The 72089-nt window shown below is 43.3% G+C and overlaps 2 protein-coding genes across 3 annotated transcripts in view; one reads left to right on the top strand and one right to left on the bottom strand.

Annotated features, from left to right (window-relative positions):
• Window positions 1–5206: 5206 nt before the first annotated feature.
• Window positions 5207–41349, bottom strand: PPP2R2A (protein phosphatase 2 regulatory subunit Balpha). 2 transcript variants are annotated; one of them, XM_034070464.1, is made up of 10 exons: window positions 41181–41349; window positions 38750–38824; window positions 14016–14113; window positions 10633–10798; window positions 9959–10071; window positions 9514–9691; window positions 8660–8824; window positions 8014–8183; window positions 7100–7191; window positions 5207–6211 (listed from the first exon to the last, which is right to left on the bottom strand). In XM_034070464.1, the coding sequence occupies exons 1-10, from the start codon at window positions 41185–41187 to the stop codon at window positions 5932–5934; spliced, it is 1344 nt and encodes a 447-aa protein (XP_033926355.1). In that variant the 5' UTR covers window positions 41188–41349; the 3' UTR covers window positions 5207–5931. The 2 variants fall into 2 exon arrangements, with proteins under 2 accessions (XP_033926355.1, XP_005142666.1); XM_005142609.3 differs by lacking the exon at window positions 41181–41349 and adding an exon at window positions 39434–39496.
• A 26035-nt stretch (window positions 41350–67384) lies between these two features.
• The window catches only part of EBF2 (EBF transcription factor 2), a 105335-nt gene continuing 100630 nt past the window's right edge, over window positions 67385–72089 (top strand). Inside the window, 5 exon segments of the mRNA XM_005142606.2 lie at window positions 67385–67515; window positions 69903–70059; window positions 71030–71093; window positions 71394–71449; window positions 71819–71892. Coding sequence (XP_005142663.2) covers window positions 67385–67515; window positions 69903–70059; window positions 71030–71093; window positions 71394–71449; window positions 71819–71892 — 482 coding nt within the window.

Raw genomic sequence — 72089 nt, forward strand, 5'->3', positions numbered from 1 at the left:
CCTGAAAGAAGTAATGGTCTTTAATACCCATCTGAAATGAGGTTTAGCAGACAACCCACCCTTTTGTATGGCAGGTTTTTTAATTCTTGGCAGACAGTTAAGAGAAGATGGCATCTGTAACAAAATGGGACTTGTTCTGGGATGCAAAAGTAGCTACAAAAAGTGAAATTATTAGTGTGTGCCACAGTTTCCTTTCAGCATGAAAATTAAGAAGTGACCTCAGGGTATTTATGCACATGCTGCTGTACTGAGGCTGGGAATAACACTGAATTTCCATGGAAGAGACTTTCAAATGCAGTGTGAGAGATGCAAACATCTCTCATCATGCACCTTACCTTGCTGAGGTTTCTTCAGTCGTAGTATGAGTAACTTCTGTACCAATTACCTATTCTAAGCTGCTTTCATGAAATGATCATATGTAGAAAACAAGGTTCTTCTAAATTATTAATTTTAGTGAGTCAGTTCCTCAAGCAGCTTCATGTAGATACTTGGTATGGCAGTTAGCACAACCTTTACTGGGATTCTTCTGTTACCAACCTCCTTTTCCACACACATCTAACAAAAAGAACAGCAAGACTAACTTTCTCTCAGATGATTATTTAATTCACCTTCACAGCTTGAGAAATCATCTTTAGTAACTTCATTCTGTTCAACATCACTTAATCTTCAAGGTTTATTTTGCGGCCTATAGTGGTTTTGGTAGTGTACCTTCAGTACCATCTCACACACATATACATAAGTATTTTGCTTCCCAGCAGCAGTAAAGGAGCCTTTTATATCATAAACCCCTCCCACCAGCAACCATGAAAATACAAATTGTAGGACTTTACAGTACCATTCTTACCAAATGGACTGTGCAACTGTACTGAATGTGTGACCCTGTGGAAAATCTGTGTGTCTCTGGGATATCTCTGGTAGGGAATTGGCTGTGTGTAATAAAAACAAAGTAGTAATTTAAATAATTTCATCAATCAGAAAGGCCACAGATAACTTCCAGACTGGAATCAGAACAATAAGCTACTCACAGTTTTGAATAGAAAACCTGCCCAGGTAACCCTATCCTACTTTGCAACCCTGACAATCACAGGCCAGCATCATGACTATTTGTCACCTCCATCATTCAGGAAGCATTTGCTGTAATACCTGTGGCATGAATATTTATCAGTAAAGTGGGACTATTAAAATTTCTGACTCAGAAATAAATTAATCAAGATTATAGAGTGAGTCAATGCAGAGCCAGAAATAGCATTCACAAGTCCTGACTTTCAGCCTTGTGCTCTAACCACTACACAGGTTCCTGAAGGCAGTTGGGTGATTTAATTAATGTTTGTAAAGTAATTTGAATCCTTGGATGGAAAATGCTATGACAATAGCAAGGTTGGAGGGACAGAAAACCACATGTTAATAGAAGAGAAACAATGGCCATAAACTCCTGGGAAAGGCCATGTACACCAAAGTACATTCAGGTTTTTCTTCTGGAAAGTTAGAAAAAGCCTTTAAGTTGATCAAAATCAAACAAGTACCCAGCCACATCGTTTATCTTGAAAAGCAGCAGAGCCAACCTAATCCCACCCCTCTATTCTCACAGTTCCAAGGTGTTGTAAACGTTTGAAGCAATTTAAGTAAGGAACGAGGTAGTCTTAAACATGCTGCAATTACTTTTATTTTCTTTGTGTTGTACTTCCATGCCCCAAATCTGAAAAAAATGTTAAGCTGTTGCTAAAATGGATGCCAGCATCCACCTGCCAGCAAATAGTCTTTTCCCTCCACACCTCAGTTGGTATCTTCATGCCAGAGGTAGTGATGATGCATCCTGGAAATGCTTTGCTTGTTTTTTATATCTAACAACAACTGATCATATAGTCCTTGCAGATGACTGGCAATTCTGAAGATGGCTTCGAGGCACAGTCACAGCATCTAACCATGATCCCCTGCATTTCTGAAGCATCCACCTCTCTTCGGTAACATTTTGCCTCCTAGTGGAGAGCACCGACAGAATTGCAAGGGCTCTTGTGGAGGAGAAACAATAGACAGATTGTTTGCAAAAGGTTGAGATTATTAAAATTCAAAGGTAGATTTGGTATAGAAACAGAAGTCGCAGTTTCTTAGGGTCTCAGTTCTATCAGTGTAGAAAGAAATGCTCTCTTTCTATTCCAGCCGCTATAGTTTTCTTCCACCACTCATTTTTACAAGCCCAAACCTTTCTGTATCAGGTTAAATAAATGTTTGCTAAAAGCAAACAGACAAGTCACGTAAGACACCACTAGTCATTAAACAACAACCTCACTTCCAGCACACCTCTCACATCTCGATCCAGTACATCCATCCCTGGACTTATTAATGACATGGCAAAGGGCAAAATGAAAGAGCTTTTGTTCAATTTATGTCAGAAGTGTTATCTTGTGAACTGGGAGGCTGTACACCTTCTCTGCAGCCTGAGGTGAAGAGCTGAAGACCAGTGCGAAGGAGATTATGTTGTGCCTATGAACAACTAATTCCAGAGCCAACAATAAAACAATTACAAAAGTATTAGCATTCCATCATCCAGCAGCTCCTCCCTAAGAGGGGGAAGTACAGGTTTCTGCTTATCAGCACCAACTGTGGCTTTTCCAGTTTGGCTTAGAGTAGAAGAATATGTAGTTAAATAAATTCTAGAGTAGGAGTTAGTCCTGCTTCAACAGAACAGGAAGGGAAAGCAGGGTGTTGCTGCATATTCAACTGTTTTCAAGGCATCAGGCATTTCTCAACAGGAAAATAGTGAAGACACAACAGCCACAGAACTCTGACCCCCCAGCATTGTACCAGTTGGATAACCAGCTTACACTGAACGTTAACTGTTGACAGCAGGATCACTGAGGTTCAGAGTATGCCTGTAATTTTACAGATACTAACTGCTTAAGTAGCAGTTCTTGGCATTCTGCTTCCAGATAAGACAGCAGGTAACAGAACTTGTCTGTATTTCATCTGGTATTAAAGGACAGAGAACTGAGAATTTGTATTGTTTCATGGGGCACTGGAAGAGACCTCTAGAGCAGAGCAGCTGCTGTTGGGCACCCCAGCACCCCCTGCCTGGGAAGTGTTCCAGGAGACACTCAGAAATCACACTGCAGGAGTAGTGTAATGGGGCACCAGGCAATGTGCTGGAGGGAAGAGATCAGTAATTTCAAAACCACCTGCAAATAAGAGAAAAAGGAGAGGGCCAGGACAGGATAAAAAGCAACTTGACAAGATGTATTCTATGCATACTTTTATTAATAAAATATAAGTTTTACAGCATATGTCAATGGACAGTGTGCTTAGAGAATTCTCTAGTTGGATAGTATGACACCGAAGTCAGTAGCTGGTTTTGGTGAGGATAAATTAAACCTCAGATGACATGCCAGGGATCGCTGCTACTGCCATAAGCAAAACTCCTGCCCAAGACTAGTGTTAGAACCCCCGATTCCATCCCAACATGCACAGCTGAGGTCTGAGGTGGTTTCGCTTGACTGTAGTATTGCTTGGAGGCTGCACTTTGTCCTCTGGGAAATCTACCTGTTCCCTTCTGTGTCATCTTCACATCCTCACTTCCTTCTGTCTCTGCGCTAAGCGACTTCTCAGGTATTCAGTGCATCATTCGGGATAGATAGAAGTGTGGCAGTCTTAATACCATGACCCTCCAACTTCCCCAAATAGCAGTCATTAAACCTACACCCTTCTTCACAAAACGGAGATGAATTTTACCAGCTCTGATGCAAAAGAAGCATCTAATTACCTCTTCGCCCTTGTGATAAGAGAAAGAATAAACCTTGGCCCTGATCCTGTCAACACCTATACACATGATTAATGTTACTCAACAAGTTGTTTCCTTAACTGTTAGCAAGTATAGTCATGAGTAAAATTAGTCACATGCTATGCAAGCAGGAATAGGGCCTATTAGTTTATTCACCCATTGGAGAACAGTTGCTGTCTCTGGGGCAGTTCAATTCTTTACAAGGCTAACAGGTGAAAAAAATAAAGGTAAACCCCTTACAAAGGCTCATGGTCAGGCATGCATGTTACAAGACAAATACTGTATTTAAGAGAACCAGATCTAATAAATATTAGAATTTTTTACATTTTCAAACCACTGCACAAGGAGTTAAATTAAAGTATGACTGCAATAGTAGTCTTGTTAGCCTCTAACCCAGCCATAATTTTACAGCAGAAACAGTATCTTAGTTGATCAAATAATAAAGGCATTATAATAACTACCTATTAACTAAGCCACAGAAATAATTTAAATATAGGTAACTGAAAAGTGAAAATTCTCCGAGTCAAGGTAAGTTCACTACGACTTTCAAACTTCATTCTGAACATTTCTTTGAAGGAGGAGGAAACCTAAAAGCACAATTAGCAAAAATATCTGGAGGTAAAAACTCATGAGCCTTATAAAGCATCGATATCTAGTTCATCTTTGGATAAGCCTTATTTGCTGAAGAGTTTAAATCTCTCAAATAACTATGAACACTTATTTCATGCAGCTTCTGTACTCCACGTATTTTCTGATCGTTGCATCATTTAACATTTCTGTAAGTGCAGTCACTTTGCAAAGCCAAAAGCAACACTTGCATGGTAAAACTACATTTCCACTCAGTTACTGATAGCAATAAAATACAGAAAATAGAGCATCTCAGAATGCAGTGTAGTCATTATCTATGTAATCACGTGGTATTGTGCACTACAGAACATCATACTGCCAGACAAGAGTTCAGACAACAGTTTAAGAAGCCACAGGGGACTTTGTACTCTAAACAAGGCATTAAAGGTATCGTATCCTAAAACAAGGCATTGAAGAAACCAGGACAAAACCAAACATTAAGACGTTAGTCCCGTAAAACAGATTTTAAAACCTGAAAATTCTATTCCTCTTCCAATTTAAGTAATAGGGTTTTTAAAAAAGAGCCTTCAAGGATATTGGAACAGTATCTGACCTGTTCAGATTGTGGCAAAATCTGACAGCAGTTCATGGACTTGAAATGGAAGTGGTGTTCTGGTCATTCATGAACGAATGCAGCTACTTGTGAAATCCCTCCCTCTCTTCGTTCCCATGAAAAATAATTAATACTGGTTAAAATCATTACAAAAAACATCATTTTATTTTCATGCATCTAAGGTAAAACACAGAGTATTTGTATAAAGAGGTAGATTAAAAAAAAACAAAAACCCCAAAAAAAAACCCAGATTCTCCATTTTTTGTCACTTTTATTCAGTAGTTTGTTTTTTTCCTTATTTTCTCCTTTTTTTTTTTTTTTTTTGGTGCCAGACATGGCAAGGAGTGATTACAGTCAACTGTTTATTAAAACATTGGTTGCAACACAGACCCCCTTTACCACTGACCCCAAACGGACCCATTTCATGTGCTTTATTTTGTTGGGTTTTTTCTACACCACCACCAAGGCGAGGTGGAGGGGGGTGAAAAGGAAAGGGGGAGTCCAGGAGGCCAGAAGGAGGAGGAATGCTACAAGCCACAGCAAGAATGAGCTGTATTTAATAAAAAAAGGGGGCCACGAATGATACAGTAATGAGGTTACACAATTAAATCCCATAGCATGACTGAAGGCTTTCCCTGTGTTGGACGTCATCACAATGGAAGGCATAAAAAGTGGAGTAAACCGATGTTGATACAGTCCAATCTAGTCCATTAGGCAAGATGGTGCAAGTAGTCATTTAAATTAAAAAGTGCCCTATCCTCACCTAAATGGCTAGCAGACATGGAGAAGAACGCAGTGACACATCAACAGAGCTTTCTCCATGTAGCTATAAAAGTGTGTTGTCATATGGCACATTTTTAAACACTGGAAAGGGGGTGCCATAATGGACCTCTCATTCTCTTTCGTTTACAGGTACAAATGCTAGATTCAACTATTTCAACTATGCAGGAAGTGGACTCTTCAGGTAGGAATGCCAACCCTAATTCATTTTGTCTTGAAATATATACAAGTTGTTTGTAGTAGCTACGGCAATGATGTTCTCCTTAGGATGCCAGGCTGTGTGTAGAATCTTCTTGTTGAAGTCTAGGCTGTCAACACTGATTTCATCCTTCTTTCGCTTACCACTTGCACATACTTTACGGGGCTTCAACACGGTACGGGGCTTGTTGTTTTCCCGGGATGCCTCTAAGGTGATGTCTCGCTTTGTGTTCCTGTCAAACATTCTGAAGAAGTTGTTGTAAGATCCTGTCATGACAATGCTGCAGAGAGGGAGAAAGAAGAAAGGAATAGTTCAGTTGAAAATAACCTCTCCTTGCATGAAGCCTGAGGGTCCCAATGAAGATCATGCCTTATTGTATAATCAGAAAGTAGGCAGCCTTGCCATTACCTTCTACAAGCTAAAGTGAAACTAAGGCATTGGAATGTTTTATATATTAAAAAAAATAGTATCTTTCTCCTTAAAGTGTGTACCTTAAAAGGTCCAGTTATCTAAGCACTTTAATTTGCCATCACTCAGTTTGCTTCTCACACACACGTGAGGAAGCAAACTAACAAAAGCAAATTACATTGTATTTTTAGCCACATAATTTTAGTTACATGAAAGCTGCATGAATTCAGGTACTAACAAACATATTGAGTTTGTGATAATACCTTACAGGAGATCCTTATATGACATATACACTTACAAGTTTCCCTGCCCTTACTTTGCCTCAAAGAATACTTAAACAGATACAAAGTTTAAAAAAAACCCAACAACCTCTATCTGACAATACTGGTAGGGCTACAAAGAACTGATTTAGATCTAGCAAATAAGCAGTTAATGACATGATTAACACAAAAGCAATAGCTGTCTTAAATGCTGTAACTGGCTACTCAGCCTTGCCCAAGCAAGGCAAACAACTTCTTGTAACAAAGAGAGTCCCTAGAAGATTTTTCTTAAGTGTCCTACATGCTGACAAGGCAGCTTAATCAGAACATGCTTTGCTACATCAAGGATTAAGAGCTAATATACATCCATTTAAGTTTACTGAAGTACTAAAATATTATCCAAGCCAGTCCTTGAATAAAACCAGACAGATACGAGGTCATGCTTCAAGTTGCCCATTTTAAAAATAACTTAAGTGCATAGAGAAGAGAATCAAACTTGCCTGTCTGATCCATTCCAACAGCATTCAAATTTGTCAAAAATGCAATCATTCTCATAGAGTGAGCAAAGTTTACTTCTGAGGTATTCATGCACCTGCAAAAAGACAAAAAACTGAGGTAGATAAACTGAAGGTATATTTAACCTGCACACCTGTAAAGCAACCTGCACAGAGCCTGTTCCAAGCATAATGAAGTATGTGACTGCTCACACCCTCTCCACCAGAGCACACACAGCCCCCTCCTCTGGATGGATGAGGAGCAGAATGAACAGAGGCCTGAATTAACACATTCTGCTCTACAAAGACTTCACATGAACTCAAATAGTAGCAAATCATTCAGGGAAGGGAAACAGCTGTCTCCTAGAACTGGGCAGCCATTCAGAATGCTCTCCCTCTCCAAGCAGCTCTCATATCCTCACTATCCTTTCAGATACCTGAAAGACTTAGCTTATTTCTAAAATTCATGCTTTGGTGACTGATGGCTGATGACATGATTTTCCTATGTCAGATGAGAAGATCCCGTCCTAAATTTCCTTATACAGGAAACACCACAGCAATTTTCAGTGCTGGCTAAAAACATCTTCTGCAAAGGAAATGTTTTACCTCCTCCCACTTTGTCCAGGAAGGAACACAAGAATATAAAGTCATCTGAAGACTTATGCTATCTTACTGCTGAAGATAGCCTTTACTGGGTAAGAGGGAGGCTTTTTCATACCCAAACATGTGTTAGGGTTCTGCAGTCAGCCTGCAACTAGCAAGATCCTTAAGCACATGTGTGAAACACACATATCCCACCAATGCTTTCCCTGGATATAGTCATCTGTAGACAAAAGTCTAACTGCTACATCAAGAATATTAGTAAAACTCAGTATCCTTCAAGGTTTTAATTTCTAGCCTGCATCATCTTCACCAAATACCTGGTATGTTTCCACAGGTCTGTTTTCCATATTTAAATCCCAGATCTTCACTGACAGATAATCTCTAGTCATCATGTATCGACCACTATGGCTAAATTTGACATCAGATATGGAAGAGATGATTTCAGAGAAAAACGATCTGTTGCTAGGATCTTCTGGTTCTTCAAACACTGTAGGAAAATAAGACAGGCATTTCAAGAAGTAAGCTTGTGTCTCGTCTAATACAATACACCCACATTAGGTTAACAACCTCTCAATAACCTTGCCATAATCCACTTGTAAGTGAATTACTCACTAATACTTGGAGTCTTCATTCACACATGTAAGATTTCCAGCATCAAGTACACACCAAGCAACTAGTATTTGGCTTCCTGAAGGCTGCAGAAGGCCATTCCAAGCCCATTGTCTAGGTAGACTCCCCAGCTTAAGCTGCTAATAATTTTATTCATTACTTTGGCAAAACATGAACCTACTTTAAGATTTATTTAGAATATAGGCTTTAGATTTATCTAGTCAATACACTTCAGAAATCCAATACAAATACACAGAATTCAATGCTTAATCTATTCCTAGTCAGTGCCTCATTTCATCTAGCAGCAACATAATCATATTCCAGAAAATGACAACAGTGCAAGACAGAACTTACATTTTGAATGTCGGTCACAGAGTGCTGATGCTCTCATATCACAGAGACGAATTGTTCCTTTACTGCTGCTGTACACAAATGTGTTACAGCTGTTTGGGTGGAACTCTGCCGCTGTTATCACCTCTGTGAGCTCCTCCATGTTGGCAGGCTTAATATCTACAATATCTACAGCATTTTGTTAAGAAACGTTCTCCAATTTTCACAACCCATCTTTCAGCTTTAAAAGCCTCCAGCCATGCTTTTTTAGGACTGTGGGACCCAGTCACAAACTGGATAGAAGTGAGAATCAAGTCTCAGTTTGTCTAGAAAACAAACTATAACACTGCATACTATAGCAGTTTGAAGTTAATGCTCGTAACAGCGAAAGGCTGCTTAGTATATGCCAAAGATTCATCACACAGAACTTTATTTTGTTTCAGTTCCAATTACTACATTATAAAGAAGGCATCTCCAAACATATTCCTGTGATCCTACTGCCTATAACATCTGCAGGTGCACACATGAGAGGGGCTGATGGTTATGCTAGAAGGCAAAAAGGCGTAAGCACTGTTGAGAGAAGGGTATTACTTCTGACTTGCTTCTTACTGCAAGTCAAGAATATGTTCACAAGACAGTTCACCGTGATCCTGCCTTCCAGAACTGCTCATCTCACTTGAACCCTTCAGCTTTTTTTCCTTTCCTAAGAGTGTTTTGCACCATGCAGATGACAACTACTCCTTATACTGCTCATGCTGAGCCACCTCTTCAGCAGCAATAGGGAGAAAGAACCAGGATGTGGAGAGACACACTACACAAAAAGCTTTTCATGAAAGGAAAGAAAATCCAACAGCTTTGTTGCCACCAAAAAAAGATACTAAAACTTCTGTCTGTAATTTCTAGGTGCCACAGGTTAATCCGCAAGTCATCTGCAGATAGGTACGTTTCATAATCGCTATTAATGGAGATGGAATTGATGTGATACGTGTGAGCATTGGCAAATATTCTTCGTGGACTAGCTTCAACCATGAGGTCCATGGGCCTGAATACTGGCACCTGCAAAATACAAAGCAATGGAAGTTTGAGATGCAAACATACTACAAACACAGCAGCACTCAAACACACTGCTCACATACATCAAGTCAATTAAAATATCTCAGTATCATATCAGAAGTAAATGTCTGCCAGCTAGCATCACAGAAAATGTAACCTTAATAATATGATGGGACAGTTACTCACTAAGCCACAGGCTAATCTGTGGTGCCAGGGGAGGGAGACAAGAGATCACTTCAGTGTAGCTAATCCACCAAGTGAACTACTCACCCGTAGTGTTGTAACTGTAGTAGGATCCCTATACCGTCCATCTTCCTCCTTTAAATTATAACCCTCTGGTCTTTTGTCCCTTTCACTGATTTTCCATAACTTTATGGTTTTATCTGAAATAAAATGGCCACAGTTTTTTAAAACACCAAAGCTGTAGGAAAGATACTCATCTTCACAGTTGATGCACTTTAACACGAAGCCTTCAAGCAAGACCACCTACGTGTACTGAAGAGACAAAAATACTGCTTGAAGAAAACAAGAAAAGATAAAAAGCATTTGAAAGACCTCCTCCACAGTTTGTTCTTTATAAAGTTACAGCAAGATTCAATTAGAATGAGGACTGTTATGAATGATTAATGTCAGCTCGCTCACAGTTAATGATACATGGGTGAAGGTACTCAATGACACCTTCACCAAGCCCCTTTGCTCTAAAACAACTGTATCAGGAAAGACGAATACACCACCCCGTGCTATGGGACTCCTGCATCCAGGTGAGCCAGAAGAACAGGACAGTTCAAACAGTAATTCCTGCACAGCCACATCCCTAGACACGTGGACAAAAAAACCAACTTGCTTCTGGCCTTTTGGAAGGGGAGAGAAATCAGACAAAATCCGAATAGCAAACGTATGCAACGAGGTTACCATGCAAAATTAACTGTGAAGCCATAACTTACCATTTGTAGACAATAAAAACTGAGCAGCATTTTTCTGGGGTAACCACCTAATTTTGTTGATCTTCTCTTCAATTTCTAAACTTTTCAAGTAGTCAAACTCTGGTTCATGGCTTTGAAAGGTACTGTAAACATTGTATTCTCCTCTACTGTGAGACTGGGTTTTGTTCTAAAAAGAAAATGAAATGATCAAGGTATGTATGCAATGTACAGAATGCTTTTCAAGGCTGCAGGCAGAAGCCAGAACTAGATATTTATGCAGCAAGATACACAGGCAGACTGCTAGTGAGCATAAAAAATAGCATAAAAATAGGTTAAGACTACACTCTCTGGTTGCCTGTGCCAGAGCTGCCATGAGTACCCTTTGGTGTACAACTTGCCTTACTGCAACGAGCCTGTGGAACAGACAAAAATGAGGATCATCTATTGCAAGGTTCTGATTACAGTTCCTATCATTCTGGCTAAGAAAACGTCAGAGACAGTTATGGCAGCAACTTTGGATTGCTGTTCTTTCCAGAAACTCCCCTCAGCCACATGAATATCACCTCCAACAAGTTCTCATGTTAATTCCAAGCAGTTCAGCTTACAAACTAGCATTTTACCTGAACACTGTAAGCATGGTAAGGTTTCTTTTCTTAAGAAGCAAAAAAACCCTCAAAAATCTTCATCATTCTCTCATCTTTAATATTTCCACCTTTGTCTTTTAAGAACATTCCCCAAGAGAACTACACAGCCACACATATGTCAGATCTACTCTGTGGGCAAGTTCAGCTTGCTAGGCACACTATCGAAATCCCACATGTCACCTCTAAATTTATACAAGCAGCTCCACATTCCCCAAGACCTTCTACACTGCTTAAGCAGTTTTTTCTTCCTCATTTGGAGATGGGGGTGAGAAGGAAAAAAACCCACCTCTGCTATAATACACCTCTGACATGAAAAGTCACACCTGCAGTCAGCCTGTGCAGGATGGAACTGTCTGGAAAACTGAAAGGCCTCCAAACCTGCACGATTCCTCTTCCTACAAGATATGTTTTAGGCAGTGGCTTCCTAACACCAATACTGCACTGGGTGAACTGAACCTTAAACTCCCATTTTGGAAGCAGTGCTTACTTGGGGTACCTGATATTAACTTAAGCTTAATTTCGCAATATAGTCCCGTCCCACCTCCTTCATGAGATTGCCTTTCCTGGGATATATTCTTGACTAGGGACTTTGCTCCTTCCTTCCCTTGTGTGTCCCATGTCCATCTATTCATTTCATCCCTTAGCACCTCACCAGAACCTACTTCTTAATATGATCCTTGCAAGCCCACATGTATCACATTCCTCACATCATTTTCTCTTGCTTCATACCCTTACATTAATAGCTGCCAAGAGTTCTTGCATTTTACAATAAGCTGTGGGGGAGGGAAATGTGGACAAAATGCTTAGAAATACAATTTGGAACTAGGATGTTGTACCACACCTATCAATTGCACTGGCTTTCCCACCCTAGAGAATGGAAGAACCTTTGTTCCAAGTTTCAGTTAGACCTAGCAAGTTAAAGCAGGGTCACTGCCCAGAACAGGCAACTTCAAAAGGAAGTCTATTGTGCTTTAGGAAATGCTGGTCATGATTCAGGGAACTTTCCTTCAATTCCATACTTACCATAGCGACTGAGTCTTAAATATACTTCTTGTGGAGTCTAGCAAAGCTCTATTAGAGTAGGAGAGTAGTAAAGGACTAGAGTAATATATAAAGAGATGAAATCCACCCTTGGGATAAAGGCAATATTTAAACCATCAGACTATCTCATGGCACTCAAAAAAATCCACCCAAGAAGAGGTGCTGGCCCAAGTGCCTCATGTTAAATTCCAATTTAGGTAATTACAGGCTGCCTACGCAAATTCCTCCTTCAGTTTCAATTAGATACAGTATTCATTTCCTGCCTGCTCCTTGTGTAATGTCACTTGCTTCGCCTTGCAGAAGGGCCACCACGTTCCAACCCAGAGGTGGCAGCCTTTTCATAGGGGGTGAAGTTGCACAAGCTTGTATATTAAGCTTATTGTGCTCATGGGTTAGTGGTTTTCTTCCTGTACATATAATCTGAAAAGCACTCAAATGTAGTGTGATAGGAACTGGTACATAAATCCAACTCAAACAGTTCATTGTCTTTTCGATACTCCTAGCACATAAAACTTGCTCTAGACAGTTGTGCCTGTAGCATAACTCACTACTAATGCACTAGGGAATCAAGTTCCCATTGCTCATTCTCCAAACACTGAGAAGTCAAATTATGCCAAAAACAACACTGTCCAACTCAACCTGATAACCCAGGTGGTTCTCACTATACCCAGCTCCATAAGGATATGAGCCATAAGTTACACATCAAACCAAATGTAGGCATTTAAAGATAACTCATTTGAGAGCAAGCAATTAGGCATTTAAGCTTCATTAAAGGATCCTTAGACAATGCAAGCTAAAGAGTGACAAAACACAAGGGTTTGTGCCCCCCAAAACTACAGGCAGATTACAGGAGGGACTATGTCCACCCAGACTCTGGCCAAAGCATCCCAGGCAGAGGCAGGCCAGCCAGGAACACCCCACTAGATGGCTCCCCCTGACCACAGTGACTTGTCAAGAGAAGGCCCTGCCCTGGAGTTGCCTCATACCAGCAGAAAGGAGCTTGCTCTGGGGAACTGTGGGATTCTTAAAGTTGAGGACTTTTAGAGCTGAAATGGAATGAAACACTACGGAAAGAAGTAATAGCACAACCTTTCTAAGCAGTGACAGAAGTGCCTTTCATCCTCTCCTTGAAGTAAGTTCTAACCTAGTCAACTTCTAACTACCGCTTTAGTTAAAAAACCAAGCACTCCATCTCACTTCTCTCAACACTAAGGTCGAGGCCCTTTCCTAGCATCAGAAGATTTGTCTGTAGAATTCTGCAAAGACCAAAAGAACAAGTATAAAATGAAGAGATACCTTTGCTACTATTATTCTAGGATTTTACCTCATTGATATCAGAATGGACAAGGACATCCTAGGTCAGTTACAAACTCACTTAGAGATAACTTTGATTTCCTCTGCTACAGTGAAATCTGAAATAATCATCACAGCCAAGTAAAGTCATTACAAACCAACCAGCTTCAGCTTACCCAAGGTCTTTTTACATCCTAGCCCCCTTGTTTTCACCTGAAGCACTCTTTAGACCACAGCCAAAGACTGTTTGAAGACAAATTAATTGCCAACAGCATCACTAAAGTTCTCAATCATTTCTTCACTCTTAAGTTTCATTATTTTAATCACTTATTACACATCATGCACTTTGTGTAACCTCCTCTTTAAAAAGAGAATGAATGGGAACAGAGCAGAGTATTAAATATACCTCACATAGTTAGCACTCACCTCCTGCTCCTGTTGAAAGATGACAACTCTACCTCCTTTGTCTCCTGTTGCTAACAACTCTCCAGAATGGTTAAATTCTACTGTAGAAATTATATCCGCTGCATGGGAACAGAAATAAACCCATTAAGTTCATAATTCTCCTAAATATTAAGTGTTCAAGAAAGCTAAAATCATAAGTAAAAAAGAAAATGCACACTTTGACTCAGTTTAAGTTCTTTATGTTGAAGTAATGTGCAAGTAGGGAGTTCTTAAATACAGAAGTAGTTTTTTCAAGCTATACATTTCATACTAGTACATACAGTTCACCACACCAGGGTTCCAAGTTCAGTGTTGTGCACTGAGTTGGTTTGAAAGATTTTACATCATCACCTCTTAGAGGTGTTTCTCTGTTGTGACTCCAGTATAGTACAGAAATGGATTTTGTGTGTACTGTAAGAGCAGAGAGACTATGTATATACATACTCCTACCTTTATTTTCTCCATTCTTTCTGGTAAGAGATTTAGATACAATCATTACCCATACAATTTCAAAGCTTTTTTATTTTGCAAGGACTATGAACACATGTAATAACTCAAGGGCAAAACATCTTAGGGTGGAGATGTTCAGACATCAGTGTCTAAGGAATGCAAGGAAGTGGAACAAAAACAGCTACAGAAAATTGGGAAATCAATTCAACAGACTCTCTAAAAAACTTGAGTATCTCTTCTGGATGAGGGCAGTTTCCATTACCACGCACACTTTTGTATGGAGTGCTAAAATTAAATGGGGAATATACGTTGACAATGACCTAGTATCAAACTGATCTACCTGTAGAGCAAAAAGGACAAATTATGACTTAAGCTCACACACACTGATTCATGTTCTCAAATGCACACACACCCCTCGTACTTTCAAACAGCAGAATCAGGAGCCAAGACATTTTTCAAACACTTCAAGCTGCAAAACAAACATATTAATCTACTTTTCTGCAGAAGAAAGTACCTACAAGTTTTGACACATGCAAGTCTTCAGGCTAGTTTGCTCTCATGTCAGTCTGATGGAGATAAACAGTGTATCCACATTTTCTATTGGATGGGTTCTACATGTTTTAGAGTTATGAAAGGGCTGGTACCTGCTCTACAGACCAAAAGCTCCTGCTGAATTTAAACCAGAACTATCATGCAGCATAGCACAGACACTATCTTATCATGAACAGCAACAGGGGTATTTCATTGTGAAGCAGTGAAACATGCAGCACTTTCCTCTTATTCATCTTAATACCAAAAAGAAACTTACATCATCCTTGGGTTGTCCCAAACACATGGGCGGTGGCCTCTGAGGACATGAGCAAGCTGTTCTTCCATAACTGCATTACACAGCAGCCAGGAGCATGCAGTCTGTGTGTCTGAGCACAGCACAATGCAAACACAGCCCAGACACACCGGCCAAAAGATGCAGAGTCAGATTCTTGGCATGAACTGGTCCATACAGCTCAGTTGTGTTTGCCACATATCCAGCACAAACTGCCACCTAACTATGGCTAAACACAAGATTATCTCCATGGACCTCCCTCACCACAATAACCTGACACTGCTGAAATACAAACTGGCTGCTATTTCCCAAGAACATTGTGTTAAGGACATAAATGTGATGTAAACCTGTGTGTAGTTAAACCAGGATCCAGATCATACATAGGAAAACCTTGATTTGAGAGCACATCGGGTTTTTTTTCCTGGAGGCTTGTGGTTATTTTAGCCATTCATCCATGTGTTTGTGAACAAGATTAAGTGATTCCTCTCACATCTGTAAGACCTAAGACCACATACTATTCAGATGAGCATATGGCATTCAGTATGTACCTATCACAGGTAAACGGGGCATAAAGATAACACACAATCAAATCCAGTCTGCAGAAATAGTCAAGAGCAAATGGAGCAATCTAATTCTGACTACTCCTTACAATGCAAACCACATAGCTGCAATCCTCTGATAGGGTAAGACCTTAAGGAAGTTATCAATTCATTGAAGAAAACTAAGATATCTCACATATCAATAGTGAGAACTATACAGAATAATTACTGTTCTGAAAACCATTGCAAGCTATGCCAGTCTTAAGAGAAGACAATACACAAGTTAGCAGATCTGAAAGTGCACATGTATGTGGAAGGAGAACAGCAAAGAAAAAATTGCCTTAAAAATCTTACATATCCATCTAAGCACAGACAAGTAATATCATCTGAGTACTTGGTGAAAGACACTGAAAAGTTTTACAAGGTCAAAAGACTTAGGATTAGATCATGCAACAATAGCTACAAAAACATTAATTTAAAGGGATAAAACCTCCATTTTCTGATGCAATATATATTTAATTATGTAGATACCTAGAATGAATAATTCTACAAATCTCAAGTATAGCAGAAAACTAACCACTTGTCTGGAGCCATGCTAGGCATTCATTCTTTCTTTAACTTTCAATATTATCCACACCCAACATCAGTGATCTCCAAGGTGATCCTAGCCCTGCTTTGTCTTGATACTCAAATACATGAATGAACTTCCAGTACTAACATCCCCACACCTCCAAAAAGTCCAGCAGGCTCAGTCAGTGGTGACAAGGGTCTGAAAACTCCCTAGTGGAGACCAACCCTATGCAAGACCTTTTCAAGTACTTGGATCAATTTCACATTAGAAACAGAATACATTCTTTAGCAGCAATCACAACAACAAATCATTCAGTAGTTTTTAAACTCGAGATATATTTCTCGCATCCAACATGCCTTTTACACTGTGATCCTGGACTGTTCCCTTTCCAAGGACAAAACAAATGGGCTAAAAAAAGTAGGCAGAAAACAGATTCCTTCTTAACCAGCCCCAAACCAGGTCTGAGATTCATATTTCATACCAAACAATCAGTACTGGAGAGCAAAGCTCCCAGCCACACATTTTAAATCCAGTAACTCACCATTAAGGATATTGTATTCCCATACCTTGGTCAAAGAAAGAGACAGACATCAAGGCACTGGTGTTGAACTGGGCGGATTTAATAGTGTTTGAGAATTGACAGGGGAAGCATTTCATCTTCCGCAGTGCACTGATTCACTTGGGTGTTTTCATCTGTATTAACACCCTCGTTGCCAAAATAAAAAGCACCAACGTTCTCCTTTCCTTTCAAATGGTAACTACAATTCCCATGGCAGTTACATGGAGGGTTATTTTAGTCCTTCAGCACCGCAACGGGCAAAAGAGCATCTATAGAACGCGCTGCCTTCCCTCTGCCTCCTCCCTTTTGTGCATGCTATTTTTGCTACAGTCTCTAGGTGGGAGTCTTGCAAACACCGAGGGCTGCTCTCACTGCCCAGAAGCTTGTAAATGATCCCTTCTATGCAAAGAGCACCAGGGAGGAATATTTAAGGGAGAAGTATATGTATAGCCCTCAGTTGTCACCAGCACCACTGGCTTAGGGAACTGCTGTATTCTGTTGTTTACTGCTGAATTCATTTCAATGCCCTCTTCTTCAAGTACCAGTATCAGAGACAAATAACCACCAGAACCTTATCTGATAACCATTCCCCTCACAGGATACGGTTAGATAGCATTATCTGCTAACAGCTTCCACCAAGCTAACTGTGACTTGGAGATCAGCCTTGTCTCTCTCCTCTGCCCAAACATCTTGAGGCATCTTTGACACCAAGATGAAACACTTAAATGCTGAAGACATTTCAAATGCTGAGATTGTTTTAAAGCACTACAGGGCAACACCAGACACAGAAGGTGAATACATCATCCTGACAAAAGCAAAACCAGGACAGAAATGTAGATCTACATTCCTGTAGTGTACCTGCAAATGCCTTATAAGTTCCCCCCTCTTGTATAACTTGGGATAGACAGCTCAGGGGCTACTAGAGTGTTTAAAAGTACTCATTTCAGATGTATTTAGTTTCACCTAAATATCCCTTCATAAACATTTCTGGCCAATACTGGAAACACTTCAGAGACTAAATACTCCCAAATAATGGGTTTCGGTGATCTGAAAGTAAGGGATGATCAGGGGGAGGCCATCCCCTACACAGCCTAAAATCTCTTTACTCTTGTTGCACATGTACATCGCCAAGGGATGCTAGGAATTAAATGTAACTACAGTACAGTTGTAACCCTACTTCAAAGGGCCAGAACACACTACAGTCAAACCAAGGTAGTGATCCCAAAACTCCCACTGAACTGATGGGTCCCTGACCCATCAGCAGCTGCCAAGGGTGCAGAGCCTGTGCACACATGCACTGTCACAAGCAGCTTTGCTGAAATGCTAAGAGAACAAGTTGTGCTGAAGTCTGAGCACTGTTACAGGTTGATGGAATAAAAGAGCTTTAGGCATCCAAACAAGCAAAAGAAAATAATACAACCCAATTACTTAGTTCCAGGAGGCCCATTGTGAGCCTGAAAAGCAATTCTGTATTAAATTTGTTCCCAATAATAGAATAAAAGCTATTTTATTAGTACAGCAAAGGCTATCTATTTTAATGTACCATGAACTTTATATAAACTCTGCTTCTAAAACATGCTCAGTAGGCAAAACATGTCACCTACTCCAGAGCAGCGAGTCAATCACAGCCGTGAACAAAGAGCATCTTTGTTTCACCAGACCCAAAAGGTTTCTGGGCAAGTTGTTGGACTCACGTTGATCTGCTGCCTAAGCAGAGAGCAAGTCAATCGTCTGTTTGCACAAGTGGAGCAATCTCCTGATGTTCCCAAGGACTAACAAAGAATTGCAGTATTTTAAAAGGCATTTTGATCCTTAGGCCTCATTTCTGCACCTTCCCAGTGGCTCAAAATACTATTCTGGGAATTTTCCAAAGCAGCAACTGAAACCAATCTTGTCTATAATGTAGAGCAGATTACTTCTAGCCTGGTAGTCTGTCCTAAGGAGTAAAGACAATTCACTGACCAAACGTGGAGTCCACTACCTCAGTTTGCCAGCCTTAAGCATAGAAGAAACCCTTCTGATCAAACTATTAAATGATCATTCCAAGGATACTTGGGAAACTTTGGAACAGAAAACCCAGAGAAACCAACTTTTAGGATTATTATAAGCAATCCCAGGAGGCTCAAGAAGCCTCAAATTGAAGTAGCAGCAGGACTGGATGAACCTCATGAGGGATAAAGACAGTGAAGTATTTGAGTTCAACACACAATTACTGTGCATACCTGAGCCCTTCTTCCCCCATTATCTCTGAAGATCAAGTCAACACTCTCAAAGCTGAGAAATATCTGTCCAGGAGAACTTGGGGACAATAAGTATGTGCAAATCACTTGTTTGGTCCTTTCTAATCCACCATGAGGCAAAACCTTCCTCATCAGAGTACTGAACAGATGCAGCTTCTAAAAAGTCAAACTCAACTCCCAGCTATTCACAACAATATAGGACTTATTGACTTTCTTATTTCCAGTAATGATTCTGGTTTGTAGTCATGTACTTCATTGTGAGGGGGAAAAAAAGAAACGACCAAAAACACTAGAGACAAAACAGAAGCTCTTCCAAGGCTTCAAGTATTTTTAAGCTACACAATGCACTCATTGTTTGAGCCATCCCAACATCACACCACACTTACCAAGAGTCCCAATATATTGTGTATTAAGGCTGTGAAGCTAAAGAAAGGAGCGTTAACCTCAACGTGATCAGAAAGGCTGGTTAAATACATGTCTGCTGCAGAGAGGAGAGCTCCCAACAGAGGATACAGCAACTCTAAGCACCAGATTGAGGAAAATGACAAGCACTATTTGGTACTGGTGGTATAAAAGAAAACACCCTCTACATTCCAGCCTCATCTCTAATTTATGTATGTAAAGGGGGAAGGGAACACAAGGATACTTTCAAGTTACCATGACCGGTTTTACTATTGACTTCATTTCCCTTCATTCACTTTCAAGGGTGATTCTTTGCATTCATTCCGCTTCTCAGAAGTGACCAGGCAACACAACCAAAGGCAGCTGGGATAAAGCATTCCTACTGTTCAATTTACTTCTCAAGACTCATTCCAGGAGTCCTTTAAATACATCTCTAATAGGAGAGGCCATTAAAAAAGTTATTAATCCCTCAGAAGTATGGAGACAGGATGAAAACTACGTAACAGCAGTAAAGAAAGGGGTTACCTTGTGACAAAAAGCCCCACTCCTGTGCCCTGCAGCACTGCAGGAGCCAGCTGGTTACTGGTTCTCTCCCAAGTACCAGTCCTGCAATCCTGCTGCACACAAAGAGCGCACAAAGCTCCCTGCTTACCAGGGAGGGGAGTGGAATTTGTATGAGGGCCAGCTAAGCTTCACACTGCCGCTGGCCCTGCCAGGGGGAGAGCACAAACAGGCCAGAGCCCAAGCCGCAGTACAAGCAGCAGACAGTAATTCAGCTGGTTTTGTTGGCTTGGGCAAGTCTGGGAAACCTGCACTCACAGAGAAGGACTTCCAGAGAATTCCCTAGCATCCACGTTTGTTCCAAGTGCTGCAGCCTTGTGAGGCTGGAAGAAACATGCCATGGCCATGAACTCAGCACTGTCCCCAGGGGTTCTGGAAGCCTCTGGTCCTGTTTGATAAAGATGTATTTAAGTGTTGGGAACACTGTAATCACCACCTTCAACCACCACCTCTACTATTTACATATGTATCTGTGTAACATACACAGGCAAGATACCAGTCTCCAAACAGGGAATACATGTAGCACTTCAGATCTTCAATTCCCTGCACGAGCTACTCACCCTAAGTAAATTAACCAAATATATGCCTTCTCAAGCAGTCCTAAACCTGCCCCATATTTCCCATCTGTTTCTATATTTCCATTTTCTCTTTTTTTGCCTCTGTTCTCCCCTTCTCCCTCCAATCTTTGAGGGAAAAAAAAGTCATGTTCTGAGCAGGCAAGTCCCAGGCTCAACCAGGAGTTCAGCTTTGGGGCTGACAGCCTGAGTGATTTACTCATTGCTATTATGATTACACATCTTATTTTTAACTTTCTATTCAGCTCCCTAAAATAAAGGTTGGACCCATCTCTTGACCAAGCTTTGTCCTGTAGCTTCCCAAGTCACATTAACATGACCAGTGCCCACCTTGCAGCCCTGCATCAGTTCACTGTGTGCTGAAAGGTAAGCAGGGCTCTCTGCTCTTCCATAGCAGAGTGTAGCTCAGACAGTATCCTTAAATTCGCCACATTCTCCTGATATTACTCTTCATGCTGCCAAATCTACATATGGGCAATGGCAGCAAGAACCCTTATCACCAACTTTCAGAAGTAGGAGCTTGAATTAAGTCACTTTTTTAATGGAAGCAGGAACAATACAAGCTAAGGGAAAGAAGCAGCACCTGAAGAAGCGTGTCATAGGATGTATGCATCTTAAGATGGCTTAGAATTTACAGATGCATTTATAACGTGTTCTTAGATAGCCTAGAGATAATGCAACTTAAGTCATATGATCAAAATAATGTGCTTCTATGGGTTTGTGAGTTTATACAAACAACCATTTTTGTTAAACCTCTGGACTTAGCCAAAAGAACAACAGCAAGCTTCCATTCCCTCCCACTGAAGTAATACACTGATACCTTAATCTTGTTGCCACTGGCTTTAGGTAAGGCTAGTAATTCTCCTAAAGAGCTTTACTAGGCTCAATGCTCAAAGAATACAACTCCAAATCCATCTGCCCTATGGAACAGAAGCTGCTCCTGGCTGCAAAGCAATAGTGAGAAGATGGCATTAGAACTGCAGAGAACAGAACTGAATTAGAAGTGACTCTCAAAACCCTATACAAGTTGGAATAGTAACAAATACAGATGAAGTGTAATAGTAAAGCAGGGAACAGGATCACCATCTACCACAATACAGTACCTCTTGCCTGGAAAAGCAGCTCCTTACACAGTCAGAAGTGATCTTGACTGTGATATTAAAACAACTCCCTCATTTAGACACAACTCACAGACTGTAATATGGAACACAGAGTGCACTTTTAGGTTGTACAGGTAGCAGCATACTAAACAGTTTAATTCCTGTGTTTGGTAAACAATTACTGTGCCTCTCTGGGCAACTGCTGTTTGTTGTAAGCTTCAGCATCCCCATTCAGGTCAAGTTTCCACCAGCAAATTCATATCCCTAGCTGCCCCCATGGTCCATTTTTGGACCAAGGCAAGAGGCCAATGAACAAGTGTGCTAAAACAACAGCCACTTTCAGAAGCAGCAGAAGTCACTAAAGGGAACACTGTAATCACCACCTTCAACCACCACCTCAAACTCTACTGAATGATCCCTAAAACACTTCACTTATATTGAGCAGTTTGTTTTTTCCTAAACTAACAGAGTTTGTTATGACTGAACTAAGGGTATTATAAAAGCAATCGGGGGGGGGGGGGTACAATACAAGCAACAATGCTGAGGAGCAACCCCATCTCCAGACAGCAGAGCTGTACTTGTAGAAGGCTATCGAGCTCCAAACTGAAATGCTAGTTAACTGCATCTCTGTCTCTATGTGCAGTCTCCACAAGCTTACTCTTATAGCAGCTCCCTAAACAAGGTCAGCATTTGGCACCGCTGGAACAGAAAGGAAACTGAATTAAACCTCAGACCACTGGCTTCCTGCCTCCATCTATAGTAGGAAACTCAAAGTCTTCAGCACACAGACTCAAAGACACCTGTGGTGGCACAGAGAAAAGCAGAGACAACAAAACAGGAGCAGGTCAAAGCACTTTGAAAACAGATGTGACCTGCACTAACCTGAACTGATTGGTCCCAACTTCCTACCACTTAAAATGACATTAGAGTGCTTTAAAGTTTCATCTTTGTGATAGGAGTTAAAGCAGTCACATTAAAAATTAGCGTGAGCTTTGGGAGACAATACCTGTACCACAATTACTATAACCACTAAGTTACTATACCTCTCTGTAGAGGTTTTATTTCTCTTCACCAAATCTGGCACCACATCCTAAAACTCCTTTTATGCAAACTTCATTGTAAAGCTACAGAAGAAACCAACCTGTAGAGCTGACAACAATCCCGAACAGCTGCCTTGAAACCATTCCATCTGAGAAGAGAATTAAACAGATTCAGGTTTTTAACCCCAAATTAGTTATGAATAAAGTGCTTCAAGAACTACAGTGAAAAATCCTCTCATATTAAACTGGTACCAGCAGCAGGTAGAAGAATGTTCTCGCTATATAAACAAAAGCAAAGCTGTTTGCTTTCTGGATAGAAATCATTAACCCTCATCACCCTGATTAATTACTTGCTATTTTTAAACCTGCAGACATTCCTGCAGTTCCTTCCAGAACACATGCATGGGAAACCAACAGGCCAATTCCCTTCTTCCACCGGCTGACAGAGAATAAATCGACCACAGCAGTATCTTTAGTTCATGACAAGCTGCAAACCAACAGCATTCCCAGTACTTTGTGCTGCCCCTAAGCTGGACACCGTCTGGTGGGAGAACAGAGCAGGGAGTCTACCCATATTCAGACAAGCAGGGCATTAAATGTATTTACATCAGTCCAGATGCAACAACAACTAAAAGCTACTGCTGGGCTCTGTGTGTGTGTAACTGGGAAGGTTAACTCAGCACCAGCATCAGGGATGTAAAGAACATCACACACTGAGAATAGCAGGACATTAGTTGGAGCCCTTATGGCTGCAGTCCCCTGGGAGCTGCCCTCACCTACACATTACTAGGACCCCTGAGGATTTATTTTACACATAGACCTAAGTTCATGTATCCTATGATCCTTCTCACCCTGGAACTGAGAGGGGTGTGTGTAGGAAGCTCCTTATAGCCCTCCACAGCTCTGTTAGATTGGCACTATCCAAATAATACTTTGCATATTATTGCAAAGTGCAAGAATCATTTGATCAAGACAGAGCAATTTTTCAACTCAACACAAGCTAGATCAGCCTGAAAATTCTTCAAACTCAATAATGAAGCATTATTTAATACCTAATAAAAATTCCCTTGAGTCTCTACAGGCATCCTCTGCCTTGAAACCACAAACAGCATTGTTCTGGCTTTTACAATACCCTGTGAAAAGCAACTGAACCTCAAGGTGGTCTGAAGCACCACCCGGATATTCTTCATTCAAATAGTTTACAGTCTTTGCAAGAGGCCCCCAGGTTCTAGTATGAGGGACAAACCCAATCAGGAAAGCAACAACTAAGACAATTACCCTCCTTAACTCTTCATTACACAAGTTTACAGGTTTTCCCCTGAAGAATACCCAAAAAGAGTCAAACATTATGATGTTATTATTGTATTAGTACTGCAATTCTATTTAGAAAGACGAATACATGTGCGTATACACACAGAGAACACTTTACTAGGGACAAAAAGCAAATGATGAGCATTTAGTTTTAATCTCTTAATACGCATGCTGCCCCAAACTCAAACGTTCCTTAAAATATGACAGGAAGTGCCTATTTGCTTTTCCTATTCACACTAATTCAGGTCTATTGTTGGCTGAAACAAAGGTCTTTCAACCTGCATCACCCGTTCCCAGGACATTTGACACCAGTTTATTAATATCATAAACATAAGAGGCAGAAGTGGCAGAAATCCAGACCCACTCCTGGTACCCGTCCTAAATAACCTTAGAAAGGCGGGTGAATAATCTCACAGGTTGTGGAACTACAACACTTATTCACAAGGAGGAACCAGCAGTTAGAGGTCACAACTTCTCCTTGAGCCTGTTCTTTGCAGCCACTGCAAAAATCAAGCACAAAAATATGATCTAATATAATATATATTCATTTTAAAATCTGTTCACAACTTTCCTCCCTCCAATCAGCAGAACTGCTCTGGCTCTTGAGCAAAATGGAATCATCAGCAAATCCAACACTTGTGCATCTTCCAGTACCAGCCAGCTGTACAATAGGAAAGCTATTGGGGGGCTTAGTTTTCTGAACATCACAAACTTCAGCTGCTGAGAGCTTCCAACCTGTAAAGCTTCAGTCTGTTTTCAGGTGAGGAAAGGAGAAGAGCGGCCTTCCTACTGAGAATGTGTCACACAGGTTTGCAACAATCTCCCTTCAATCACAGTGTGCACTCCTCTCAAGGTTAGGATTATAATATTAAAAACCCAGACTGGGAACAGTTGTTTCCACCCCCTGGATAACAGAACTGTCAAGGACTGTGCACCCCTGAATTAACTGCTATCTAACACTCCATCAGAAGGGATGTTTTTGATGTGAAATATAAACAAGAACAGCAGCAGTATCAAGTCAATGAAGTACCTAAGCAACACCTACGTTTAACAACCTAAATGCATTTTAACTATTAATTTACTTATTCTGAAAGCATCATCTACTAAATAAAATCCATCTGATGTTTAGATACCTGGCTTAGGTATGCTTGTGCCCTGCTCTTGTCCAAGCACTCATCAGTTACACTTAACCTGGAAGAATTAAGTGTCCTTCTTTAGATGGAAGCAAAGAAGCCCCAAACCTTTGGCTTCAATCACCTGCAGAGCTTTACTTTACAACATAGCATTAATAAAGTTACAATGAACTGGTCCCAGTCACAGCTCTACACACTCACCAGGCTCCTTCAGGACTTACATACAGTGCTTGTAGAAGTGCTCCTAACACTCCTTAAGACAAGCTATGACAAGTTATACACAGCATGAGGCTTCCCAAAATGAACTAGAAGAATTGGATTGAGGTTGATTCAAGCTTTGTCTTCTCACTGTGAGAAACACGTCAGCAATATATCTGTTTTCCAGAAACCAGGCTCATTACCCTTGGTAGCAGGAGTGCTTTGCTGTACTGCCTCTTTTAGTCATACTTCCATTTTCTTCAGGAGCTGTTCTCAATATGCCCAGGAGCAATGACAAAGAATGCTCAGGGAGGGGGGAAAGAATCTCAAGAAGCTCAGAAATACCATCTAGGCCTTAAAAAAAGAAAGTGTCAGCAGTTAAACTGTTCTTCCCACTAAGTTGTATCCAGTTAATAGCATGAAGTCACTGCCTCATATGGGTATCAGGAGTAATTTCCATTCAAGACCAGAGTGCAATCCCCACACAGGAATTTCAGGTGCTCCTTCAAAGGTGACTTTAGACATGATGAAAGATGTCATTCAAGGCTATGGGTAGCTAAGATCTCAGGTATGTGCTTCTGAGACTCTAGAATCTCCACAGATAAAGGTTTTGTAGCACACATCCAACAGGACTAATAGTTATCATTGAAAGATGTGCATTGAAAGACTATACTAACAAGCTCCCAAGGTCCTGTCAGCCCATTCTCTGCGATGCCATCCCTGTTCCATTGTGACAGATGAGAAACACATTTGCTCAATAAGCAGGGGCTGAGCAGGATGTGGCAGTGTCTCTGCCACTCAGCACAGGTCCCACAAGTACCAGAGTTATTCTCATGCACTTTGAGTCCCTGTAAAAGGGGCTTTGTTAAAAAATACTTCCAAGCAGCAGGCCTAGCAGAAATCAGCCCTGTGACACAGGCAGAACACAGATGGATTCATTCATCTCTCCTAATGCACAGGATGTTTGCAAGCTTCTCCTCAAGACAACAAATTACCTTAACTCAAGACAGCTTACACAAATTATAGCTGAACAGATCCACACTGAAGTTGACCTTGTATTACTTATTCAAGAGGGTATTTCACCTACATAGCACCAGAAAAACCTGCACTACCAAAATTAGCTCTCAGTTCACATAAGCAAACATCCCATCGGCAAAAACTTTAAAAGGATGCTTTAATTTGGATGTCTGCTCATTGAAAAATTAAATCATTTCTGGTTGTATTTATCTGAACTACTACCCACAGTCATTACTATGGCTGTTATTTAAAAAACACAAACTTCAATGCTAAAGGAAAACATACCTGCTGCTGCCTGTATCTGTTCATTTGTATGAGTTCTTTCCCTATGCTCAAAACAGGTAATATATGAGTCCTTGAAACCAATTTCCATCAGCAACTACTTCTCAAATCCTGCTGATAGCCCCCCACCCTATAGAAACAGTCAACATCTAGCACCGTATCTACCCCCAAGCACACACTAACAACACCAGCTCAACAGTCCCCACAGCAGACCTGACTTTAGATGTTTTCAGAGGCTTGTTTGTGTTCCCAAGTAGTACAGAGCTATTTATGGAAAAATCTCTGCTGGAATCACAGCCAGGATTTCAATAGGCTGCAGAGCACAGAAAAGCCAGCGGTTGGTTTTCTGTTTGCAAATAACAATATATTTGGAAATAACATACTGTGCCATTGTTTTGCATGTACATAACAGAAGCCTTCAGGCAGTGCCTTTCTTGTCACTGAGAATGCTACAGACTCAGAGCACTGGAAATCTTGATGTTCTCTTTTGCTGAAGCCATTCTAATACATGCACTGCAGGTGGGAAATTAGCAGCAGTATTTTAGAAGGATATCATTGCTTGGCAATGCCTTTCAGAAGCAGCTACTGGAATTCTGTGGCTTGGTGATATAAAAACAGCTCCTAGAAGCCATATGGCTGTTTCAGACTTCTTACACAGTCTTTGACCAAAGCTTTTATTTCAGGTGCGAAAGCTAAGGCCAAAGATTTACAAGGCTTTTAATCTTCATGTGTAGAATGCGAGAGACCATTGTACATCAGACAACGTGCAAAGTGCCTCCCTCTAAGGAAAATGAGAGCAAAACTCATTCTTACCTACTCTTAGAGACGGGGGAGGCAAGGAAGGAGGGAGGCAGGCACACTTACCCCATGGGCTTCAGGCAGCTTGCTGGAAAGCACAGTGCCTGTGAAGGTCACAAGTACAACTGAAGTTTCCAGCAGAGATGAATGCACAGTCCTAAGCGACTGCAGACTAGAAATTTCTGATCTCTTCGCTCTCCATGGGTATTCATTCCTTTAGCAATTCATTTTAATACTTAATGTGCTTCTTACTGGCACTTGGAACCTGAGAAAAGAGTCTTCTTTTTTTGTTAACTCACTTGGCAAGTACCTCCCTGTGTTTCTATTCTGGCCCAAGCACGCAGGCCTCAGCTTCTTAAAACACACTTTTATTAAGCAGAGGCCAATACTAGTTTCTGGCCTGGACTTTCAGAGATCCTTAACACTCGCTTCTAGATGCAAAATGCAATCTACAGATCCTGACAACTTTAAGGCAGGCTCTTTCTAACACATCTTATATATATATATAAATATATATATAGGGAGAGTCTACTAATCTGAGCTAAACACTTACCTTGATTTTAAAGTTAATTATTTTACATATCTTACTTTTTCTGATTATAGATTAGGACCTTTTCTTTGGATTTTGGAAGAGTTGTAGAACAAAACCAACAGAAACAAACAAAATGGAGACTGTTTTGTATCAGTGTCCTGAATACTTTGAAGTTTCAGAACTCTATTTTGCGGAAGAGGCACATTTGTCTCCAGACAGGGAAAACAAAGCATGGAGGGATTAAAATAACCCCTGACCTTCCAGATGGAACAACTCAGGGTGATTACTTTCCAGTATCTGTTTCTACTCTTCCTTTTTGTCCACACAGATAATGAACTTTGAATCTAAACTTCAAACTTGGTAACAAGTTCAAGACTAATAACAGCTCTCTAAGAAACTTGAGCCTCAGTCAAAAGCCTGGTTAGAAAGCACATGAATGGGAAGGTGCCAAACAACTTCCAGTTGAACACTGCATAACTATAGAACTTCTGGAAAAAAGAACTCAACATACACAAGCCCACAAGACCAAAGAGGCTACAACACCATCTTCTCTTGACTTCTTCCAAAGGACAGCAACAAGTAAGAAGCAAAGACTGAGCCAGAAACGCTCTTTCACAGGATGCAATCACTTGGCTCATGGCACCTTTTCTAACACCACATGCTTAATAACCCTTGTGCAGGCACAGAGCCCCACAACATGGAGATGACCTAGTGGCACAGTTGCAGATGACAAGTTAGAACATACTTCCTTGATTTTCAGAAACAGCAGAAACAAGTGGATGTCTGTTATTCCTAAGGTTTGGTACAAGCCTGTTCAGGTCAAATCAAGAAGAATCCACAGGCTCCAGGGAGCCAACAACCTGATGTGCAGAACCTCTGAGTGTTCTGTTTTGTTTAAATGCTCTTCCTACTGCACTTCCCTCTGAGGCATCCAAATACCGTCACAGACAAAACTGCTGGGTTAAGCACAGCATGTGTTCTGCTCCAGTAACTGGTACATTACCAGCCCCCACCACTCTCAGTAGTGGGTTATCACTTCCAGAAGGGTCTGGAGCAAGAGGAAAGATCCTGGGCAGCTCTTGAAAACAAAACAAAGATTCAGAAGAAAAAGGTAAAATCAGAGCTGTGATAAGAGCAGACTGAGAAAAGGCAGGAACATACACAGAAGGGTTTAACAGGCTTGTCTAAAAGCCATTCCTGCCAGTTCCACATCCTGCTAAAATAGCTTATGAATGTTTCACTATTACCTCTCTGAAGCTGTGCCATTTTCACGCTGCTAGACTATGGAATGAACTCGTCTGTGGGCTTCAACTTCAATCGCTGTTTGTTCACATTGATCTTTTAGAAGAGATGTCCTCAAACACAAACCTCATTTCACTCAAAGTGCAGTTTTCCATATGAAACCCTGCACAAGGATCTATCTACTATAGGCACAAAAAGGCTGAGGAATAGGCTGAGCCAAGTGTTCCACAGCACCAGTGTCACATGTTGCCTTAAAACTATTACTGTATCTCCAAGAGAAGCAACCATCTCTCACATTCCTTGTTCCATTCCTGCAGCACCACTACCTATGGCACAAGCATGTTACAGTTTGACTAATCACAATGGGGAAGCTAACTCAGGATACGATTAAACTGATAGCAAATAATCCAAGACATTTTTCATCCAGGACAGTCTCCCAGAGTGATCACTAAGCTTAGGGAACATCTGGGTCAGCTCAAAGCCAAGGCTTGGGGAAGGACCATATCTCTTGCAGAAGCAGCAGCAGTTACCTAAAGTGACAATGAACCTATAGGCAAGACAGGAGGCAATGTGAATTTTACATCCTCTTCCTGTACCAAGGCCACACTCCAGAACAAGCTGAACAGGAGGATTATTAAAAGACAATCCAAGGCTTTATTTTTTAATGATCTCCACCATTTGTATGAATTAATCCTTACACAATGCACCAAGAACATGACCTAACAAGTTACTTTGTTCTGTAATTCCATTGGAAAAAAGTCCAGTAACTCTTACACAAGCATGTTAGGGAACCATTATATATTTATGAGCGTTGAAGCTCAAGGTTCAGTTCAGTGTGCTGGTCTGTCTGCTGGGCAAACTGGCTTTGAAATTTGAAGTTATATGAAACACGTCCTTCACACTCCATTTATGAGCACTACATACACACACAGGGCAGAATTACTGTGCATCATCTTCCAACAGGAGAAAGATAAGCGGACACAACTACTTTTAAGAATCAAATAGTGGTCCCTGGGATACTTTTTCTATCATTAAGGTAAAAGAAGACAGCTCCTAGCATTTAACAGACAAGAATGTATTAGATATTACTCCAAAGTTTAAATAAGCAGCTACAGTTCGAAGTCTCAGTTACCTCAACTGCTCCTGAATATATGCAATTATCTGCTCTCAAGGTCTCAAACCCCGAGTGCCAACTGTGTGTGCTTGGAGACTGCATTATTCCCAGAGCATTAACGTAAGAACTACAATTGAAAATGCAAGGAGAAACATTTCCACACAAAATGCATTCTATAGACCCAGGAAATCAATCTCTCTTACAACACAACTCGTTTAAAACCCTCTTTTCCTGACCCTAAAATTGTAATTCTTCCAAAATTAGACTCAAGCGTAACTGCCCAAGGGGGTTAACATGTGGCCTGAACAGGCTGGGTTTAATGGTGCTGCCACTTGTGGGTTGCTAAGAGGGAAATACGTTTTTATAAAGACTGGCTGACCAAATGAATATTTTCTCCTCCAGTGCCCAACAAAAGCACAATAAGTTAGAAGGCAGAAGCTCACAGCCCCTCCTGGTTCTGTAACTCACAGGCATGCACACAGGCCTCAATTATTTCCAGTAATATTACAGAATCATAGAATCCCAAACTGCTCTGGGTTGGAAGGGACCTTAAAGCTCCTCCAGCTCCAACCCCTGCCATGGGCAGGGACCCCTTCCACTGGAGCAGCTGCTCCAAGCCCCTGTGTCCAACCTGGCCTTGAGCACTGCCAGGGATGGGGCAGCCACAGCTTCTCTGGGCACCCTGTGCCAGCGCCTCAGCACCCTCCCAGAGAAGAGCTTCTGCCTAAGAGCTCAGCTCAGTCTCCCCTCGGGCAGGTTCAAGCCATTCCCCTTGGCCTGTCCCTACAAGCCCCTGTCCAAAGCCCCTCTCCAGCTTTCTTGTAGTTGTTTTATATCAGTTTGCACTAGTGGTACCTGATGTCTCATTGGCCAGCATCTTAATGTAGGGAAATGTAACAACCCCAACCCTTCCAGTTGCAGAAAGGAAGATGGCAAGACCAGCCAGTGTGTAACACTATCTGCTGCCCAGAGCAGTGTCCTCCAGCAGGACACTGGGGAGCCAGAAAGTGAGCAGGAGCATAAAGGAAGTCCTGCTAGATAATAAAATCATTATCAAGTGCACACACACACAAAGCATCAATACTCTGCCTCTGAACACAAGACACCTTTTTAGGCTTCCCTCATTTTCACAAAGGCTCATGTAACAGCATTAAAGAATGACAACATCCTTTCTATTTCCAGCTCGCTTACATACTAACCTTACAAAAGCAGCATTTAGCTAGTACATGCTGTAAGAGCATAACTGAGCCATAAAGCCATATAATAAAGCTGTAATTCCATCTATTCCACTCAAGTTTAAAACCTAGAGGACTGACCAGCTATAGTTATTCTGACTATAAGACCTACTGCTGCATCTTGAAAGAGATTATTCTGAATTAGTTTGGATCAAGTAGCATGCTTCCTGTATTTCTCTCCTTTTATCCTCATAGGAACACAGTAACTGTTGTCTATTCACATTCAGAAGTGTCAACCTATGCCAAGATTTAGCATTTATTTCAGTTATTCTCATTTCAATCATTTGAGAGGGTAAACCTCAGTTTCACATGAACCCTGAACTCTGACTTACTCCACAATGCTCCATGCTAAAGGTATTATAGACAGTTATGGTACTGCATGTTATAAAGCATTGAAAATATGGAAAGTACCCTTCAGGCAGTTATAAAAGCATCTCATACTAATGAAATGGCTTTGGGAACATGGTGTGTCCTGAAGAGGAAAGAACAAATAGGAGCCTTAACTTGGTACCATCAGTGATTGATAGGTTTACTACAAGAGGTATAGTACATTGCAGATTTAACTGGCTGTACACTTAAGCAGCATCTACAGCAAAGTAAGCATGATTCTACAGCTTTTAAATGCAAGGCAGTACATTAGTTTAGGTGAAGACAAAACCCAAACAAGGGATCAGTTTTTCAAATCATATTAAGGGTGATAAAACACAGTAAGAGCAGATTACCATTAGTCAGATTCTAAATGCTTTACAGTAAAGCAATCAGTCAGTAATCCAGCTTCCATTTAAGCAGTATATTTTTCTACAACTGCTCCCAAGAAACTAAACTCTATTGGTAGTAGCACAGTTCTTACTAACAGAGGTAGTACCAATGCTAAACAAACCTCATTTCCACATACTGCCCATGTAGACACTGAAGAAAGAAAACCTACTCTGAGTAATAGTTTTGCTGCAAAACACACTTCCGTGGGATTATTTACACCAGTGATAAATGCTATGGGGTGTGCACATGTGTACACACCATCCCATTTCAAAAGCATCTGGAACTGTCACACTACACAGCATTTTAACAACTGGCTTAGATTTACCTAAACTCATGCTGCTACCAGACCGAGGGAGTTCTGCATCCCCCACCTGCCCTCAGGCCCATGTTTTCATCACCCCTTCTCTACACATCCACACAGCCTGAATGAAGCTCAGGGACCTGACTTGACCACAGCATAACCCAGCAGAAATCTCCAGGTCCATCTGCTTTCAACAGCAGCACAGACTTGGACCAGTTTCAGTCTTTACATCTAAAAGAGGATGATCAGTGATGCAGGACCTCTGTGCAGCATGCCAAAGCTTCCACTATTTTATTTGGCCAGTACTGTAATTCAGTCTCTTAAGGCTACAGTACCAGGACTTGATATATCCTGTTGCTGGCCTCCAGACTGCACATATTCCAGGTACATACCTCGAAGAACAAAGGTTTAAAGTCCTTTCCACCATTTGTAACAGCAGGGTCTTGTGTTGACTGTATGTAAAGTCCTATAAAGAGACCAGCCATCTTCCAGAGTCCTGGTGTTCCTTTAAGCTACCTGATCACCCCCCACAATACTGGCACAAGTGCACACAGAGCACTGAGAGCCAGATCGGGGTTCAATTCAGCTGGAAACTAATCCAGTCACAACCACAATTTTCAGTGTTTTTCAGCTGGATCAGCTTCTCCAACAACTTGATTGTGCAGCTACAGGAGCACTTGTGCCAGCAAAGTGGGAAGGAGTGCCTCTTTAAGCAGAAATGCTGCCAAACATGTAGCCATGGCCTAAATAGGCGAGTCAGAAGAGAACAGAAAGACGACGGGGGGGAAGGCAGACAGTACAGCTAGCAACACCCAGCTCTTAACTCTTACTTCAGCATTGCCTCCACTAGGAGTTTTATTCTTCATTTGAGTTCTTCCAAAGCATCCTGTTCCAAGAAGCCCATTTGTAGGGTAGGTAGGCCCAAACCTGAATGGGTTTAGGTAGCCCCTTTAAAATTAAAAGCTATGAAGTTTCACAATGCTGATAGAGAGCTGTGATCACCAGCACTGGTGCCGAGAGCCAAGCTGAGCTCCCTTGTACTGCTGGAGTCTGATGGTTTGATCACTGGAACCAGTGTATTGACAACATGAAATACTAACTCCTTTTTCCAACTCAGTTTTAAGCCAGAAAGATTCCAAGAACAGCAAAGCATTAGAGAAGTAACAGAACAATACTGGTCAGCATGAGTGACAAGCTGAAGTGCCCCAGCTAGCAAATCCATGTCAAGAGTGAGCACTGAATAACTTTAGGGAGCTCAACAGCCACTTCCTATTTAGCTGTTTGCTAAATGCTCTTTGTTGTGGGGGACTCTGTGCTTTAGCTGAACACTTTAGTCAATCCACAGCAGCAGTTCCTACAACACAGCAGCCTATTTCTCTCTCTGGATACAGTCAGTCATTCTGCAAACAGCTGAAGACAGCAGAGCTGAAATACAGAAGCAGACTTAGGAATACAGAATAGGGCCATAACCTTCTGACTTTTTACTTACCTACAGCATATTTTAAACTACTCCTTATAACCAAATCCATTACTAGTCCTTGTTCCTTCTAACTGACATTATCTTATGAGAACATAACCACAGCCTTCCAAACCCCAAATTGAGCTCCCTCCCACAACTTATACCTTAGTCTTTCTTCAGCATTATGACTGCAACCTCTCACACCTTTGCTACTTTTCTCTGTTAATTTTTGCTCCCCTCCTACTCCATCAATTCCCATTAAAAAACCACCCATCAGTGGCTTCTACACCACCACCATTTCTCTTCTGTGACTCCTGCCCTTCTTCCCAAATGATGCCAGCAACATTCCTCCCTCTACAAGGCACAGGCCCCTGCTCGTCAGTTGCTGTAAGCCTACAGAACCAGATGTGCCCCTAGGAACAACAGACTGGTAGGACAGAGGTAAGCAACCTTCTGAAGCAGACTCAGCAGCTCTAATCCACTGTTACAGATACCTGTTATTTGACAAAGAGAAAGGTTTCTGGTAAGGCAAGAGATGGTGATCTCCTAATCATGGTAAACTGCTCTTTACAGCAGTGCCCATTCCTGGCTTCAATTTTCCTTACTCTGAGATAACTATTTTTGTGCACTGAAGACAAACTCCCATCACTGAAGCAACAACAGTTCCCATAGCTGCTCTGCAGCTTTGGAGTCTGCCAAAAATAAACACAAAACTACACTCAAAAGATATACCCAGAATCAAGTAGAGAAAGCATTCCTGACTGAGGGAGAGTCAGACCTTGTTTGTGTCTCTGACCACACACACAAGAGGGGGCTGTGGAAAAAACAGGACACTTCATCTCTTCATCATCCACACAAACAGAACCAGACTACACCAATGTTTTAAGCATGAAACAACTCATAGATTATTAATTCAAAGACTATTTGGGCATGAAATAGTTAAACAACTTGTCAAACTCAGGGTTAAAGCTTAGGAGTTAAGTTCCTGGCACCCCTCCTCTGACCCAGACTATCAGACTTTTACATATCTTTGGATTATACTTGAAAGAACATTTAGACAGAAGCTTGACTCTTTTCCTTTTGCCAAGTAATTAAACAAATTTGACTTTATTTGTTCTGAAGTACAAACTCATTCCATTAAGCAAGTGTCTAGCTTCCAGAGACAGTTTAACTCACAAGCCTTAGCTGTTTCCAACTGGAGGTGCCATTAGGCCACATCTTGGAGAACACAAGAGCAGGAGAGTAAAAACAAGTCCCAAACCAACAATTATGTGGTAGGAATAGGCTCCAGCAAGACAAATATAAAATTAAGGGAGAAAAATATCCTTTCCCTTATGCACTGGGCCATTAGATCCCAGAAAGGCAAACTTTGGCCATCAGTTCATATGAAGGACCCTAAGCTAACCCTAACAGCATTTCCATACTTTGTGATCCAAAAGGGCCAGGCCACAGTTTACAACCAAGGATAAATTCCATACATACCAGGAGAAGAGAGGCTAGTTCTCTGCCCCTAACATCCATACTCCTCAATTTAGAGGAGCTTTGCCACAGCAGAACCCCACAGGCAGGTCCCCAGGACAAACCCTCTATCATCACCTTTCCTCAAGCTTTAGTTACAGCTTTCCCCCTTCTTTTGCTTCCACCCTCACTAGATCTAACAGAAAGCATCACATCTATTACAGAGTACTTATAAAGCCAGAAAATTAAGAACCATATGTATCAGAGTTCATGTTTCAGCCATCAAAGCCACCAAGTATTGACTTTGCAATAGACAATCATTCTAGCCTAAGGATCTAAAGAACTTCAGGTTACACATATTATGTGTAGGTTCCACCATTACGTCTGACCTCAGGTGCTCTGGGAGCTGTGTACTAATGTTTGTAGCAAGCTTTTTAGTGTTGCTGCCACTATCACTGTATTTAAAACACTACCCTTCACTGATCTGGTTTATAGGCAATTGGAAAAGCCACTGGGTTTGCATTCTACTGAGTAATGCAATGAAACAGATACAGTTTTCTTGGTTAACACTTTATTAGGTTAGTTGAAGCCAGTTTTCCAGCATCAACACCACACTAAGAGCAGGAGGAAAACAGAAAGTAAAACCTCCCATTTCTTTCAGGTTTGTTTTGTTCCCTTTGTTATTAGTGAAGTTTCAGCTTCCACAACAAAAGTTACTTTAAGTTCAAGCTCTAATGCCATTAAAAACCGCAACAACCCACAGCCTGGGTGCTCCAGCACACACGTGGCACTGTCCTCAGTCCCAGACGTGATGTGAGTCCGTACTCATTAGCTGCAGACCACAGTGGTTAATTAAAGTTTCAGACAGCCAGATTTGCTTTAGTTTTCACCATGGTGCCTGCCACAAGAAAGAAGACACAAGGGCAGGGAGGCAAAAAGGTCCTCAAACTACACTGAGAGCCACCTCTGCTCATCCTGGGGTGTTCTGAAGGAGGACCAGAAGCATGCAGAGCTGCTGCTCCAATTTCTGCAGGAATCACACAAGGCTGTTTCATTCAAGCTAGAAAATACAGCTAATAAAAGGAAAAATGCAACCTGCTTGATACACTATTAACCTGTCCAAGAGCATCACAGGGAGGCATTACAAAGCATAACAAGAACTCAAAGGATTGCATGGAGGCTGCACTTGCACTCTGATTAGGCAGTTGGCTTTCAACCATTTCCAGCATGAATTGTGAGAGCTGAATACACAGGAAGAGAATTACAGCTCAACAAATTCATTACAACCACGTGTAACACCAACCTCGGGACCTCTCCGCAGGATCCAGGCACCCAAATTTTGCCATGTGTTGCATTACATCAAAGGGTCTGCATGTTAAGACTCATCCCAAGTCTGCTATAGCTGACAATGGAGTTAAACTCCTCTTTGCTCACTGGGCCACAAAAATCAGAAGGTGCTTTCTCCATAAAACCAAAATTGGACATTCTTAAGGCTTCTGGAAGCATCCTGACTGCCTGAACAGAGGCTGGTCAGTTCACTGGCAATGGAAGCTCCCCTGAACTCCAGCACTGCACAGTACACTGCTAACCTGTTAGGAAGAATGAGGCTGGCAAGTCATCTCTTGCTACACCAAGTACAATACGAAGGAAGTTAAGGACTGAGTATTTCCTGACTCCTGCACTTCCAGATCCCTGTAAACACCACTTTTACTCTACAAAGAGAAGTTCATAACTATTACATACTTGCCAGTGTATCTATTTTAATGAAGAACTATTTGCACACACCAGCCAGATGACCACGACTTCCTCAGTATTTGTTCTAATTAGGGATTTGGTTTGGTACGTAAGGAAAGGTCACACAATTTCAAGTCTGCCATGGGTAAAAAAATTACCCTGCACTTGAGTAGTTTTGGGTTCAAGCTTTGAAAGAGACTTCCCAAAGAACTGATAATTCCATGTAAAGAATTGCTACAGCTTTCTTGTTTCCAAAAGGCAGCTTATACATGAGTATATATGACAGGAGCCTGTGAAAGTGCATCATTCACCACATGCTGCAGCTACTAAATAAAACCAAGTCACTTGTGTTTATACTGATTGTTCTGGCCTTTGGAGGTTTAATTTGAGCACATGTCTAATGAAGAAATAATGAAAACTGGAGTTACTGCTTTTCTAAATACAGCATTAATCTCACTTGTAACTCAGAGCATCTAAGATACATAAAACTCACTTTTTTATGGAAATTCTGTACATGCCAAGGCCAACTGCTTGCAAAAGAACAAACTTAACTCGTGATCCACAGGCTGTGTGGTGCAAACAGGACTTTATGGCAAGGAAATGATCCTTTTCCCTCAAAAAGGATTGCAGAGGAAATGTCATTCTTTAGCACAGTGCTGGAGCAGCAGAGGGTACAATCCCCCTCCTGATCCCCAATCCAAGGAAAACAAGCACAGTTCTTGCTGTCACAATCAGAGGCAGCCATCTTAGTGTAAGGTGACATTTGTCACTGCCAGCTTGGAGAAGTTTTAGGCAATTCCCAGTATTATTTCAAACACACAACAAACACACACAAATATTCAGCTTTCTTCTTCTCCTGGCTAACAGAAGCTGGGAAGATTGGGAAAATTACTTGATCTTTATCTAGCAGTTAGACCTTCAAAGAGCACAAGCATTAATTAATTCTCCCAACACCTCCCTGTGGAATGCAAGTACCACATTCCCCATTCTGCAGATTAGGAAGAAACACTGCTTGAAAGCTGAGTGACAGGAAAATCTTAACAACTCCAGCAACATATTTCAGGAGCCTGAATTCAGCCCCTCATAAGAAGTGTGCTGAAGAGTACACTCAAACCACAGTTTGATCTGGAATAGAGGTATCTCAATGCACATTAAACGTCTCTTTGCTTCGCTCGATTGCATGCAGGAACAGCAAGGTATTTCAGGAAGGTTGCACTCGCATCTCCCTCCCTGAGTGGTAGAAAGAAGTCAAGAATAAGCAGTAAAAGAAACATTGCTCTTACCTTCTGCTACATCATCATCTACAGCGCCTTTCACCTGAGAAAAACACCACTGAATGTCATTGCCTCCTCCAGCTCCTGGAAAACACAATCACAGCCATGAGACCCCCCAGCAGCACAAAGAGCTCCGCAGTTCCAAGCTGACAGTTTGAGGCAGCGCTGTGCATCCGCCTACTTCCGCAGCAGCACAATCCCCAGCTGCCCCTCCCCACCTTTTCCTTTACAGATACTGTTTTGTCAGGAGCCGTTTGCCAGCGTCCAGCTCGGCTTTAGCGAAGCCCCTGCAAGCAGCAGCAGCAGCAGCAAGAGGAGCCTCCGTCGCCAAAAGCTCGCTGGACTCGGTAGCGTTGCCAGTGCCAACTTTAACTGCGCATTTAAAATGAGAGTGCAGGAAAATCCTGCTTCCCACCAGCTTCTTCCTACTTCAGAAGTCAAACTCTACCAAAAAGCCGTGCGTTTTGGCACATTCCAACCTTCCCTTCGCTATAAACCAAGCGTCCGTGCGATTCCTTCTTCTCCGAAAGCACCAAACGCGACCTCCATACTAAAGGCTAAAGAGAAAAGATTTCACCACGCTTTTAAGAGTGTCTTCGCAGAAGTAACGAAAGCAACTACAGCCTGCAAGCAAAAATCAGCAAATCCGAGCAGCAAAGCAAAGCAGCAACCAGATGTGAACAAGTTCTATACCATAGAACACGGAGCGAAGAGAAAACTTGAGGAACATTACTGCCTGGGCGGAAGGCAGTGATTCATTTGAACCCTGCCACCAAAACACACACCAAAATCACCACCCAGTTCTTTTGCATTTCATGCTGAGCAAATCAGTGCCGGGCTGAGGCCGTACAGGAAGGGACTGAAATGGGCTTTGCCGCTCTCTGCTTTGCTTTTTTTTCTCCTCTAAAGCCACTGTCAAAATGGAACTTTTCCTCCACACAATTCAAGCAGGCTGAGCAACAGATGGCACCGACACATTAATCCAGAGCCCTGCATGGCTTTGGGGATCACAGGGAATGCAGAAGGGACTTCTTCCCTCTTTCACACTAAGTTAAGGGGGGAAAAAAAGGTCAAATCCCAAGGAAATCGGAAGCCCCCAATTAATCTCTCCAGCACGGATCAGGTCTAAGGGGGTCGGGAACTGCTGGAATACATCAGAGCCCAATCTGCATTTTTATGTCCCTTGGCTTCTTCTCTCAAGGATTACAGACATTCAAGCTGCATCACCTGAGAAGGTGAAGGCGAGTGCAAGTATCCAAGCGAGAGATGTCAAGATGCCTTTTGCAGCTGCAGTGGAAGCTTTACCACGCACACCTCTCCCCCAAATCCCATACAAGCTATTTTCCTGCCTCTCTCCACCCTCTCCATTTGTCAGACAGCAGCTGGCACCATGGAAGCGTTTGCAGGGGGCAGCGTTAAGGAAAATCACTGTTCTTTCGATGTAAGGCCAAAATTCTCCTTTTCATACAATTTACTTGAACCAAGTTGGCACTTCCCCCCCCCCCCCGAAACAAAAAGAGGAGGAGGGTGGAGCATGGGCATATGGTGTAGGGGGGAAAGGCAAAGCACAAACCTACCCAAGCCTCCCCTGCTCGCTCCTCCAAGCGCAAAGCGCTGAAAAGACAATTCATTTGCAGAGGAGGGGGATGAATACATTTCCAAGCGAAGAAATGGCAAGGAGAAGTAAGAAGGAAGAGATGCCTTATGCAGACACACTTCCAGCCTAGCGAGAGCACTCCAGGATGCAAAATGGGGAGCAGGCACAGGAAGACAGAACACAGCAAGACCTGTGTTATTTAATTGCATCCTGTGCCCAATTTCAGTCTCGTTTGCAGGCGCTCAGACCCTACAGGAGGGTGCAGCCCCGCTCTGGACACAGGCACGTCTGCACCCCCAGCACGTCTGCACCCCCAGCACCTCTGCACCCCCAGCACCTCTGCACGCCCCTTCCTAACTGCACCTGGGAATAAATGCAGCGAGCACAATACAAACTGGAACAGGCAGAGACCCCCCCCCCGAACCCTCCTGCACACCCAACTTCCACCCGCCCGCTTCGCCCAGCCCAGCCCCTCCACCTTGCTGCTCCCATGCTGGTTTTATCCCCCGCTGGAGCAGGGAAGGAGGCAGCGGTGGGTGGGATGCGAGCTCCATCCACCAGAACGGGGGAAATAAAGGCATCAACCCCAGGCAGGCGCAGGCGGAACGGGGGAAGCGGGGCCGGGAGCCAGCACAGGGGCCGGGCGCCAGCCCAGGCGCTGGCAGCGCGGCTCGGCTCGGCAGGGCAGGCTGCGAGGCGTTCCGGAGAGGCAGACAGAGCCCGTTGTGCCGGGCCGGCGGTACCCGGTGCCCGGTGCCCACCCCCGGCCGCAGGCCGCTGCCGCAGCCGCACCTGAGCCCCCCCGGCCGGGGCCGGTGCACGGCGGGGGCAGCCTCCCCTTACCTGCCATGTTGTGCTCGCGATCGCGGCCGCGGCGGCTCGGGCGGACGCGGCGCTGAGCGGCGGAGCCGCCGGTGCCGAGCGGGGGGCGGCGGCGGGGGGCGGATGGCGGCGGATGGCGGAGGGGGTGCGGCCGGCTCCGCTCCGGGGCTGCCCCCGCTCCGCGCCTCGCTCCGGCCCCCCCCCGAACGATACACTTTCAAAATGGCGCCGGCCGAGCTGGGGGTGACGTCACTCGAGAAGGGCGGGGCGGTGCTCCGCGGAGGGCGGGGCCGAGGGTCCCTCACCGCCCCCCGTAGGGCCGGGTGTCATGGCGGGTGTCATGGCGGCGCCGGGTGGGCCCTGGCCCCGGTGCAGCACCGGGGGCTCATCTCCGGGGGGGGACACCGGACACGGGACACCGGACACGGGACACCGGACACGGGACACCGGACACGGGACACCGGACACTGTCCCGCAGGGTCCCCATCGCCCCCCGGGTGCTCCCCGTCCGCTTCACCGGATCCCCGCCTTGTCGCCGGTGTTGGGTTTTGGTTCTGTCCTTTCCTCCCTCACTTCCTCCTCTGCCATTTCCTCGCCGCGGCCACAGAACCCGTTTGATGCCCGTTTTCCGCCCCCTTGGACGCCTTCCACAACGGCTGCAAACGTCTCTGGTTTCACTGGGAGCCCGAGCGCAGCTCTGCCGCTCTCATTGCTATTCCCTGCATACACCCGGCCCTGCTCTGAGCCATTTTTAGCCTCCGCCACCTCTCACGCTGACAGCGAGATCTACAAAGGAAGGCTTCCAGCAGAGCCCAGCCTGGCTCAGCTCCTGCTGGCTCGGAGGGGATGAAGGCTCCTTTTTAGCTCGCTGGGTCCCAGTGGAAGCCTCAGCTGTGGTTCACGCACAGGACTCGGGTAATTGATGCAGTACAATCTATTTCAGATCTTGTGAAAGTCATCAGTTTCCCTGCACAGATGTTTGTGCAAACGTCTTCTCCTCAGGCTGGGTAGAGCTCGTTAATCCAGATTTCAGTGCGACATTCATGAGCTCATCCTGCAAACCCAGCGCGGCCACAACCTCACCATGTGCCCTGGAACAAGTCTCCCAAGTCATCACCTGCACCGACTGCATTTGCAGCTCAACACACCAAAGAGGCGAAGGAGCACTGGGTTCTAGTCACACACAGCCTGAACCATGGGACTGCAGGACTTGAACACCTCCACACACACACAAACAGGCACCAGCAATCCCCAGGCTGAAAACTGCTGTGGACAAATGCAGGTTCACCTCTACACCTGCAAACAGAATCAATCTCGGAAACAACAACAATGGTTGTAAAAGGACTTGGCATAGAAAGGGCATTCTGGGGCAACTCACCGAAGTTTGGGAATCTCTGGAACCAAGTGCTTTGCTTAGTCCATTTTGTGAGCAGTCCAAAGATCTGAAACCAGGCACAGCACAAGTTGGGAAGCACAACCAAGACCTGATCTTCTGGGATCACATCAGCACTAACACCCAGTTCCATGGTTCCCAGAGGTCAAGAGCGAATTCACTCAGTTCTACATGTTTGTGGCCATGTTTACGCAGCCCCAGATTGGGAAGGAAAGCTGCATTCCTCATTTGTCAGGATTCCTTAAAAACATCCTTTTCAACCCCAACAGAATTGGCCTGCAACCATGTAAAGTCCCATTCATCCATTGCCTCTGTACAATTACTGCAGAATTTGGCCTTCAGAGTAGGATGGGCATCATTGCAAGAACTTGTTGCTTAGGAAAAAAAAAGAAGGCAATCAGACCTGCAATTAGCCTTGTAATAGAAATTAATGAAGCTTTTAGTATATACCTTATAATTAAAAAAAAATCCCTCTTAGAAAAGATTTAATATCATGGTGCCAGAAGGATGGATCCTAATTCCAGCATTTCAGGGTTTTATTTTGAACTAACTGAGCTACAGACTATAATGAAGTATAATAAATAACACTAAATCACAGCCTGGGTAATTAGTAAGACATCTGGGGAATCACAATCACCGTGTGGGTGTTCACTGGTTCATTCACACAACACAAGCCCTCCGCAGAAAAGCCTCTCAGGTTGTATTTGTTAAAGGGTAGTGGAGAACACACAGAGTGGCCAGTTCACAGCAGCATCAATCACGAGCTCAGTTAGAACAAACATCAACATGGAAAACGTGACTGGCAGCCAATAAAACATCTATTAATGTTGAATCACTGATCAAACAACCAAGGCCTCCAAGAACTGTCAGCAGCTCACGTTGTACCTGCTTTAGTTTCCCAGTGATTTGACCCGTTAGACAAGACTATAATGAATTACAATTCAGTTTAGAAATAAAGGGAGCAATTATCACCAAAATTATCACTGGTATTTAGTAGTAGCTGAGCAATCTGGGGTCACCCCCAGGTTAATTCAGGGCAAGGCAATTCCCTGCAGCCTTCTCCTCTGTGCTTCCCTCTGTCCAGCTTCAAGAGCCTCACTGAGAGTTTTCCACTGCTTTTTGGCAGAGCCTTTCACAGCCTTTGCTCCTAGGAAATGTTTGCTCATATTCACCCTCTGTTTCCCCATTCCTCATTCCAGGCAATTGTCTCTACCTGGTTAATGAAGTGTCCACTTCATTAACCACCATTATCAAAACAGTGCTGACTCACACTTAATTCATGCTGAACACAAGGTCAGGCAGGCTCCCAGGGTGAGCCCCTCTGACCTCCCAAGGTCACATCCACACCAGCCTCACTCAGGCAGGTCCCTCACACTTGCTGCAGGGCCAGGAGCACTCTGTGGCCATGCACAGCTCTCATTTGAGTTTTCTGACAGTATTTACTCAACCTGTATTCATTTTAACCCACCTGTAAAGCCTCTGTGGCCAGAGATGTTCAGCTAAAATCAAAGTTTAAACAAAGGCTTAAGCAGCTCCAGTTGCTGCCTTGCTATCCTAAACTTGAGCACTGTAAAGACATACATTGTACCCTATGTCACTAGAGCAGTTCCACTAAAGTCACTGGCAGTTTCTGGCAGTTGTGAGCATCGGTGCTGTTGGGGCAATAATACTCAGAAGGGGCACAAAACATCATCCTCCCCTCATCAGTCAAGTATGAGCAGTGATCAAAAGCAGAAGAGGCTGGTCCATGACTTTCAGTTCACTTTGCAACTGGCAGTGATTTTCTAAAGAACCATTTCCCAAAGCAAACAACGTCACAGGCCTGTGCAATGGTTCTGTAACCACTGAGCAAAGCAGTGCCACAAAACCACACTGATTCTGGTAAAGAAGTAGCTTGTGTCATCTCAGAAACGTGAAGTTCACTGGGTTAAAGCTCTGTTATTACAAGGGGAAGCATCAGAATCTTCTCATAGAAATTACTAAGGCTTTTTTCTTCACTTTAGCCTGGTACATGCAAACAGAAGAGCCAATCAGACTTGGAAAGAATTCCTTATGTTCATTACAGAAGTAGTTTGCAAGACAGGTTTAAAACCAGCTCTGAAGCTGATTTGGTTAGAGCATGCCTAAATTACAGTGATTGAAACCACAGTTCACAAAATATTAGTCTAATGGATTATTTAAGCACAATTCGTGCAGGATTCATGGACCTGCATCTTGGCAGGATTATTGTAAAGCAAGTGCAAAAATACATGCAAGGATACAGGGGAAACAAGACCTGTGGAAAAGAAGGAAAAAGGCCTTAGAGGTAGAAAGGAGCCACCTGTCTGGAGGGAGGAAAACAAGTAATTTTCATCCAGAATATATCCTATTATTTTGGGGTTAAAAACTAACAAAAAGGGATAACTTGAGGTGCATAGAAAAATTATATTCTTCTTATCTTAAACATCTTACTATGTTTTTTACAAACTCTGGTTAGTTCTATTTGAGGGGAAGGCCAAAGAAAACCCAAGAGAAGCCACCTATCCCACTGACACTAAAGCTGCAGCCATGAGACAGGGGATTCACCAGACTTAGATTTAGCTCTTCCTGTAACATAGAAGCTGCAGTTAACAAAACACATCCTTCAGGATAACCTGGCACTGTGGGTCTTCCACCTCAGGGTAACTTGGAGCTCTGAAACCTACCAGCAGTAGGAAATAAACCAGAAATGAAACAAAATGAGAACAGACATCCTGAGCTAAGCACCATGAACACAAGGCACTCACAAAGTCTTTTTATTCTAACAAGAAAGATTAAACACTGAACTACATTGCCGAAAAACTCAGCAGCACATCCACTAACAGGCACTTTTAAGAGCAGATTAGATAACCTCCTACTGGGAATAGTCTAAGTAGAGCTGCTCCCTGCCTAAGGGTAAGAGATGCCTTAGTCCTTTCCAGCCCCACTTTTCACCATTCTAAAGAAAAAAACCAGGTTCTTTGTAGCAGTGACAACAGCAAGATAGAGCAAAACCAGAAACTCCATGCCCAGAGAACCCTTTTACAAGTATTCAGATTTCCTTCTCCTATTAGCCTTTAGAAAGGGAATAATTAATAACCTTCAGTCTCTTTGAATAAACTGAGCTCAATGAAAGGAACATAACAGCAATAGCAACAATTACAATAAAAAGCTATCTTGGGGGGAAAAGCACTTCATGCATAGACTTAACTGATACATGCTGCATCTCTAAGAAGCACAGAGGGACTCACAGGTGAGAAGAGCTTTGGTCCTCACCACCTTTATTGGTACACTGAAGGAAGGGGAGGAGCCAAGATACAGAACTGCAAAGGGCCTTGAGTGGGTTTGGTTTGGGGTATTTTGAAAACTCCAAACTCTTATTGCCTCTATACACAACCATTTCTTTCTGAGGAAGGGTTGCAGTGTTATTGAGGGAAGAGAATGCTTCATTTTTCCTTCCTAACAAAACTCTATAGGTGAATTAAATAAGTGAAAGAGAAGCTTCAGCCTTCTGCAATACAATTCTGCTTCACAAAAGCAGGAAGTTGAAAGCAAGTGTGTTAAGAACACTGCCTTCTATAGGATTTCCCTGTTATTTTTCACAGTGGGGATTAGCATCTTCTGGTTTAGATTCTTACTAAGACAAAGTACTTCGATGCATTAATGAAACAAATGAGCTATTATCTGTCACTATGAGCTGGAAGAATTATACCTGCACAGGTTTATGTCAAAAGGGATATGTAAATATAAGGCTTAGCTCAAGCCCTGTAGTTATCTTGTATGTATCACTGAAGCCACTGTTACTGAAACAGAGATAAAAAGCCAACTGATCCAAAGAGATTACCATCAGTTCCTTGGAATCATGTTTTTGGACTTTGAAGAAGCCTGTAATTTTACTAGCATTTTGCCCTAAGAAGTTAATTGCCAGCTCTGTGTGGTGCTAACAGCATGTAGAAACTTAGCACATCAGTGATCCGACTTTGCCAGGAGAAATGTTCCTTAAAAAACATGGATTGTGGGAAGCGATGATTAAATACATAATGTGGAATAAAATGCCACTGTAGGCTTTGAACTCCAGCATTCCTCCTGCTGATCCTCAGCTCTAGGCGAGTCTTGTTCTTTCAGTCAGCTTGGGGTTGCTGACTTCTCCTGGTACATACAGGGTGTGAACAGGTTGATGTCCTAAGCCCTGGAATGAGAAAATGACATGAGAAGTTCAGCTTATTTTTCCAATGGGTTTTAGCTTTCGATCCCAGAAGGAAATGTGAAAATGTGACTTCTAAAAGGAAACAAAACAAAAGGAAAGCAAATGCAAGGAGCCCAGAAATAGTCTCTCTTTAACACGCACTTAATGTAAACTACAAGTGGATGTATTAGGAGTATCTTACTCTGAGCAGTAACACTGGTATTGCTTGAGCCCTATACAAAACATGATGTGTGCAGGTAGATGGCATGATTTGCTTTAGTAATTCATTAACTTACTCCTTCGTGTTCAAGCTTATTTATCTTTTGGTTTCATTTTTTGTTAACAAAAACACCTATTTCTCAGCTATTTTTGATGTGTTTCAAACTCTCCTTTAGCAAATACAGTTCAAGTATTCGCACCTGAAACTGTTCTAAAACCTTCTTTGCTTGCTTTGTCACACAGTTCTGCTGGTAATGGGCTTGGAAGGCAAGGCCAGGAATGAACTGAGAAGGGAAGGAAGGGAGGCTGAAATAGCAGAATGAATTGTTCCATTCACATGGCTTTTCTGCTAGGGAATAAGTTCACATTGTAAACAGGAGAGAGGTGTGGTTTGCAGATCGGACAGGAAATCCTTAGTTCTAATCCTTGCTGTGTTGTTGATTCCCTTGGAGACCTTGAGCAAATGCTTTCTGTTCCTACTTTTTAAATTGGAAGTAAAGTGGGGATGATAGCACTGAACTAGTTCAAAGCAGCAGTCTTGCAGTTAAAACATTTATAACATGCTTTAAAAACAGCTTGTAGCACACAGGCTTGGAATCAACTTGGCTACTTGTCTGAGCCTATTTCCTCACCCTGCTTTTAGGACCAGGGACCTCTGGGGCCCAAGGCAGCAGCGCACATGCAGAGCCTTTGTTTTCCTCATTGTAACAATGCAAAGCAGATGCTTTAGCAGGGATAGAAGGAAATGTAGCCTCACGAGCAGTGGCCATTGTCTGGTGTGATTTGTGGCCAGGCAGTCTGCTCTGCCACCCTTCACACACACTGTGGCTGCATTTAGCCTGGTTGTAAGCAGGTTTCTTAATCCTTGTTTTCCCCTTGGGATGCAGGAAGCACACCTGCAAGTGAAGAGTGTGAGAAGATTATGGCTGAGGAGGATGTGTTCCTTAGGAGGACTCTTCTGTGTGCTGGACCCTCAGTAGAAGCCACTGTTGTTGAGCAGTGTGGCAGCCTCTTGTGCCCTGAGACCCCATGTACCAGCTGCAGGTGCCTGGCAAAGTCGTGTGTGATGCGAAGAGTCCTGGAACCAGCAGATGCTGGTACTGGGCTGGGAACACTGAGGAAGCACAGAGACAGGAGGTGTGACAGCCCTGCCTGCACTCATGGCAGAGATCCTGAGGTTTTTAGGGCACATTCTTTGTATCAATGTAAATGGCCGTGTAGGTGAGGAATCCGATTTGCAATCTCACCACCCTACTTTAATCAGGGAGAACATGCAGTAACATGGGCTGCTAACAGCAGCACGGAAGGGTGAAAGTCCAGGCTCCTAAGAAGCATGCCTTCACCTCAGGTTTCTCACCCTCTCCTTTACCTAGAGCTTACAGATAGTCTGAGCACACATGAGCTGCTGGTCCAGAGGATCCATAGAAATGTTTCTAGAACTCAGTTTTCTTCCATCACAAACTGAAAACTCATGAAACAGTTGCCTGTTTCCCAACCTCCTTTAAGCAGCTTAAATGTAAGCAGGGAAAAAAGTGGGAAAGTGGATTTCACTCCCCCTCCCATAAGGCACTGCTATTTCTTCTAGTTTCATCAAAATCTCTTCTTTGTGTTGGCTACCCCAGCTGCACAAACACAGGAGATACTGTGCTCCATTCCCTCCTGGAGGTCAAGCCTCCGAGAGGGAACATTCGCAACCCTCAGACTTTTTGGCATTGGAGCACCTCAGCCACTTATGATCTATAATTATACTCTCATCGTTCTATCATCAAACACTGATTTCAGAGTCCTGGAGGGGGGAGCTGGTGTCACACACACAGGCAAAGACTGGGCACGCAAACCTGAATTGTCCTTGCTGTAAGCATTGCTGCAGTGTTCCTTTCGATGGGGATATGCAATAATGTTCATATCAGGCCTAGAAATGTTATCACTGGCCTAGCACAAAGATGAATTAGGTTTGAGTATGTTGTGTGTTTTGCCTGCTCTCACAGAAGTCAGGACAGGTCTTCATTAGTTGCAGTGACATTTAGATCAGGCTTTCCATACAGACCCTGCCAACAGCTTTAGAATGGGGTGTTGACAGGTGAGCAGGATGTGTTGCTGAAGTACAAAGAGGGAAATCTTGGTTGTGATTTGTACACAGGTGTAAGTATCAGCATTTGTCCTCGAGTAAGAACTGCAGAGGTTTCAATACTCACATAGCGTATCTATGTAATGATGCAATGCACAGTAAACAGGGACAGATAGATCCAAAAGGCATCCAGATATCTTCATAAAGAGCCACCCGTGTAAACTGTGTGGAATTTCGAGCATGGTCACACGAGGCCACAGGATCCAGTTGATAGGTCTGACAAGTCACTGCACTGAGGCTCAATTAGTCACACACTGGTTGCCTGGTGTGTTGTATGCAAAATGAAATGAGTTCATCTAAGCCACTAGTGCAGGGCTTAACTATTCAAATGGAGTTCAGGTTGACTCCTTTTATTTTGCTTAACAGTGCATTGAGAGCTTGCATGGAGCTAGGTGTGTTGTTCCTGGCATTACCACTGGGTAAAACTGTTTCTGCAGTTCCATTATTTTTCCTTTATAGTCACTAAAGTAAAAAGTGGAAAAAAAACAGTAAAAAAATAGTGAAAAGAGTCTCCTGGTTTGAGAGAAATTTCATCTTCCCAAAACTTTGTCCAATCCAAACTGGACATCAACAAGAAATCTTTCCCACCAAGTGGAAGTTCCCTGGACTCTACAGGGGCTCTTTAACATCAACAAGCTTATCAGTTGTGTTTCCAATAGGAGGCAGGAAATGACCAAGAACATCCATTCACTGAGCAGCTACAGGGGGTTCCCAGGATATCTGACTTCCCACAGAACTGCCAGGATAACCATCTTGCTGCTAAACACCGTAAGCCTTTATAACCCACATCTCTGTATCATGCTAAGCAAGGTACTGGCTTCCATGCCAAAGGAATCAGACATTTCTTCCTCCACAGCCCCTGCAGAAACAACACTCTGGTTGTTCTGATCAGTGCTGGGCAGTCCAGATGCAGCAGAAGGGGGGCTGTGATTGCATCGATGCTTCTCATAGTAGCACAGTTCAGTGCTCTGGTTCACTAAACAGTGCTGCAGTTAAATGGACTCACAAGAAGGAAAGGGGCAGAACAATACACCCAGGACAGGCAAAGGGTGAAAGTTTATGGAGCTGCAGCCTGCGGTGATTCTAATGGAACATTTGAGCCTCAGCAGAACAGTGCTTGGCTTCTCAGAGTATGCTTGAACAGCTCTTATCAATACTGCGAACATGACAGTGAGCTCATCCAAACACACTTTATGGCAGTTATGTGGTACTGTACCTGGAGACAAAATTAAGGGTAAGATTTTACTTAAAGGATGTGATTTCCATGAAATTACATCAGATAAAAAGGCAAAGTGCAATGTTTTCATTTGATTTTTCTCCCAAGGGACTCAATTTAAGTTGTTCTGCTTGATTCTCTCCAAGGCCTTGAACTTGGCCTGTCACATTGCAAACCAGTGCCCTAATTAAAGCTGTTGCTGGCCACCATCAGCAAAGACTCAGTCTTTCTTTCTCTGTACTTCGCCAAACAAGAACAAAAGGGGTTTGAAAGGCCTCAGTTTTTCACTACACTGTAAAAAAGTGCATTTCAAAGCTTGGAAAACTTTGCTTTCCACAGAATACAAGAGCGAAATGTAAAACTCCAATCTTTTCTGCCAGCTCTCACCCAGCATGATGGAGGCAGGTAGATTCCTTAGGGATCCTCAGCAGAATGATGACACAACAAAGCTGTTATCATCAAATCTGTGCAAAAAAGATCCTTTTACTTTTTAGGTCACCTCTGTACCCACTTTCATTTCCCTGTTTTCTCATTTCTTGGCCACGTCTCTGCGCAGTGTTCCTCTGCTTGTGTTAGATGGAACATTGCACAAGGAGGCAATTGTTTGCTTAAAGCACTATCTCTCTATTGTCCTTTTAGAACAATAATGACAATGAGACAACTGGACTTGGATCTGCCATAAGAAATCACAGCAGCCATCAGAGGCGATGAGGCTGCAGTGCTGATTTGCAGAGGTGTTTCCTGCAGCAGCTTGAAAGAGATTCCTTCTCTGCTTGCTGTTTCTTCTGATTCCCCTGTGTAGTGCCAGCATCAGCACAACTGTTGGAAGCAGCCTGGGTGTAGCACTGGTTTCATCCAGGGTTGCCAAATGTGCAGTTCCACAGAGCCTGGCCACTCCTTCCCTCCCAAGTTGTAGGAAGCTGCTGATTCCAGAGTGATGTTTGCCATCCACACAGCAGGGAGGATGTGATGCACAGTGCTCCAAAGCAAATGGGGCTCCCATGGAATAAGTGCCTTGCTTCTGCTGTGACTGTGATGGTTTATTTATCAGGAAAGCCCTATTGTTGTGATTGAATTCAGAAACGTATCCATTCTGCATGCATCACCTAATTCCTCTGCAACTGGTGTGCCATTGGTCTGGAAGGGGATGCTGGAGAAGCAATAAGGAGTGGGCTGGAAAATGCCATCCACAGGGCCCAACCTGACTGCTGTAACTTTGCTGAACCAGAAGAATGTTTATCCAGTGTTACTCCCTGCATTTAGAAATGTGGGTTTGGCCATGAGACAATTCAAACCAAGATCTCTATAAGGAGCATTCCAACGTGCCTAGGACGTCTGTTGACAGCAGTAATAAACCATCAGACCTTTGTTTTTTCCCAGTGTCTAATGTATCTGGGACTCCTAAAAAGGCTTCAGCTGTGTGCACTGGTAAACAGTGGTGTTCTTCATTGGGTTCTGATACACATCAAGAGGTTCTGAAATTCCTTAGTGAAAAAGACAGCACAGATCAAAAAGGGATTGGCCCCATAGTCTGTCTTCATAAGAATCAAGAGTAAGTTCTTCACTAGAAGACTGACAAGGAACTTCAGGGATCTGGATTTTCGCCTCTGTTCTGTTTCCCATTTGTTGCATGAGCTCAGCAAATCCTCTCATTTCTTCCTTCCTTTTTTCTAAAAGCAGGAACAATAATGGCTTCTTCAGCTAGATTCATGCATTTGGGTTATCTCACTGCACTTAACCTTAAGCAACCTGACTTTGCTCCATGAATGACTATAATTGCTATGTACTAAATAAAACCTGAAATTCCTTTGGATCTCCATATAAAAACGTGTGCTGGGTAGGATTTTATGTGCTGTTAGACTGTGAAAGGAAACCAAGTGAAACTATCATCTAAAACTGGCACATTCAAGGTAGGGAGTAATTGACCTTTGTGGAATTTGGCCAACAACAAAGAACTCTCTGAACAATTTTTGCTAAGAAAGGCAGGTCCCAAAAGCTCTTTAGGAATAGTTCATGTGTGAAGGAAATGTCCCTTTAAATGTGTGCAAGTAGTCAGGATCTTGGCTTTTAATTCCCATCTGAGAAGGTGTAGAATTTCCAGGGATGTGCCAAGCCTGAGGCCATGCTACTGGATGGCTCCAAAGACAGTGGACACTTGCTTGGTTATTTTTGGACGCATGAGCACTCCAGTCAATGACGCCAGTGTTGCAGCTGTAACAAAGAGAGGCTTCTGTGTTGTTGTGGAGATAAAACTTGAGTGGTTGCATGGAGGAGGGGAGGAGAAGAGGAGGAATGGATGGCATGCCCCAGAGCACGTTCTGCTAGCAGCATGAATGCACTGTTTAATTAAACAGTTAATGTGGATGCAGAGGACAATGAGTTGTGGCCTCCCTGTGTTCTGCAGTTTGCGTTAAGAAAACAAAAATCAATTTGTCATCATTCCCTGTATTTTGCTTACCTCAGAGCGCTGATCTAATCGATGTGGCAGGTACCAGCTGCCCTTTGGAGTATTAAGGGTCATGGGAGAAGAGATTCCCAGGCTTTAGACTGGGAAAATGGGCTAAAATAGGAAAGGTGATTTGTTTCAGGTCAGTTTTCAAAGGGGGATTTCAGTGTAATCAGTGAAGTGGGGAGGAGACTGGGGAGAAGACTGGAAGGAAGATGACACAGTCTGGTGTGAGGTATCCTGACGATGGCAGGGGGTGGAACTGGATGATCTTGAGGTCCTTTCCAACCCACACCATGCTATGATTCTATGATTATACGTTGGAGAGTCATGAAAACAAAACAATTGGGTATTTCCCCCTAATTTGTAGGGAAATTGAAAGGAAAAATGCAAACATCCCCTTATTTATAGTGGGAACGTGGGCTGTTTGTTCAAATGCTGTGAAACAGAAGGGAAGCCTAGAGAAGTTATAACAAACTTTCAGACCTGTATAGTAAAAACATAAACCAGTCATTGTCAAACTGGGAATCTGTGTGAGGTTTCCTGTTGATGTTGAGCTGTGATTGTCTGAGATAGGGCCTGACAAGTTTCTCAATGCTGCAAAGGAAAATCCAAGTTGAAAAATTCCCATTCTTTCCCCTTTGAAGTTTGTTTTGGGTCCCCCCCAAATAAATACAAATAAAGCAGGTTTGGTCAGGACTCTCCCATTCATATGTCCCAAAAGGTATATGGCATTTCAGTTAATATGGTCCCCCAGGAATACTTCCAAACTCTTCAGAGCCACTCAGGGTATTTGTCCTTGATGTACCTGAGGTTAACATTTGGTGTGTGGACAGTGTTGATGGGAAGGAGGTTTGAGATGGGAATTCACAAGTTCTGGGTAATTTCTATTCTAAGTCCCAGTTGTCAAATGATGAGTCAACGCAGTTTGTAGATCAGGGGATGTCTTTTCCACAGCCTTCTCTAAAAGTATCATACTTTTACACTTTGCATTTTTCTCCTGATTTCTAATGATGACATCAGCCAAGAGAGGGAAGCAAAAGCATAACCAGAGGAGGCAGATCTGGAGCAGCATGGACTTCTCTTTAGTTCATCCTCCAGAGTTGTGTGGCTGCCTGTGCTGGGTGACAGCACTGGAGGGAAGCAATGACTTCCTAGCGGGTTTTCCCCATAAAGGAGGTTTCTATGGATGCTGAAGGAATCCACTGTCTCTGTCGCTCATTGGAACTCTGCAGTAATGCTGCCACCTACGGAAGATTTCACAAACCTGACCTTTGCAGCCTGGCTAATGCATTCGCAGCTGTGAAAACAGGATTTGAACGTGCCCCTCTGAGCTGCTGATGGAGCTCCCGATTTTCCACTGGATCCCAGTGAATGGAGACACGAGGCTCGAATTCGCTTCCTTCCAAATAAATCAGTTTTGAAATTGAAATCGCTCCCGGAAATTGGTCCTTAAGACACTATTTGTGCTTGACAGTGGCTCCTCCAGGCCCTCCTGTGTCAAATTCACTGCCCCATTATGCTAAGTGCTGTGCAAACATCAGAAAGAGCTGGGCACCACTTCCAGCCCCTGCTTCCTTGATACTGCTGAGGAAGCTGGCATGGAAAGGTGGCTTTCCAGGGAATACCTCACTTGCTGCATGTATGGAACATGTTCACATTGTATGTGCACCATGATGTAGTTCATATGGCACTGGTGCCGTTGTGTGCCTCACAGCACAGACCCGACAGGGATGCTGTGTGTTAGATGGGAGAAGAAGCCACAGGAGCGATGTCCAAGGCTGGCACTGCAGGCTCCATGGCACGGTTTGGTTTTACCTTTATGTCCCACCCTGGTACCCACGGGGAGGATGAAAACATGCAAGAAACACGCAGGGAAAACCAACCCCGAGGGCTTGAGGTGAGGCTGTGCCTGCAAGCGCCGTTCACCTCAGGGGAAAGCACAGCTCCCCCCGCTGCCGGCCCTGCAGATAGCCTTGGAACGGGGAATTTGGGGGGGGAAACCAAGCAATGTGTTCCCATTACTCATCCTGTGCTGTGCAGGGGGCAAGAAGTAGCCTGAAAGGGTTGAAAGGGAGAAAACTTCCCTCAGGTGTCAGCTGCCTCAGGCGCGAGCTGCCTCAGGTGCGTCCATTCAGCTGCTGATTGGTGAGGGGAGCGCTGAGGGGCCGCGGAACCTTCCAGAACTGGGTGGGGCAGCCCTGCGCTGAGGTAAAGCGTGCTCCTCCATGCTAGAGTTATGGATCCTGCCTTTTTAGGGTGTTTTTCTGCATCAAACTGTGACCATTCGAGGCTGTTTTCCAGGTAAGAGATGGGCTGGTTTTCTGGGGCAGGGAGGTGAGAAGTGATTTGCTTTTTGGGGTGTTTAAAGTTGTTTTCTTTCAGTGGCTGGTTTGCAGCCTGGGATCCTGCCTTTGTGCAGTGTTTTCTGCTAGGCTCTTGTAACGGTGTGTTGAAGGCTGTGCTGCCTTTTCTTTGTTGTAAAAATACTTCTTTTACCTGGTTTTGGGTTTTTTTTGTGGTGTTCTGCGTCGTGGGGTTGGAGATTCAGTTGTGTTCACTGTAACTGGTGGAATGGGGAAATAAGGAGCCCTGAAAGCTCCTCCAGAGTGTTGGTGTAGGTGTCTTGTGAGGTGCCTTGGCTTGCAGAAAGGAGAGTTAATAACAGTTCACAAGTGTCCTGATACAGCTCGATCTTTTTCTCAGTAAATATGGCAAATGTAAGAGGTTTTTTTGGGTTTTATTACAGGAAATGTCTGCATGCAGGACTTTGTGTTCTGGTTGCTAATATTTTATTGTGCATAAATCGTTACTTCTATAAATGTTTTTGGTGATTTTTCGTGTGTTCTTGTTTGCTTTTTCTCCCTAACTTCCAGCTGATTGGATGGTGCTAGGAGGGAGGGTGTTGTGTTGGTGTGGCTTTGAGACTTAAACCAGCATGGATGGATCATGTCTATTGCTTTGTGCCGGCAGAAGGAGGGGTGTTACTGCACAGAGAATTAAGGCATAAAGGTATCACAGTTACAGTTTTCTCTGACACCTGATACAAGATTTCAGCTGCTCTGTGGAGATCTAATAGACAAGTGGGCAGCAGAATATTAAGTACTTTGTTTTGTTTTAACCTAATTCTCATTTTCTCAAACAAATCTGATCTATCTCTAGGGATACACTTTCAGATATACTTTTCTCTGGTTAGGGTGGAATTGATTTGTGTAATAAACAGCCATGTGGCCAAACAGAACTGTCACAGTGCAAAGACATGGTACACTGATTTAAAAGATACGGCCAAGGAAAGGGACATGCTTTCAGGTTGTGAATGCTTCATTAGCAAAGCTTGGGATTGTGGATCCCCCGTTATTTGCCCCACGTTGTTACTGATGGGGTTACATGAGCAACTCTGAAATTCGGTGAGTGTTCAGTCAATTTTACATGGGTTCGAGGTGCTATGTTCATTCTCTGTGTTGAGAACTGGTATCAGCTTTGGAATAATGACGACTACAGACTCATACATCATTAAATGCAGTCAGTGCATGTTACACAGAGCTATTAGTGTCGTTCGTGAGTGAAGTCCAAGCAGTGTGCTCTCAACAGGGAGCAGCAAGACAGCTTTAGGTTTATTTACTATTGAAGACAGTAGGACTCTGGTGGTGGTTTCACTGTACAGACCACAAGGTGGTGGCATTGCCCAGGTAAACGGAAAGCACAAGACCCTGTTTTTAACTGGTTTTTAGTTTGGTTTGAGCTGCAGGTTCGTCTTTTTTGCCAGTTTTGTTCTCTGGAAAGGAAATAACATGTTTCATATTTTAATATGTTGCATAACCAGCAATTTAAAATACACTTCATACGAAGGACTTTTCCCTTTTGGAACACTTCCTCAATCCTGGTTATTAAGCAATCTGAATAACATTTAGCTGTCTTATAACGGGCCTGAATGTGCTTGTGTTCTGGGAATTTGGAGAGCAGGGTTGAGTTCTTGGCTTCCTGTGTCATATCAGGCGAGTGGTGTAAATTCTATGGATGTCTGTTTCTGATATGTAAATTGGGAATATACCATTTCACCTTCTGTTCTCCTCTTGTTTACCGTGCAGCCTCTTCAGGCATGGCTTGTACCCATAAATACCTAACTCGCTAGCATCCTGTCTCTTCTTGCATGTTAGGGTATGGAAGTGCAGTGATTCAAGGGTTTTTAGACTATACTGTAAATACAAGCGAATGTACTTGGCTCATTTAACCTATACTTGGTGGAAAGGCAAAGGTTGTCTTGTTCCCAGCCCACAGCATGTTCCTTAAAACAGCTGTGTCTTGGCTGTTGATGGCTTGCTTCTTAAATGTTGTTGTTTTGCAGGGTATGTGGCAAATGTGCCAATAATTGAGCCTTGGGGAAATATTTTTGCATATTCACGGATAGGACTGTCCCAGAATCCAGGAGCTCCTGAGATCCAGCCCCATCTCTGCAGCTGATGTGCTGCAACTTGACTTCTATGTGCTCCCACTTCCTCTAGTGCTGAATAGGAATGACACAACAGCATTTACCTAATGCAGGTGCTGAGAGACTTGCCCTGGTGCCCCTGTTTGAAAAGGGAAAAAGAAACAACAGAAAGCACGTCAAACAGCCCACTTTGTGTGGCTTGAGACTTTGACTGAAAGTATTTGATATAGGTACTAATGTGACCCTAAGGAAAAGTTGTGGGGGTGTTGGATAAATGTGTGTTATACTTCGGTATTCATTGAAAAGGATTTTGTCTACTTGTGTATGAATAATGAAGAAACAACCCATTTGACTATTGTTGAATTGCACTTTTATGGAAACTAGCTCACAGTGATCAACAAAAATGAGGGGGGAATTAAGAACTTAAGGGAAAACATAAGATAAAAGAAATTATTAAGTAATATATAATTAGGTAAGTTACCTAATTAGCACTCTTCCAAACTGTCACTGAGGAAGACTTGAGTCTGTCTCTTATGATTTGGAAATGTGAAATTAGGAGTATTTATTCGATGACTTGCCAGTTTATGCAAAGTATTTTGCCTAACTGGTAGACTTGTATGCCTGATAAAAAGAATAGTAGCAGTGGAAGCAGTGGAATGTGGGTTTTTTTCCTTTGTAAAGTTGGTCCTTACCACTGGGCCAAGTTGGCTTAAGCTGCATGTTGTGCAAGACTAATAATGTGAAGAAAACTTCTTGTTTCTTTCTTTTTTCATCTTGCCACACTCAAGTTCTGTTTGGAACTCCTTTCCAAATTGCTATGAACAGCTTAGCACAGGGGAGCCCTGGATTCCTGGTTGGAGCTTTCACATGCTGTTTGAGCAAGGGATGATAATAAAAGTAGAAATTTTTCATTGTCTGGCTTCCCAACCTATGTGCTTGTTTTGAGCCTTGGCAGCTGATTATGGGAATAACAATTTCCTTATCCATTAGAAATAGATATTTAAAAGTGGCAGGTGCACATGAAACGCAAATTTCTTCCTTTCTGGTTTTCATATGAATTAAAAGGTTTTCTATCTGTTCTCTCACTGGAAACCAGTAAGGCTGTGTAATTACAGAATGGACACTGGTCCTAGCCTTCAATAGGAAGTGCTGCCTGACTGCAGCAGCTGGCAGAGAGCCAAAGCAAAGTTTGAAGCTGTTTGATACCTGCAAAGGCCTTTTATTGCCTGTAGGCTCTGTCACCATTAACATTATTCATATTCTACATGGGGAAAAATAAGATGCCATAAACCATCTTGTAAAATGGTTTTCCTCTCTGGAGGTTGTACATGCTGTGCTGCTTTGCCGTTTGGCCTTCCATGCAGTGTGTGTTCCAGTTGCTGGCCCCCTGCCCCACACTCTCAGTGCAGTCAAGTCAAGGTCAGCATAGCAAATCCTGTGTGTAAGGGTGCCTGCACACAGCTCAGGGCAAAGCTAGTTTTAAGCCTCCACTGGAAGTTTTTTGTCTTAAGTGATAACCCAGACTACCCTACTGTATGTCAGAGGTTCAAGAGAGTCACAAGCCTGTAGGGTACCAGGTGCTTGCCAGGCTCTTGGCTAAGTTTGAGGTAGAGCCGTGTTTGAGGATGTTGTCTCTGCTGCAGGTTAGTGTTCTCTTTCACTCTGTTCTATGGGTACTTAGAGGATGCTTTGACCAAATAGGAGATGGTAGTGAAGGGGAAAGTAAGTAAAGAGCAAGTCTTTGAAATCGAGTGGCTGTCCTTCAGTTAGTTAATAGTTATGCTGTGTGCTTAAGTGTTCCGGGCTGAAGTCGTATTTTCTTCTCCTGGCTTTCCTGTCCCTGGGATTTATCCTCTCTCCCTTCATTGTTTCTTCTGATGTTGATAGTGCAGTGAAGAAGCTTTATCTCATCTGTATTAGACCTTAGTTACTAGGATGGTATACAAGCAAATGGCTTAGCCCATGCATAGCAATGCTAACTTGATTGCTTTTCTAATATTCACCTCATCAGTATGTCTGAATAGGCTTTCTGGGAGGGCACAGCTATGGAAATATTGCTGGAGGTGTTCTTACTAGAACTGATCTGGCTGCAGATTATGAATGGAAGAAATGAAATTATATGCCATATGCTTCAACATATTCTAGTCTTCAGATGCTCTGAACACATGCTTTTGAAAACAACAGAGGGTCTTTTTCTTCCCTAAAGCCAAAGAATGCATGTGGACCACAAAGCTGTGTCTGCTCAGGGTGGTGTTCTGAAACCCCCTGAACCTGCTCATCTGTTTTGTTGTCATTGATACCCTACAGACTTGGAATCAGCAAAGGCTTATTTTTTTGTCTTTAAGATGTAGTTGAAGAGAAGAGTGTACACAGAGAGCTGGTTTTCTTCCACTCTCCTTCACCCCTTGTCCTGTATTAGTGAACTGGTACACAATGAATCTAAAAAGTGGTGCTGCTTGTCATGAAAGAACCATCCTGAATAAAGATGTCTTCTGATCAATTGCAGCTAATGTGGCAGTTCTTCCATCTACAGGAGAAACGCTGAGTAACATCTCAGCTAATCTAATGATTTACTGTGGCTCTTGCTAAGATTTAAAATATCTTGTTTGTAATGAAGTTTACACTGGGTGATGCTGCCCACTGCACAGCCTGGCTCTGGCTGGCACCATAAAGGTGCCTTTTTGTGTTAACAATTCTTCACCAGTGTGGGTTTAGCCCAGCTCCTGTGCTTGTCTGTTAGCGAATTCTAATCTGATGCCCTTAAGCTGATTCCTTAAATTTAAGCTGATTTGAATCTTCAAGCTTGTAGAAGGATATCTGCTTCTCATGCTATATATTACTGGTGCTTGGAGTTTTCTTCTGCATGCTATTAGAAGAGACTTAACTGCTTGCCCAGCTGTAATACCGCCTATCAGTTTGGGCCCATCATTTTGTACAGGTGTGTACAAGATGAGGTTGGTTCTCTAATTTCAGGTTCCAGCTTTATTTCTCCTAGTTCTTATTTATGGAAAATGTACTTGAGGAGCCATATCTAAGATTGTTTTATACAGGTTTACCATAAAGCCTATTAAATAAACTTATACTGTGTCTGTCAGAGCCACGAAGGTAGCAAAAAAGAAAAGAAAGTAGCAATGCTCTCTAAATGTTTTAATAGTATTTGGTTTAGTGAAATCTATTACTTTTCCTTACTTAACTGATACTGCTGATGGAAATGTGATGCTAGCCAACCAGGCTGCTCAAATCCTTTTAAGTATCAGAACCATTTAGGTGTGTGTAAGTTTCAAAGCATTGATGTTTAGCCTGCCTATGAATACTTAAACTCAGTGATGAAAGAAACAGTTCAAATGGTAAGATATAATTAAGGCACAAACTCTGGGTAGATCTCTTATCTCTTAGAAGATAATGTTTAGACTAAACTAGATCCTAATGACTTAAACTCTTAGTAACAAGAGCTCAGAGTTTTATTAGTTATGGGACCCTATCCTTGGAAAGATCTGTTGATAGCACTTGGTAGATGCCATCAGGCTTCACTGTGGGTAATACCAGTGCAGAGGTCTGCAGGATCAGAATCTGGTTGTATGATTTGGTGGCTTTTGAAGTGCCATGTGCTGAGGTAGGAGTCCAGTTGGCTTTGAGAAGTCAGGTGTGTTAATAGTTGTGTTTCACCAAATTAAAGAAAATATAAAAAACTCTTCAGGCTATTTAATACATGTCAGAGAAGAACTGATCTGTCTCTCCAAGGTTGTAAAGCTCTAATTAGGATTTATTGAGCTTTTAACTACCTCTTTCTTGCCTTACGAAAAGAACGTTGGAAGAGTCAGATTAGATTAGGCTGCTTGTGTATTATATCTTAGCTTCCACTACCAGATGCTTCAGAAGAAACTTTGTGGGAGGCAGATGTTTTGATTATTAACCATCCCCAAGAGAGATTCTCCTAATCCTAATAATTTGTATTATAGTTGTACCAATAAACTCCAGTCAGGGATTCAGAATCTGATAGAAGTGAGCTTCTGTGTTATACAGAATGGTTAAAGCTAGTTCTTCCTTGAAGCCTGTGATTGCAGCACCAAATAACCTGGGTTTATTTCTAACTCCCAGAGATCAATGCCACTTTCAGAACTGGTTTGCACTAATGTATGTAGCTCCAGGTTGGAAGTAGCCTGCATCAACAATACATCCATGTCCTTGAGCAGCTTAAAGTAGGCAGCTTCTGTAGTCTTCCTGGAGCCCATGCTAGCCAAGGTGCTTGCTGCACACGTGATATGTGACTTGGGTATTCCTCTAGTTGTTATGGACTCCTGTGTATTTGGAAAATGGTTCAATGAGATGTTTTTGTAGGTGGTGAGCATGATGGACCCTTATCCTTGTGTGCCTTTTTGGTGCCTCAACTTCTTAGCCTATTGAGCAATAATACTGCAGAGATTAGGCAAGTTTGTCTCTTCAAGCACCTTGAAAGCTTCATGAGCACTGGAAATAGGAAAATCAAATGCTATAATCAAGCTTAGAATGGCCACTCTACAACATAAAATTGATCTGATTCAAACCCTGTTGAAGTAAAAATGTTTCCAACAGTGTACTAAACTTGAATGAAACCCTGTAACTTCCTGTATTGTGGATGGTAAAATTCTGGATTTATCCTGACAGTGTAAGGTTAGTGGAAGGCCTGAGGTGGATCTGCTGGTCTGAGTTATGTGAGGATGGAAGTTAGTATACTTTCTTTTTTGAAAACAAATGTTTCTTTGAGAAGGCTCTAGGGGGGGTGTGTGTGTACACATATATGTGTATATATGTATGTATGTGCTTGGAAAATGACAGAACTGTGGAAGCTGGCTTTTCTAGGTAGCTTTCCCTAGCTGGAGGCTGTTCTTTCAGCCAGCCAAACAGTGCAGCAAGATGCACATTAGATATGTGTCCCCCTACTATCAACCACAGGCAAAACTGGCAGACTTGGAATTACACACAATTCATGTCTTCCTGCTACACTACCAGTGTGCATCCAAGTAGTTTTGTATTGTGGTAACTAGAGAGTGTCTAAATTTCATGTCAGGCTTTGCTACATGAAGGAACTAAAGCAATTTTCCAGGTGTTTGCAGTTCTTGTATTTTAAACACTTCAAGTTTTTATCTAGCAAGTTGCTTAAGGTGTGCTGACTCTTCAGTGTCCCTGTGGCATCACTTGAGAGTGACTGTTCTTGTAGTTAGACACCTAAGACAGAGCTGCATTGAGCTGAGTCAGGCAATAGAATCAGGCCCTTGCTGTACAGATGTTTAAGCATGAGGTTCAGCATGTGTCTATTGTCAAGTAATTTCTTGTAAGACCACTTGAGTGACTAATATGGGTTAAGTGCTAGTATAAGAATGTTTATAATACTGGGGACCATTTTTTATTTGGTTCATATGTTAATGAATTTAATTCTGCTCTCTGGTATGTCTGCATTTACCCAGTTGCTTGTGGAGATGCTCTTTGACAGCTGGAGTTGGGTCATAAGTACCTGGAACTAGAAAGGCTCTGCTAAGCTAAACTTCCTGGTGAATATTTTAGGTAATTTATGTACAAAGACATACTGAAAAGCTGACCCTGACTGCTTTCCATAAACTGCAAAATGAGAGAGAGGATCCCAGCACAAATATCTGCCCACTTGAAGTATTTTTCCTGAATGTGCTTGTTGCTTCAAGCCTCCATGTGGTTAGAAAAACAAACTTCAGCACTAAGGCTTCTCAAATCTGCATTATAAAATAAAATGGAACATACACTCCCGATGGTAAAATATTATTTGCTAACGTGTTCCAAAACCCATTTGAGGCAAAAGGCAGTATCTTAAAGTTGGATAAAACCCCCGCAGATGTGTTTTCCTGCTCTAGTGAAAAAAGCACCTACTTATTGGAGTGAACGGAAGACTATGAAGAGGATGTGCTGGATACAATATTTTCTCCCTTTTGGGAAAGATGAGGTGGAGAAGAAGTTATTAAATGTTTATGCATTTGTAAGTTTGAAAGCGTTCCTTTGTTCACTGCTTCTAACCGTGAGCAGTACAATGTCTGGAACTTGCACGTTTCGGAAGCACTGATCAGTGTGGAGAGCTGACTCCAGCAAACAGTGAAAGAGGGAGAGACCGTATAGCCCATGGTTTTACAGCTGAACCCCGCGGGTTTGGGTGTTTGCTACTGGCCGGGGGGGGAACCGTGTGTCTGTGGAGAGGATTGATTATTCTAGACTTGGGGGTTAAACTTTGTCCAGCAATCAACTGGGGAAGTTCTTGTCTGCGAGAACCTGTATTTTGATGATATAACCCCAGACTTCTAATTAACATAACCAAAAGCTCTTCAGTGCTGAAGTCCTTGGTTAGCATTTTCCATTCATAGTTAAGAGCTCGATTTGCTTTTACGACTTGGTTGCGTGCACCTGAACTGCTTTAAACCTCTCATATTAAAAACATTTTAAACAGCGTTTTCCCCCCCTTAAACCATGTACGTTCTTACTTCGGTTAAATCGAATCTTTTGTATAAATCCAGAGCAGTCGTGCATGAGTTAGAGCAGGCTCATCTGGTTTTGTATGTGGTGCCCTGACCACGCTCCGTGCAACCTCCCGCTACCCGTGTTCAGAGCACAGCCGATGCTGGTGCGTGTAGCCCCGGTTCTGTGCAGGACATCCCCTTGAAGTGAATGTGGTGGTTATGCTTATGTCAGGCTTCTGAAAGTTACTTTCGAGCACTTGTTTGTTTGTCAAATATCGTTATATTGCCAAAAGTGCGTTTGGTTTGTGCTTGAACATGAATGACTTAAAACTTGAAGCTGTTGACAGCTTAAAAGGAACACTTGAAACAGGCACACTTCTTTTTTCTGGTACACCTGTACCAGAAAAATGAACCTTCTGTTGAGAATATTGGATAAAGAGGAAAAGATTTGTTATCCTTCTTTGATAATTTTAACCTACGATTCTTTCCCTTGAGACACCTGAAGGATGGTGAATTCTCTCAAATGAATAGGACAAGGAGGATATGCTTCCTTCCAAGTGTCGTCTTTAGGTGTAGTTTAACTTTCTCATTGCCATTTTCTCCTTAAAGTTGGGAGGAAACAATAGTAGTTTAAGGTTATGCTTTTAGAGGGTTGAAGTATTATCTTCGGTATATATGTTTCTTCCTGCTGGGAGTTGCTAAGACGTGTCGGGTGGCTGAAGTTGGCTCTGGTGTCTGAAATGACGATGTTAAAAACCTGCTAACAAAGGCGCATCTCCCTTCACTCCGGACCCGCCTCACCTGTCACTTTGACCCTGGCATGAGCGCGGCAGCCCGGAGGGGAGCAGCGAGCACCGCTCCCAATCCGCTGCTTTTTCCCCCTTCTTTTTGGCTTGGAGCGGTTTCCAAGGGTGGAAGCCGCGGGGGGAGCCCCGGCCCCGCTCCCTCTCGCAGCCGCTTCTCTGGCGTCGCTTCCACTCTCGGTGCCGAGGAACCCTTTCCCGAGCTCTTGGTGCGCTCTGATTCGTGTCTTTAAATGCTCTGTAGAACCGGGTGCAGAAGATCCGCTGCTGGTTGGAGGCTCCCTTCTCTTATCGGGGTGTCCCCGGCAGGTCTTGCAGGGTTTGTCCATCCCGGAGTTAGACGGTGCCGTTTACCTGCCGGCGGAACCGGCTCCCTCAGCACGAACATCTGAAGTGCAAAGCCAAACTCGGCGGCGGTTGCACTGGTGTAACTGCTGCTTTTACTCGGTGGTTATAGTTCAGAAGAGTCTCAGAAATGGGCTTTTCCCAAACTGCGTTTAAACCGAGTGCTTGAAATGAGCCGTCTAGATCAGGAGGTTGTAATTTCAGAGGTACTAAGTCCTGTTTAAAATAAACCTCAAAGGAGCGAAACTTAGCTTGGGGGGGGAGCAGATTCTCCCCCGAAAGCGCTTCCTCTGCCAAGGCCGATGAGGGGCACGGCGCGGGGCTGTGCCGCTTCCCCAGCGCCCGCTGAGCTCCCCCCGCGGAGGGGACGGTTCCTTCGCTTGCCCCTGAAGGGCAGAATTCTGGTGGCAGCTGTTTGGGGCGAGGAGAGGGCATCTCTGTGACCCGCGCCTCTGCCCCCTGACCCGCCCCGAGTCCCCCGAGCACGGCTCCAGAGCCCCGGAGCACGACCCCCCCCTTGTATCGAAGCCGGGCAGGACCTGAGCAGACTTGTAGGGACAGAGCCGGCTTCATCACCCAGGAGCGAGGGACGCCGGGTATTAGGAAACGTTTTCTCCTTCTGAATACATCGGCCAAGGTTAGGTGGATTGGGAATTCTGCCCCCTCCCCTTCCGTCTCTGCCCGGGTCTCAGGCTAAATGCAGAAACGGTCGGAATGGCATTGCCAAAAATGAGCTTAGTGCGGAGAGGGGCTTTTATCGAGGAAATGTACCCACGCCTATTGCGAAATGATCACAAGAAAAAACCCACCCTAATCTGCCTTATCACTGCCCGCATGTTTACCTCGTAGGTCCCTGTTCTCTCCTCATTATTTTTTTAAATATGTTACCCTGTTTGGGTTAATTGTGGGTTTTTTTCTGTACTGAGAAACTGCATCTCAAAGATGCTAAGATCATATCTTGAGGGGCTGGCCTCGGCTCCAGAACACTATCAAACTGCCGCTGCTTTTCTTTCCCGTTAATATAACGCCAGCCTCGCCTTTTGCTAACCTGGCAAAATCGCTTCCTGCATATTTATCAATTTTGGGAGGCGGGTAGCATGGTAAATGTCCTGGAACAAAGATCGTGCGCGGTGCATTAGTTCATTCAGTACCATGTGTGTCACTTGTGCGGACACAACAATTCGCAGCGCCGGCTTCGCCCTCAGCCCGGCCTGAATTAAGGATGCGTTTTAATCAAAGTTTTATGGGAAGATTTTAATTTGCGATTATCTTGGCGAAAACTGTATGAAACTCCATGAAAATAATTCCGCATTTAGTAGAAAAGTGGCTTTTTGGAATGCAGCTGAACGTGGATGGAAGGACTTGGGATTTATTCTGAAATGGATATTATAGTCTTATCTCGTTAAAAATAAATAATAAAGCATATTAAAGAGAGAAGCTGCACATAATGAGTGAGGAAATCCTTGTGCTGTCCCTTTAACTACCGAACATCTGATTCCCTCATCTGGCAGATGGTCTCTGAGCACAGATTTGCATTCATTGTCTTGAAATCTGTTTTCGCGTTGGTGCTATATAGATTTCAGAGGCAGATCTATACGCGGATCGGAATACAAAAGGGGCAGGAGGAAAATGATCACCGAGGCAGAGTGCGTTACAAAACCAGCATCTATGCGGTCCCAGTGCTCAGCGGGCCGGGCTGGGTGAGCTCCGCTCGCTTTGAACGGGGGATTTCGCCCATAATAACAAGTTTTAAGGCTGGACCCGGCAGCTCTCGCACGGTGGGAGCGCAGCCCCCGCGGGCAGCGCTGCCGTCCGGTTCGTTCCTCCGGGCGCTCGGTTTTTAAACCCCGCGCCCGTGAGCGAACCATCCAACTACCTGCGCGACTGCCGTGTCCCTGCAGCACGGCTGGGTCGTTACGTGCTCGTTCTCGTGGGGCGGACGGGCCGTGCCATGAAGTTCGGAGCTAGCGCTCCCGGTGCCGCGGCCCCGCTGCCCGCTCCCCGCCCGCGGGTCCGGCCCCGGGACCGCCCGCTTCCCACCAATCCGCGGTTGGTATGCTAATGTCATCCCTTATTTGGGAGCAGGCTCCGCCCCCTTCCCGGTACGTCCGCGGTAACCCATTCATGGTGACCGGCTGCGGGAGGACCGGCTCTTCCCGGTGGAGCGGTACCAGACTATCCTTAACTCCGCTTCCTCCTTTCTTGTACAGTTTACCCCGCTTTTTTTCTCCCCGTTTCCCCCTTCCCCCCCCGGATTAGGCAGCAATCATTCCTTCTCCCCGTGTCTGTGGAGAAACAGGTGATCCTGGTTAACAGCCATTGCTTTCTGGATGCAGTTTCTTCTCCTGCGTTTGAAGGATGATGATACCCGGCAAGACTGAATCAGCGTAACTTTTACTTTGCAAGAGGAAAAACTTTTCATTTTCTCTATTTGAAGGCATTAAAAACAAGTAGCACTTAAAAAGGCAGAAGAAGTTGGTTTTAAAGCTGAACTTCTCCACTTTCCTGGGATTTGTGTGCGCCAATTCCAAAGGCTGTGTCTTTTTCTTCTTTTCTCCTCCCTTATCTCCCAAAAGGAAACTGTTGCTAGTTGGAATAGACTTTTTAAATGTTTGGGATTCAAGATACTTTAGGAAGAGGACCAATTCTGAAAGATAAATCTCTAGGTTCTGAAATGGATTCCGTCAGGTCCTGGGTCAGAAACGTTGGGGTTGTGGATGCAAACGTAGCAGCACAAAGGTAACCGTGACTATTTCTTCCCGTTTCCCCCCTGTCTGTATTCTAATTTTTTACCTTTTTAAGCAAGCCTTTATTCTCTGTTATTGTTCGCATTTGATATTAAATTTATCCTCTCCCTTTCTGTCCCCTTCTCAGTCTTCTCTAGTCAGTGAAAATCCAAGTTAGCGCAGCTAGAGCTAGGGAGAAGCGCTCCAAACCCGGAGAGCATCAAGCGTCCTAAAATCCAGTGCGGGGATCGGATGACAGCGACATCGGCTCGTTACTTCTCCTGCACAAGGGAGGTGTGTGGGGGGTGGATTATAACAGTCATACAGACTGCTCCTTCCCTCTCTGTGGGTCGGACAGCAGAACAGGAGCGGATAAAGTTAGAATTAAGTTAAATTTAGGTCTTTCCCTCCGCCCTCCCCGGCCCATCTTGTTTCATTTAATTCAAGTGGCTCTGCAGCTACCGCAGGCACCGGCCAAACCTTCCCCCGCGGCTTCAGGGCCGCGAGCTGCCTAACGCAGGCGAGCAGCGACAGGAGCACGGTTCTCGGGACCGAGCGGAGCCCCGCGGGTGCTGCACGGAGCCGGCGGGGGAGCACCTGCCCGCGAGGCTCTGCGCCGAGGGGCTGCGGAGCACTCCGCACTGGGGCCGGTGTTTCTACTTGTTTGGATGGGTTACACCACCCCTCCCACCCCGTTTTATTCTCTCTTCCCAGCCAAGTCTGCTCAAGGGCCGTTATCCCAGTCTCTTCCCGTTATTCCAGTCTCTTCCCATTAGGGGTAAGATGATTAAACCCCTTTCTAGGTATTTTTTTTCATTTCCTCTCTCTCTCTGGATACATTTTATTTTATATATATGTATACATATATATATATATATGTATAAAAAGTAGCAAAAGATAAAAGTAAAATTAGTCCCAGGAATAAGTTGGGTTTTATTTAATATAGAGACAAAGTGAAGGGCATGTGACAGCAGATGGGACTTCAAATGAACCATGGACGTTTTAAATAGTATTTCCATGCCCTCCCCCCCTCCGGCCTGATCTGTGAGTGAGGTTTTCTGAGGGCTATGGGAGGAGTTATGAGAGTTTTATGAATGTCGATAGATGGTTTAATAAATACAGTGAGGGGAGGATGAGGTTTATTCCCGGGGAAACAGAAAGAAAAAGGAAACGGCTCCTAAGAAGCCTGTAACTCTTGGAGCAGTGGGGCAGCACTTGCGCTGTGCTCGTGGTGGCATCACCAGGGCTCTTTGGGAGACCTGTAGCAAACCCAGAAATGCAGAAAATGAGAGGAAATCCGAACTAGGGGCAGTTGTGGCGGATGCGGTGAGTTCACACTGCACCTATTTGGCAAGGGAAAACACAGGGAAACATCTGTAGTTCTCCGAAAGAGTCAAACACTTTTGCCAGTGCGGTGGAGCTATTTTGGGGACTGAAAATGCGAAGCAGTTCTGACTCCTAATTTGTCTGGCAGGTAGACTTAATCTGTCTAGTAAGTTATCTGGAGGTGCTAATGTGCGCCCTTGTTCTCTGCAGTGGGTAGAAATCGGCATTAGGGAGAAGAAGCTACAACTAGTTTCACTAAAATGTACCTGCAGTTCGGGATATTGTAGATACACAAAAGCATTTGAGTCTTTCCAAAAGTATGTGAAACATCCCTGTGTTTTCTGCAGTCAGGGACAAGATTTGGGCAAGGGCGAATTAACTTGAATCTAAATTCTTTCAATTTAAATCCGAAATTGAAGACCCAGACATCGGTTCAAATAGGACTAATTGCTACACTGACAAACTTTGCTGCTGAGGGAGGTGGATGCTCTGCTTGAAACTAGTTGCCTTTCACCTAAAATGTAGGTGTCTTCAAGTTGACAGTCTTGTAGGAAATGTTGTAAGGTCCTTGTCTCCTGCAGGAGAAGTGAGCAATGTTGGGATGCATAGATAGCACTTCCAGACCCGTTAATGTGTTACACCATCTTCCCACCCTGCGTGTTGCATTCCAGAGATGAGTGTGACAGGAGAGAGGAAAATAGGTAGAGGAAGGAATAAAACACTTCCTGCGTTCAGCAGTGACCGGTCTCTTCTCTTTCGGCGCCTGTAAATTATTCGTGTCCTCGGAGCAAACTGCAGACACCAGCGTTGCAATGACAACCCGGCCCGATCGCAGCCCTCGGCCGCGCTTCTCCATAGCGGAGCCGCGGCGCTCGGGCGGACAAGAGCCGGGCTCGGGTCGGTGTGACAAGCGGCTGCTCCAGCGCCGTGTGCCGCTGGCGCAGGGGGGGCGATTCCCGGCCCTTCTCGGAATGTGTGCTGCTGTTTTCTGTTGTTGTTTTGCTGTGACTGCTGCACAACCTGGTAATGTCTTTGTCTCTCCCCCACACCCCATCCCGTATGTTTCCTTCACAGCGGAGTAGCTTTGTCCAGAGCTCACTTTGAAAAGCAGCCACCCTCCAACTTGAGGAAATCCAATTTCTTTCACTTTGTTCTGGCTCTCTACGACAGACAGGGGCAGCCCGTGGAAATAGAGAGGACAGCTTTTGTGGACTTTGTAGAAAATGATAAAGTAAGGCTTGTTACCTTTCTTCTTCCTCTTTCCCTCTCCAAATCTGATCTTTTCTTCTCCCCGTTGAGCTGTTAACTTCTAATACCTGTTGTCCCAAACAAAATACAACCAGCTCTCGGTTAAGGGTTCAGATGCTTTGATAGGGCTGTTGCCCTCTGTGTGCTGCTGTAGTTAAAAAGGTTTGCAAGCTTCTGCTGTATCAGGAATACAATGGGAATTTCATAGATCCACTAAAAATAGAATAAAAAAAATTCATGCGGGTCATATGTGCCTTTTTTTTGTACCTACCAGATCTGCCAAGTTTTATTAGCACCCTCACAGAAGTGGAATCTGAACTGGAATAGGGCATATTATTGTTGAACTTGATTATATGTATTTTTGAAGGCTCCAAAGTCAATGGCAGGATTTAAAAAGCATTTGCTTTTGGATTTTAAACCCCACGTGCTGACCACTTCACATTGGTTTTACAATTGTTTTGTTAGTCATGGACAAGATATTTTTTGATTATGAAGGATGCTCATTAATTATCTTCTAGGAAATTACAGTAAAAAAACCCATGCAAGAAACCTCCCTGTAACACAGGAAACAAATATCAGTAATGACTCAAAATAACACTGCTGCAAAGGAATGAGCACGCTAAACCCCAAACCCACTGAGTTTTCCCACCGTCAATCTGCTTCATATTAACTGACTTGAAATGGACAAATTTATCTTGGTGTATTGCCTTGAAAAAGTGGAGAGCGTAGTAGCAAATAGGAGGAAAAGAAGTTCTTGAACTCCTATAGGAAAAGATGTCAGCAGTATTTTGTAGTTTGCCTTGGGTCATTCGGAAGGTTAATATATCCCAATCAGTGGATTCACCTCGCAGAATTTTAATGAACTTTGTTGTCACTTCCATCATGATTATCAGCTTCTGCATTTTAAATGTGCCAAGTGTAAGTTCTGGAAGATTTTTAATTCTCTCTTTCAGGAGCAAGGCAATGAAAAGACAAACAACGGCACACATTACAAACTCCAGCTCCTCTATAGCAATGGTGAGTCCCCCTCCAGTCACCTTCCGTGTGCTATAAAGGGAGGGAAGGTTTGTAGGTGCTGTCACTGTGATTTCTGAAACACACTGAAATTCCCTTGCCTGATGCCCCTTCAGTGTAGGGATGGGTTCTGAAGTTCCCTGGTGTGGATGGCCTTGGGAAACACACTAGAGGGAACAAAACTGAAGTGGTCTTTCTGAGGATGTTTACTAAGGCACTAGATGAAACTAAACAGGTTTGTTCTGATGCTGAGGGAAGGATGCATGTGGCAGTCTTGTTTATTGCTCTTCTGTCTCGCTGTAGGTGTCAGGACTGAACAGGATCTGTATGTTAGACTCATCGACTCAGTCACTAAGCAGGTGAGCATAGCTAATGTGTGCCGTGCTGTCCTGCCTTGCTGCAGCCTGCCTTTTCCCCAAACACTGCCCTGCATGGGTTTTTGTTCTTCTGGTTAGTTTTTGTCTCTGTTTCATCTTAAAGACCTTATTTTTGAGGGCAACGGAAAAGTAAAGCTCTAAAGTCTATTTAATTTTTTTTCTTTATGGTTTGTAGGTTTTTATCAATTTTAAAATCAATATTTATGTATAAGCTGCTTTCCTTGCTCATAAAGGCTTTGGAGGAAGGTATTTATTTGTGAATAGTAGTAAAAAGCCTTCACCTTAGATCTGAATATTATGACATGAGTAACCCCAATGCTCCTGGCTTACCCCTGCCTTTAATTCTTGTAGCCCATAACTTACGAAGGACAGAACAAGAACCCTGAAATGTGCAGAGTGTTGCTTACCCACGAAGTCATGTGCAGGTAAGATGACTTGATTAATGTCAAGTTTGTTTCCATAGATGCCACAATGGCCTTTCTGATGAAGTTGTGGGTAGGAAGAGTTTGGTATTTTTGTTGTTGAGTCGCAGAGATTTTTTATGTAGGAAGATTTTCCTTTTACATGTGGATAATGCCTGATTTGGGTCCAATGCATATATTTGAGGTCTTATTTTTTTATC

This window comes from Melopsittacus undulatus, chromosome 18 (genome assembly GCF_012275295.1).
Source record: "Melopsittacus undulatus isolate bMelUnd1 chromosome 18, bMelUnd1.mat.Z, whole genome shotgun sequence".
Lineage (NCBI taxonomy): Eukaryota > Metazoa > Chordata > Aves > Psittaciformes > Psittaculidae > Melopsittacus > Melopsittacus undulatus.

Excerpts from the sequence above, each read along its gene's own strand:
- PPP2R2A (XM_005142609.3), bottom strand. The coding sequence starts at position 39,470 with ATGTTCCTCAAGTTTTCTCTTCGCTCCGTGTTCTATG. Across the intron at positions 9,692-9,958 it reads CTACAGTTACAACACTACGG|GTGCCAGTATTCAGGCCCAT; the intron begins GTGAGTAGTTCA and ends TGTATTTTGCAG. Across the intron at positions 8,184-8,659 it reads CTGTGACCGACATTCAAAAT|TGTTTGAAGAACCAGAAGAT; the intron begins GTAAGTTCTGTC and ends ATTTTCCTACAG.